General features: G+C 41.1%; 1 protein-coding gene and 1 long non-coding RNA gene across 2 annotated transcripts; one reads left to right on the forward strand and one right to left on the reverse strand.

Moving 5' to 3' along the window:
- The first annotated feature begins 6,007 nt into the window (after positions 1-6,007).
- LOC110560950 (galectin-1-like) lies at positions 6,008-15,619 on the forward strand. The gene is made up of 2 exons (XM_060383418.1): positions 6,008-6,436; positions 15,596-15,619. Exons 1-2 carry the CDS (start codon positions 6,008-6,010, stop codon positions 15,617-15,619), a joined length of 453 nt encoding a protein of 150 aa, XP_060239401.1.
- Positions 15,620-17,620: 2,001 nt separating this feature from the next.
- LOC132654104 (uncharacterized) lies at positions 17,621-23,313 on the reverse strand. Its single transcript, XR_009591788.1, has 3 exons — positions 22,980-23,313; positions 18,636-18,692; positions 17,621-18,032 (listed from the first exon to the last, which is right to left on the reverse strand). It is a non-coding gene; the product is annotated as an uncharacterized LOC132654104 (long non-coding RNA).
- Positions 23,314-72,089: the final 48,776 nt, after the last annotated feature.

Below are 72,089 nucleotides of genomic sequence, written 5' to 3' on the forward strand. Positions count from 1 at the left end.
GGGGTGGAGACCAACAGATGGTAGGTTCAGGGTGATAATTACATATCCAATTCAAGGACAGCCTGGGCTACATAAAACTCTGTCTCAAAAAACACAAATAATAAGAAAAAGAAATTTTAACTGGGTGTTTCTCTGCCCTGATTCTCTTTAGCATGCTTAACTACTTAGTGCAGTGGGTCCTTAGTGTTTACTCTTGAAGAGCACTGTTTAATTGGATGTTTTTTCTTTCTACTCGTCTTCCTTCTCCTCCTCTTCCTCCTTCTCCTCCTTGTCTTCTTAGAAAGTCTCATACTATAGCTTATGCTGGCCTGTGTCTCTGAGGTTGACCGTCAACATTCTGCGATCCCCAGTTTCCGAAATGCTGGAACTGAAGATGTGAGTCACCAATGAAATCCCACCCCTCTCTTTCTGCTTTTTTTATGGTACTGAGGCATGCACCCAGGACTTGGTAGATACAAGTAATCACTCAGACACTGAGCCATGTCCAGCCCTTTAACTATAATTCTTCTCTTTCTGGTGCTTGTGTTCGTGTGTGAACAGGTGCTTATCCTTTTGGCTAAATTGGCTGGACAATGACACCTCAGGATAAATTTGCTTCCACTCCTGGCTCTGAGGCTATAGATTTACACCACATCGATGCCCTGTCCAGCCTGCACATCAGGCACTTTACTCACCGAGCCATTTCCCCAGCCCTACATTTTAATATTTAAATGTATTTATTTTGTTGAGAATTTCACCCATGTACACAGTGCATTTAGATCATATTCCCTCCTCTTTCTCATAGATGTCCTCACCCCACTTCTTCCTCTCAACTCTATATCCCTTTCTTCTTCCTCTTCCTCCTGTTTCTTCTCTTTCTTGTCTTGCTTCTCCTCTTTCTCCTCCTCCTCTTTTTCCTTTCATACCCTGCTGAATCCAACCAGAGCTACTTGTTTGCACATGGGTGTACAGGGCCATCCGCTGGAGCATGGCCAACCTACAAGGAGCCACACCCATGAAGAAAACCGACTCTCACTCCCCCAGCAGCCATCAACTGCCAATAGCTATCTGCTAGGGGTGAGGCCTTCTGTGAGCGGGCCGTTCTCCCATCCATGCTGGAATGCTGACTGACTGGCCTGATATTGCACAGGCAGCCGCGGCTGCTGCTGTGAGTTCATGAAAATAATGGTCCCGTCATGTCCAGAAGGCACTCTTTCATTCAATCCTCCTTGACTTCTGCCTCTTAAAATCTCTACCACCACCACTTTCTTCCTTTATATTCTCTGAACCTTGAGGGGAAAAGATAATAGAACTTCATTTCGGTTCAAGAATTCCATAGCCACTAATTCTCTGAACTATTCATTGTGAGTCTCTGTCACCTTCCATCTACTGCAATAAGAAACTTCTCTGATGATGAATAAGAGCCACACTAATCTAAAGGTATAAAGATAAGTATTTAGAAGGCAGCAAGATGCTACGTCCATTTAGCACAATAACAGTCACACATTCTTCCCTAGGGCATATGGTCTACTTAGCCGTGGGTTTGGGGGTAAGTTTATAGTGGCAGACATGAGTTCCCTCCTGTGAAGTGGGTTTCAAATCCAGGCAGGAAGCTATGTTACTCCCTTAACAGTCTGCCACTAGCTCCTATTAGACCAATAGGTGTATTTTGCCAGACTGGCTACGGCTATAGCTTGTAGAGTTCACAATGAGGTGAAGGACTAAAGCCCTTGATGTATTTTTCCCCCAGCAACTGACATAACCCTTTCTAGCACTGGGAAAGCTAACCAGCAGGAAAGGAGCTTCCAAGTCAGTACCAGCTTTATTTGCCATATCTGTGACCAACGTTTGTGGTGTCTTCTGCAATTGGGTTTTACCGTCAAGTTCTGGTAGGCAATCAGAAGCAATGGCGATAGCCTGTATTATTTTTTGAGGGGAGGGCTGTCTCTGGGATACTCTTGGCCAACAACTTGAAGGGAGATATCCCACACCTGGCCGTTTCTGTTTGATAATCTGTGGCTTGTGGGAAAAGCATTATCATCCTATGTAAGGTACTTCCAAACGAACAACTGGAGAAGTTTAGAGAAGAAACTGAGGAAATTTAGGGAATATTGATTTCCCTAAAATTGCCAGAGGAAATAACAATACCACCTAGTGTCCATAAGATAGCTTTTTTATGTTGAAATGAAAATAAATATATACATAAAAATTCACCATGGAAATATCAGTATTTTCCAATCTGGGGCTCAAAATGTATTTACTTTGGTAATAAGGACTAAATATAGATAAGGAGAGTGGATCCAAGTACCGTGACTCCTGCCTGTAATTCTAGCAATTGGCAGGCAGAGAGGCGGAAGGATGGTTATAAGTTTGAGGAAAGCCTGGTCTACAGAGTCTAAGCTATTCAGGGCTACAAAGCAATACACTCTCTCTAATTAAAAAGTAAATTAAGAGTAATATTGACCCTTTTCAAGTGTGTAGGTCTGTAGAAATCTCGCTATACCATTAGCACCCTTTTACATGTTCTTTTCCTTTTCCTGTTCCTCTCCTGGGTTCTCCTGCATCCATCACGACCGGCATTTATCAGACAGATGAGAAGGGTGGAGGTATTGCGGTTGGTGTCAGATCCCTAGTGCCTATGTAAAAATAAGATGGTAGGGGTCGGGGGGGGGGGGGAAGAGGCGTCGGCTCAGTCAGTAAAGTGCCAGCCTCACAAGCGTGAGGACCTGAGTTTGTAACCCAAGCTGGGCATAGAGTATATCTGTGACTCCAGTGGTGAGGGAGACAGAGACAGAAAGATTCGTGGAGCTCATTATAGTCAGAAGGCTAGCCATCACTTCTCTGAAAATCACACACACATCATAAAGGTCATTGCATTTTTTTTTAAAGACCTGGCAAGATGTCTCAGTTGGTAAAAGAACTTGCTATTAAGCCTGGTGACCTGTGTTCAGTCCCTAGGATCCACGCACGTGGTAGAAGCAAAGAAGCAACTACTGTGAGCTGTCCTTTATCCTCCACGTGTCCCCAAATGTCCCCATTTGTTCATGTATGCCCTCCACAATACATGAAAACAAAAACAAAACCAAGTAAATGAATCTGAAACTTGTTTCAAAAGTAACAAATTAAAAATAGAAACCAGAAATATCAAACAAGTGGACTTCAGTTCAAGTAAATTAGTTCATAAGAACAAAATTGCAGGAATCAAGTAGGCACATTACTCTGTTTAGGGGGGATGATGTTTTGAGTGACTGCTGTTATGTTTTGCCATTCTAGAAAACAAGGAGCCACAAACACTGTAAATCAGAAGGTGGGCAAAAGGAGGAAGTGTGCAGCAGTAAAGTCGTTGTTGTACGTCAGGTTATGCCTACTCCCATCTCAACTGTCTTGACGTCATGAGGCTGATTCCCATTCAGAATTCCTAACCTAAGCCACATGTGAGCACATACATAGCTCCCATGAAGTGAACTGTTTCCCTAATACTGTTAAGGAACAGGGCATTTAAAGGGTGTCATTGAACATATAAACCCCTAAGTAAACAGAGTAATGCTATTGTACTGATATGTATAAATGATAGCGAGCTATTTAACTATATTAAGAGAAAGGCAATAACATAAATTATGCCAAGAAGGTTATCAGCGTCATTGTGTCAAAATATGTGAAGAGCATGTGTCACCAAGCCTAAGTTTCATCCCTGGGACCCATGGTGGAAACAAAGAACCAATTCCTGAAGGCTGTCCACTAACAGCCACACATAAGCATGTGCATAGCCACAGTTACACACACATTATAGGCATGTTCACACAATAATAATAAGTAAAATTAAACACTTTTAAACATTTATTCTCTGTGTGTGTGTATGTATGTATGTTTGTATGTATGTATGTATATATGTATGTATATATGTATGTGTGTGTGTATATGTATGCATACTTGCTGAAGCAGGCATGTGTATGTCAGGGCATGGATGTGATAGTCAGAGGACAACCTATGAGAGTCAGTTTTCTCCTTTGATGACAGGGATTATGGGTACCCACTTGGCTTTGTGGTAAGTACCTTTACCCACTGACCCATCTTGCCAGCTCTGACCTAAACTGTTATTGATAAAGTGTGAAAGGGGAGAGATTCGGTACAATGACATTAAGGAGTGACTGAATGCATACCCACAGTCCTCCTGGACAAGGCTTGGTTGTTGGTTGGATACAGTCTTGACTGTCTGCTCTCCTGTTACTCAGATTTAGCAGATGAAATCCACTCTCTCAGTCAGCTCCCTGTGACTTAGGAAATAGCCTTGGCGGACAGTGCTCTGGAGGCGTGACTGGGCACACCTTAGTCTCAGTTTCTGATCTCAGTATGTTCTTGTCCCTCAAGATTATTTGGCACTTTCCTGGTCTCTCTTATGGCTAAGACTATTAAGCAAGCTGCATGTGCCTACGGAAATAGGCCATGATGATACAAGAAATAGAAGACTGTCAAGAAAATGCTGGGTTGCCTCAATCTCCCCTGAACTTATGAGTCACCATACCTAGTTCAGTTCAGTATGGAGCTATCAGATTTTCAGGACTGCCTGAAATTACGGCATATGATTTCTATATTAGTAGGAGGGGCACTATTATTTTTTGGTGTCTTCCACGGTAGTACAAAGGTGACATATTTATTATTTCTAACCCACGACCAGATCTTCAAAGACCAGATCTTCAAATGCAAATTCAGACTGTTTGCATGACTTTGTCATAGGTTAGAAAATAATAGGCCTAGGACTCAAACTCAGGTTGGTTAAAGCTGGGATTTTTATGGTTGCTGTTTTATTTTCCCCATGTAGAAGATATGATTCCAGCAGCTCCAGAAAGCCCAGTGGTCCAGTATTCATTCAGGAGAGCACTTGTTTAGAAATGATAGATGATAGAAATACCCTGATTATGGCTACCTTCATCTCCCCACATTCTTCCATTTTTATCAGCCACCCAGGCTCAGATCCATGGAAGCAAAGAGGGACAGAGGATATATTAAAAATGAGATAAATTACAAGGCTGTGGGTGCTTTGCTTTTTCATTTTTATTTTTATTATTTATATTTTATTTGCTTTTGCTTTTGTTTGTTTGTTTTTCTTGAAACGGGGTCTCACTAAGCCTTGAGTCTACAAGCTTGGGTAGCTTGGAGCTCAATATGTAAGACAGGCTGACCTGACCTCACAGAGATCAGCCTGCCTCTGCCTCCAGAGTACTTGAATTAAAGGCACGCCCAGCTACCACGCCCAGCTCAGCATTTCTATCTTTTATAAGCTGATTTTTGTATTTGTATTATATGCTAGAATCAGCCTCAACTCTAGCTTCTACAAAGCAGTTCCAAGTCCATCTACATTTCCAAATTTGATTTATGTAAATTAAATTGCCGTTTATTTATGTTCCAGTAGAAAAATCCAAGAGACTTCTAACTGGGTCTGTTTCTGTGATTTTATTTTATTTTATTTTTTTCTGATTTCAAAATGAAAGCTGAGATTTTGGCAGCTAGTAGCTGGCAGGCTGAAAGCAGCATCTGTCTCAAGAAGACTTTGACTTTGTGAAAATGCAAACCCACTAAGGAAACTACACTTGGGTGTTTGGAGTGTAGGAGAGAAGAGTTGGTGTCTTTGAGAAGAGACTTGAAAACAGGATTCAAGGCCAGGAGGTTCTTGAGGCTAGGAAAGGGAAAATCAGTTACAATGGTTAAATTAGGACTGAGCTCTACTCCTTTGGGGCCTGCTGGAGTGACTGAGGTGCAGGATCTTTTTTTAACTTTTTTTTTTTTTTAATTTTTTTACTGGTGGATTTGGATTGCATGTTGTCCTGGGGGCAAGCGTGGTTTCATTACTGTAGTGCAGAGCAACAGAACTACTAACCTTGGGCGCCGGTGCCGCGTAGGCGGTGTGCATGAGAGCATGGTTACAGAGTGACAGGCTTGCTCTGTGTAAGCCTCACGGGCCGGGTCTTTCCCGTGGAGTCTTCAGATGGCTGGTTCAGCAGGGCGCAGGGATCCCCCCTTCATGTCAGTGATGGCCTGTGGTCTGCTCGCCAGCAACCGGAATCTCAAACCTGGCGAGTCTTTCGGAGTTCAGGGTGAGGTGGCCCCCGATGCCAAGCGCTTTGAGCTGAACCCAGGGCAAAACAGCAACAACCTGTGCCTGCACTTCAACCCTCGCTTCAACGCCCATGGGGACGCCAGCACCGTTGTGTGCAATAGCAAGGGTGGTGGAGCCTGGGGGACCGAACACAGGGAGCCTGCCTTCCCCTTCCATCCGGGGAGCGTCGTGGAGGTGTGCATCACCTTTGAACAGGCTGACCTGACCATCAAGCTGCCGGCTGGGCACAAGTTCACGTTCCCCAACCACATCAACATGGAGGCCATCGACTACGTGGCAGCTGATGGTGATTTCAAGGTAAAGCCAGCCAGCCTACAGCCCTCAATAAAGACAGCTGCCTTTGCTCCCCAAGAGAGAGAGAGAGACAGAGACAGAGACAGAGACAGAGACAGAGACAGAGACAGAGACAGAGACAGAGAGTTACAGGCTGGATGTAGATGGGAAGGATAGGAAGAGCTGTGCTAAAACCACTGAACTTTTTTATCACCTTGGTGGAATGGCTTTCCAAGACAAGGCTAACTTGAAGTTAGTAACGATAAGGCAAGTCCCAAATGATGGTGCTTCATGCCTGTAAATCTGAGAAACTGAGAACTAGAACCAGGGAACCAGAAAGATCACCCTCAACTGCATAGTGAATTTGAGGACAGCTCAGGCTGTGTGAGGCCCTGTCTCAGAAAAGAAGAAGGACTGGGACAGAAAGAAGAGGGAGGGAGGGAGGAGGAAGGAAAGGAAAAGAAAAAAGAGGAGAGGAGAAAATAATATAGCTAGGTTTGACTGTTCAAGTCTGTAATCCTTGATACTTTAGAAGCTGGGATAGGATGATCAAAGGTCAAGGTCTGTTCTACCAAAAGCAAATCATAGATTTAGTACAATGCCAGGTAAAACCCCAGTGCCATTCTGCCATTCTTCACAGAAATAGAAAACAAAAACAAACCAAAACAACCTTAAAATTTATATGAAAGCACAAAAATTTCCATATAGCCAAAACAATCCTTAATGTGCTGCATGTTTGGGGGTTCGGGGGCTGGTGGGGGTGGAGGGAGGTTGTTAATTACTGTGCCTGACTTCAAGGTACACTACAGATAAAAATTTCAATAAACAGTTCTGGGAAAACTGGACGTCCATATGTAGAAGGATGAAACTAGAGCCTTATTGCTTATAATGCACAAAATTCAACTGCAAATGGATCAATGACCTAACCCCGAAACTGCTAGGGTAAAAGGTAGAGAGCACTTTATGAGGTGTTGGCAAAAGTCAGGACTTTCTAAATGGGATTCTGGTTGCCCCGGATAGAAGACTAACAATGGACAGATGGACCTCATCAAGTTAAAAAGTTTCTGCACAACAAAGGAAACTATCAATTGCGTAAAGGGCAGCCTATAGTATGAAGAAGTCTTGACTGACTGTATATCTGTCAGAGGGTCAATATCAAGAGTACACAAAGTACTTAAAAAAAAAACCACGAGAAAACAAATAACCCAACTTTTAAACTTGAGTTGCAGCAGGGTACAGAGAAGTACGAATGGCTAATAACCATCATTCAAAGCACTCAACAGCTTTAGCCGTGAGGAAATGAATTAGGATTACTTTGAGAGTCCCTCTCAGCCCAGTCAAAATGACCGTCATCAAGAAAACATAGAAAAAAAATGATGGTGTGGACACGGGAACTAGGGAGAGCCTTTTCCACTCTTGGTCGTGGCCGCAAACTGGCATAGACACTGTGGAAGCCAGAGTGGAGGTTTCTCCAGAAGCTAAAAATAGGCTTACCACGTGACTCAGCTATATCTAGGCGCATACCCAGAGGACTTCACATCCTACTACAGAGACGTGTGCACATTGCAGCTCTATTCACCATAGCTAGGGAATGGAACCAGCCTCGCTGTGCACTATGATGATTTCATAGTGAAGACGTGCTGCATGTGTTCAGTAGAGTGCTCATCAATGAAGAGAAAGGAAAGTCGGCTATTTTCAAAACAGAGATGAAAACTACCCAGAGTGAGGTAACCACAGCCCAGAACGATAAATACCATTATGTTTTTTTTTTTCTTTCTCATATTGGAACCTAGCTTCAAAGTTTAAATTTCTGTGTTGGAGTGAGTGTCTAGAAAAATTAGGAAGCAAGAAAGATGTCAGGAGAAGTGGTGTGTGTGGGGGACAGATGTCTTGGCAGGAGGGATACTAAAATGTGACAGTGGAGGAAAGGGTCATGAGGGCTGGAAAGGTTAAAATGGGGAGAGGTAGATGATGGGGGTGGGGTGCTGGGGCAGAGTAGCCACAACTTAGAATATAAAGAAAAGTCACATAGAAATCTACTCTTTTGTAGCTAAATAAAGGAGGTAATTATTATAAAGTCTGAATAAAGTTATCCATTTTCTATAAACTTGGGGAAAGTTCTGCAACTGTGGAGCTCACAGGCCCTAAGGGGGGGGAGGGGACCTTGATAGTGATGCTCTGCCAAACAGTCACATAGCCAAAGTTCCCTCTAAGTGTGTATGCCCTTAGCTGGGTGCTACTCTCAGCCTTGGCTGAGTGGTTTTGGTCACTACAGAGACTCAAAACAGGACAAAGTGCTGAGACCAAGTGACTGTTGAGTGTGTGGCCTCAAAATGGGACATCTTTTCCAACCTGTCACCAAAAAGGAGATGGAACGATTGTAAGAGCTGGAGGATGGAAAGCAGTAACATGAGACTACCTTCTGGATACATAGTAGCTGAGCTGTGGCCACTTGCACAAGACCTGCACATGCATAAAATGTGTGTGAGAGAGAGAAGAGAGAAAGAGGAAGAAGAAGAAGAGGAAGAAGAAGGAGGAGGAGGAGGAGGAGAAGAAGAAGAAGGAGAAGAAAGCAGGAGGGAGACTACTCGGAAAGAAAAGGGTCATTGAAAGGAGTGAAAGGACAGGAGAGTGTAGTGGGGACGGATATGTTCCGAACATATTGCATGTATTGTATGAAAAGTTAAAAGAAAGTAAGCTGAAGGCATGCCTGGACTACGGAGTGAGTTTAGGCTAGCCTGGGCAAAATAAAAATAATATTACAAATATTAAAAAATAATACTAAATAAAATAATATAGCAGAGAGAAGGAAAGAAAATTGTGTGTGTCCATTCTTGCTTCCTTTCCTTCTTGCTCAGAGCCCTAGGAGATAACCACTTTGGACAGCTTCTGTTGATGACCTCTGGCTTGTGGGTGGGTGGGTCCAGCCACTAGTAAGCATTACTAAGAAACAAAAGAAAGAGAACAAGGTGATTTAGGATATTTACTGTCCAAGGACTCCTCCCCCAGCATTGTGGGTCCTGGGTCATGTTACTGAAGGCAGCAGATCTTGTCTGGTGGCTGTCCACATAGTAATTTCCCTTAAGCTGGGATCTGGTAACTGGTTTTTTCTTACTATCTGAAACCTGTACTCTTTAGTGGCTACTCTGCTATTGTCAGCCCTGGGGATTCAGCATCATTCCTAATCCTAGCTATGTCTCTTTAAGGAATTCTGTGCAAGTAATTACCTTCTATCATGTTACCTTGTTTTTCTCTCCCTCCCTGTCTCCTTCCCTTCCCTCCCACCTGCCTGTCTGCCCATGCCCTGACACTGTGTGGTTCTTTCTCAGAACAGAATCTGTATGCAATGTAGTTCATACCTTTTGTAGTCTCCTCAAGATTACAAAAACTACAAGAATATGATTGTGGTTCACATCAGAAGAATGGGTAGTTGCAGATTTGTCACTGAAACCAAATCAGCCTGAACACTGAGAATACAAAGTCCCACTTTCTGGCAACACCTTGATCCCAGAAATACAGTAAAACAACGTAACTGAGCAGTTTCAATGGGACTCAGGTGTCCAGTTCATGTGTCTGCTCACAGGGCCCCATCTGGAAGTTTGAGGATGGAGAACTGCAAGTTTAAGGTCAGCCTGGGGTCCACTGTTCGTTCAGATCGTCTGGGGGTAACTTAATGAGACTTTGTCTCAAAGGGAAAAGTGCAAAAAAAATGTTTTATCATGCATTAGACCTTAGGTGCAACCCTTCACACTATAAGTAGGAGGATGAGGAGGAGGAGGAGAGGAAGAAGAAGAAAAACAGTAAGTAAGCACCACAAGGTTGTTGTATTCTGCATGGCTGGGAGAACATTCTCATATAAGGCTGTCATTTATAAATGAATAGATTATTTATGAATGAATAGTTTAAGACAACCAAAAGTGAAAGACAAAACTCCAGAATGAACTGAAACTTAAATCACTGCCTGAAGATGGAGGACCAGTGTTATCAGAATCTTAAATATCAGGCGGTTATGACTTTCCTGAAAGCTGGACTGACACCCAGTTTAACACACTGGAACACACGACAGAGCTAAGCAAAGGCCATTCAGAGTATTATGAACATGATTACCTGCCAGGAGCTGAGAGTGTTTTTACAGACTGGAATTCCTAGCCTGAGGGAAGAGACATTCCTATCTTGGGATAGTGATGTCAGGATGCTGAAAAGAATGTGGTCCATGGGATGAGTGAAGAGGTCAGGCCAGGTGGACGGTGTGGTCTTGGGCGATGCATTTTCCCTTGACTAGCTGAAGTTATTTGAAAGCTGTTTTTCAGAACTTACAACCAGAGAATCTTTCAGTTAAACCTCTCAGGTATCCCCCTGAGAGTTTACCTGACTGTATTTGAAGAAAGGTTAGCAGGATGCCACAGGAGACTGGTGGCCCCCCAGCCTAGGGAGGGCTCCTGAAAACCCGAGTTTGATCCTCGGACCCACGTGATGAAAAGGTGAGAGCCAAGTTTTGCAAGCCATCCTCTGACCTCCACGAATGCACTGTGCCATCCACAGCACACTGTAGCACTCAGGCAGCCGGGTCTTGTTTGATGGATTGGTGGAGGCCTGTGGGAGAACACACAGGAAATTCATGTGGCAGAGGAATCTCTGAATGCTGTATATCAAGGGTTACATAACCATCTTTCCTGGACACTAAACTGGTGGTAGCTCCCCTTCATACCTGAGAACCAGCGTAGGTGAAACGCGATTTCTGGTACCCTCGGTTTAACATAGTCTTTAACTTGCCAGCACCCTTGTGATTCTTGGCACCTGGAGAGAGCCTGGAACTTGGAAGGGACTGAAATAACTGGTTCTCTGACTTGCATCCAGGATTTTTAAGAATGGAGACGTAAAGCTATTTTCTGGGCTTTTCATCTTACCGAATCCGAAGCATTTTGAAAGGTTCTGTTCCTGAATTGCAAGGTGGAGATAGTAACGATTCCTCTTTCTTAAGGATGCTATGCTGGTTAAATGAGACAACACATGTAAGGGTCTGAGATTAGTATCTGCCACAGCCAACCGCTAAGAGTCTGCCCTTTCTTATCATTGGCAGGGAAGCACTTGCATGGCAGCTTTGGATATATGGGTGTGTATGATCTCCCTTCTTTTATCAGGCTTTGAGGATGATGGATGTTCCATGACACGTAAGCCCAGGATGTGTTTGGGCTTTTCAGGGTGGAAGGGCATGAGTGTGGCCACACATCTTAGGGGAGGCACGTTGCCATCTCTTTGCCTGACTCACAAAGTGAGTCAAGCAAAACTCAACTGTTATGACTAAACTCTATTCACTTACAAATTCCAATAGGACCAGCCCTGGGGGGGGGGCTCTGCTCAGAGACTGTAAAGAGATAACTCGCTTCTACTCTCTTCTTTAGAGGAGGGTGCTTCCAGGGCCTAGGAAAGTTGTTTAGAAAAGAGTAAATAAAGCTGAAATTGGACTGGAGAAAGTCCTCTGCACTCTCAATAGGAAAGAATGACCAGGGCTGAGAGAGGGGTTGGTACCTTCTCACTCTTCTCCATCTAAATGGATGGACGTTATCAGAGAGCTCAGAGGCCAGGGCCAAGGAGGTAGGGTACCTGTACACATCAAGAGGCTTGGCTGAAAATGGCTCAGAGGAGCAACTTCCTGTTTCCCATTAAGCTCTAGCATCTTTGCTTAAACCTCTCCCAACTGCTTCATCCTAAATTGTCCTGGGCATGCATGATGGCTGGGAGACTCTAGTACTATTTAGGAAGGACAATTTCTAAGAATGTCTCAGTTTCTGCAGGAGACAGGCAAGAAATGTCCCCTCCTGTGAGCCGACACAGAGACTTGAATAACTTCAGGGACAATGTTTCCCTTGCCTCAGACCTTGATTCTTCTTAGACACTTCCTGCCTTTGACGCACCTCAGGATATAAGCAGTGTGTGTGTGTTTAATTGTTTTGGTTAATTTTGAGACACGGTCTCACTCACTACTCTAGTCTGGCCTGGAATTTACCATTAGCCCGGGCTGGTTTTGAACACACTCTACAGCCTAGGCTGTCCTGGAGCTTGAGGTGATCCTCCTGCCTTACTCTTCTAGTAGGATTACAGGAATGTGCTGCCCTGCCATGCTTTAATTTGATTGCATTTTATTTACAGTGCATGAAGTCAATAAAGTTCTGCACCATTCACAAATATTTCAGCTTGTAAAGAGGCCTGTCTTCATATTAATATTGCTCAAAACTTTCTCTCAGGCTCACTAAGTTCTATAGTAGGTGGAGACATTTTGCAAATGATTTAGCTTCTACCCTGTCTAAAGCCTACCTTCCAGAACTAATCCTAACTAATTTGTACACCCAGCCTGCTGACTGAAAGGAGACTGGAGGCCAGTGAGTCATGGTGGGGCTCTGAAGTTGCCTTTCTTACGTTCACGTGTTCAGTGAAAAACAGCTTGAGGAAAGGGCTCAGCTCAAGGCCATGCTACCACTTCCTGCCTTTCAGACTCTGGAGCCCAGGAACATTTTCTTTCGCAACTTTATTTCTTTCTCTGATTGAAAAGAAAAACAAAACAAAACCAAACCAAAAACCAAACCCCCCCAAAACTAGATGTGATGGGTACACACTTATAATCCCTTTCAAGCCTCCCCCATCATTCCACTCACCAGAGATAACCACCATTGAAAGTTTGTTTTACTTAATTAAATGCAGTAATGAGGTAAAGGAAAAAAAGGAGTCAGTGAGTCACACTGAAAGAAAATAAACAAATGGAGAGAAAGGAGGGCTCTTGTCTAGGAACAAACTGCTGAGGGCTGATTGTGAGTGCGGAAGGGTCAGCTGGAGGTTCAAGCCCACACTTTCCGGGTAGAGTGACAAGAACTGGCTTGGGAGGGAAAGAACATGTGACCAAGCTGATATTCTACAGACTACTGAAAAGTTTCTCTGCAGTAGAAAGAACGTCTCAGGAGAGGCTTACAGGGAGCTAAAGAGGAATGGCCACGAGATACAACATAGTCTTTGACCTGTGTGACAGACATGGGAAAAATGCTATAGAAGTCTTTACGTTGAGGCTTAAGCTAGCAATGCTAGCACCCAGGAGACCGAGGCAGGAGGATAACAGCTGGAAGAGCTGGCTAGACTGTAGAGCCTGTTCCAGGCCAGCTCCATCCAGGCTCCACCTTATTGATACATTGTGAGCAGAGAACATGAAGAAATCAAGCTGGAGCTGGCCTGGAAGCTTCCTGTCCCTGGCAAGCCTCCACAGTGATGGAAGAAGCTATGCTGCTGAGGGAGAAAAGCCATCAACAGTTTGTGACCTGGAAGAGTAAGGTGGAGCAAAGCCTTTCTTCTTCTGCTCTCGGTCTTTATCATGGCAGCAGAATAATGACTAACATAGGTCCTGAGCTGAGACAGGGGCGTAGCTCTGCCTCCTGTAACTGTAGCTGTAGACTGTAAAAGGTAGAATTGAGTAGAGTTCTCAAGACCTGCTACAGGTAATAAAGAACTTTATGCAACATGTGTGAACTTTGTGACAAAACAAAGATAGAAATTACTATTATTTACTGAGCACCAGAATTTTCCCAGCTTGCACGCCATAACTGAGCAGAATCAAATGAACAGTGAAATGAAACATGTTTACGATCTTTTGTAATCATTAGTCAGTTGATTAATTCAGTGAATGTGTGTGTTTGTGTACATGTACAAGCATGTGTGCCATGGGAGACATGTCCTGTGGGGGTCAGAGGTCAGCTTGTAGGAATCAGTTTTCTCCTTCTACAGTGTGGGTTCTGGGGACTGATCTCAGGTTGCTAGGACTGGTAACAAGGATCCTTCCCCACTGTGTCTTCCCACAGGCTGGAAATAAATTCTTTTTAAGGGTTTTTTGAGACAGGTTTTCTCTGTGTAGCCCTGGCTGTCCTTTGGATTTGCTTTGTAGACCAGGTTGGCCTCCAACCGACAGAGATCCACCTACCTCTGCCTCCCCCAGTCATGGAATTACAGGTGTGTGCCACCACACCAGGCTCTGGAAATAAAATTTTGAAACACTTACAAAAGATGAGGCTCAGAGAGCCCAGGCAGGTTATTTTGGGTGCTTATCTATTGTTTCAGTTCATTGCTCTGGGTCATGACTAATCTTCTGTGTAAACTCCACTGGAATTCAAGTCGGCCTGCAGGCACACCTCTGGGTGTCTGAGGGCACTTCCAGAGAGGTTAAGTGGAAGAGGAAGACCCACCCTGAATGTGGGCAGCCCCATGCCATAGGCTGAGGCCCTGGGTTGGATTACAAAGGAGAAAAAGAAGAAAGCCAGCCAAGTGCCAGCACTGCTCATTCTCTGTTTCCTAATCTGCTAGGTGTGAGCAAGCAGCTTCATGCTCCTGACGCCATGAGGACCACCATGCCTTTCCTCTCATGGTGGGCTGTGCTCTCCTAACCTGTAGGCCCAAATAAATCTCTCCTCCATTAGTTGCCTCTAAAAGTAATAACTGATGCAGGTAGTTTTACTAAACTAATTTTATATTTTGTGCAAACTTACTGCTTGGTTAAAAGTTGCCAGATTTTCCTAAGAAGGAATCCGAGAATGCCCGGGTTTACTTCAGTGGCAGATCAATTGCTTTGGAACATGCTGGTCCCTTAACGCTGCCCCTCAAAACAAGCATAAAAAGGACTTGTGTAGGGAGGTGTGTGCGAGTTCAGAATGAAAGAAAATGCTGATGAACTATAGCTGTCTAGTGTGTCTTCATCAAGGGTTATGTGGTCCTTTCCGCATCCCCAGGTCAGATAGGTAAACTGAGTTGTCTTTCTGATGATCTTCTTTCCTGTGCTGCCTGGTCTCCATAATAAATGACTATCTCATGTGTCCAAATATCCTTCTTCTGGCATGCTCAAGAACTTTCATTATTCCGTTATGATTGCATTCAAACTTCCTGTTACCTATCAAGGCTCTCCTGGCTTTCGGAGTTTCTAATAATATCACTGGACTATGAACCTCTGGAAATGTGACTCATGTCCTTCAGTGAAACCATACTGTGTTCAATGTTAGCAGATGGCCTAGTTCAAAACAGACACCAAAAAAGTTTGCTCAGGAAGAATGACAAGTTTTTGAGTGCATAAACATATTTCTCATCATTCAGTTTCCTGATTTGTAAAATGGAGCCATGACGGCTGTCATGACGGTTATGACGATGATGCCTGCACACTCTGGTGAGAAATCAATGACCTGACTTCTTTGTGCTTTTTAGGACTGTGATGATGGCAGCGATTGATATAGAACACCTGATACATTTTTGGCATTTTGATTTGTGTTAACTGACACTATGCCTAACATTACCTTCATTCTTTTAAAAGATGCTTCTGGGTGTTCTGCCTGCATGCATGTGTCTGTGGCATGAGTGAGTGCCCAGCACCCATGCAGACAAGGAGAACACCAGATCCTCTGGGACTGAAGTTACATAGGGTTGTGACTGCCATGTGGCTGCTGGGAAGTGAACCTGGGTCAGTGCTCTTAGCTTCTGAGCCATTGCTTTAGCTCCCATAGCATTACTTTCAGTGGGCATTATGAAAAGCAGTATGCAACCGGACTGCATCAGAGTTATGGGAGTCTTTGGATTCTGCTCACAGTCAGTGTTGGAGCTCAGTCAACTGACAGCTCTCCTTAATGGTGTCATTGTGCTGCTTCTCGAGCATGTGGCAATGTGAGCACACACTTTTGTTTTGTTTGTATAAACATATCTCACTTAAATGTGCTTTCCTGAGTTTGCATTTAAAACACACACACACACACACAAATTGAAGGTTTGTGGCAAACATACTTTGAGCAAGTCTGTGTTATTTTCCCAGGGGCGTGGACTCTCTAACTGTTCTTGTAAAGTCTGGGTAATCCTGGCACTATTTCAAATCTATTCCTTACTGTTATATCTTGTTCTTTCCATTTTATTTTATGCATATGGGTGTTTTGCCTACGAGTGTCTATACCATGTAGCACCCGAGGAGACCAGAAGAGGGCATCAGATACTCTGGGACTGGAGTTCTATAGGGTTGTGAGTCTCCATGTGGGTGCTGGAAATTGATCCTGATTTCTCTGGAAGAGCAGCCAGTGTTCTTAACTACTGATCCATCCCTCTAGCCATTAGTAAGCGGCTTTAAAGTAATGTTTTGTGGTTCTCCTGTATATTTCTTCTCTGGCCCTATCATAAATGAACATAAAAAAAAAAAAAGCAATGCATGCTAGAATGAGTAAGTATAGTAGATATAATAAATATAAATTCAGAATTTCTAACTCTAAATCTGTAGTCTACTTGACACTTCTGTAAGTTTTACGGTATTACCACTGTGGGAACAGGGATGTGCTTAAATATGCTAAGTAACTTAGAATTACATCCCGATTATCTGAGAAATAAGCTTATTTATTTATTAATCTATTTTTTCTGGTAGCAGAGATGGCACCCAGAGTGCCTCACATGCAAGGCAAGTGCTCAGCCATTGAGTTACACCCTGAGCTCAAATCTTTAATAATTTAATTAGTGCATTTATGTATATGTGTTCATATTTGTTTAAACATTTGTGCATACACACACACATATATGCATGTATGTACAGGTCAGAGGTCTCTGTTGTATGCCTTCATCAATTGCTCTCTACCTCAGTTTTTAGGTAGCGTTTGTCACCGACCCTGTAATTCACTGCTCTAGCCAGCCTGGCTGTCCCACAGGCTCCAGGGATCCTCCCGTCTCTTCCTTGCCAGCGCTGAGATTACAGGTGTTCACTGGCACATGTGGCTTTTTTATGTGGGTCCTGGGGGTCAAACACATGCCCTCAAGCTTGCATATAAAGCACTTTGCCACTGTCAGAGCCACCTCTCCAATCCCCTAAACCATTTTTAAAAAATTTCCTCTCTTTTTGTCCAGCCTGACATTTCCTCAGGGTATTTGTGTCTTCGAATATCCTTTACTGATAATCACTACTCCTGTTCATCTGTAATTGTACTACAGTTGTCGTCAGGCTGGGTGAGATTCTCTTTCTTTGAGACCGTGAATAAGGAATCAAACACATGGGTCTGTCTCTTCTAGTTACCAGAGTTAGAGATGTGTGAGAAGGAAGAGAGTCAGTCCCTAGGAAGAAGCAATACTTTGGGCATGTCAAGAAAGGTATGGCAATGGGAACAAATAAGGAACAAAGTATGTGTTCAGAATCCCTTATTTCAAATGCTTGAGGCTTTAAAAATTACTTTACAGAATATTTACATGTACATAACAAGAGGCCCAGTAGGAAAGAGATCCAAGTCTAAACATGAAATTCATTTCTGTTTCACACACACACGCCTTACACACATTGCCTAGAGGTAATTATATATTATATTTTTATTACATCTATGTCTTGAGTGTGACTCATTATATGAGGTCAGTTGTGGAATATTCCACTCACGGTGTCATGTTGGTACTCAAAAAGTTTTGACTTTGGAGCATTTTACACTTCAGGTTTTTAACTTTTTTGTTGGGGGATAGCGTTTCAGTCTGCAGCCCAGGTTGATCGTGAACTGACCAAGATCCTCCTGTTTCAGCCTTCGGAGGGCTGGGACTAGAAGCATGAGCCATCACTTCAGTTATGTATAATATATTGTTGGATCATGGTTGCTTGGTCTGTGTTCTAGTTCCATTTCTGTTGCTGTGAGAAGACGTCCTGATAAAAGGGAATGGAGGAGAGTTTACAGTTCATAGTTGCAGGTGACTGTCCATCACTGAATTCACAGTGGCATGCATTTTGAAATAGCTCGGCAAATCTGCAGTCAAAAGCAGAGAGCAATGACTGCATCCAGGCTTCCTTCTCAAATCCCTTACTCCCTTTCAGGACCCAAACCCAGAGAATGGTGACATTAGCTTTTCAACTTGGGTCTTCCCACATCCTTGAACATACGTATGCCATGACAATCCCCTAAGAACTGGCCATAGGCCCACCTGATCTGGACTATCCTTCCCTTTCTAGGTAACTCTATGTTGTGTCAAGTTGAGAGTTCAAATGAAACATTACAACATGTATGAAAAATTATCATAATTCAGGGTGGTTTTCTGTTTTTTTTTTAATTTCAATCATTTGATCAAAGAAGCTTATCATCTTTAAAGAAACTCCATAGTTTCTTTAAATGCTATCTCTTTCCCCTTTTAAATCAAGTTGGATGAGATTCTGTTGTTTCTAACTCTTAAGTTTCTCCATAAAGATAAGAGACAGTGGAAAACAATTTGTTTGTTTCATGCTGCCACGGGCTGAACCAAGAGACATACATACCCGTTAGGCAAGTCAAGTGTGTCCTCTTGCTGACCCACACTCCCAGCTCCTCGGAGGCTGTTTGAGCAGCAGGAAAGAAAGGTGAGTGACAGATATAAAGCCTGAGATTGACATTGCTAGAGCTGTCTATCATTGCTTAGTAGCGACTAGGAAATGATTTAGATTAGCCTGCCCTAAAAACCCGCCAGCTTGTTGAAGCTTCCTTTCTCTTATAAAGAAAATCATAAAAGTATCATTTCTTGTACCAAGGGGGATGGTTAGGAAGGAAGGCCCTCTGGGCTTAGCGCAATCAGTTCTCTTCAGAGGTGGTCCACCAAGGAAGCAATTCTGCCTCTGCTGCTCACTACGCCACCACTTTCAATAACTTGATGCTCCCCTCCCCCGCGTCTGTCAGTCTCACATATCTTTCTTTCGAATAAGTATGAGAAAGGTAAAGCCTGCTTTGCGTGGCAAAGGGCCTAGATCATAGCTGGGCCTCCCCTGTGGGTCGTGGCTCCCACTCTCAGGCTTTGTGTGTGGCCTTTGTTCTACTGGCTCCAGCAGCCTGGTGACTTCATAAAAAGGAGGAAGGGAGAGCTGTAAACATCAGCTTCTGCAGAACACAGTTTCTGAGGATTTTAACTCTGCAGTTATTTTTTTTTTATTCAGTGTTATTGCCACCCTGTGGATTTCTTGGGTAATGAAGCTCAGGCTGAGAAATTAAAATGGGACTGAAGCCAGGTGAAATGCTTTCCAGTCTTTGTGAGTCCCCTCTTTCAGTGCTGGGAGAGCAAGCCCAAGCAATTGTTTTGCTCTGGTTTGTTAAAGTTGAATACCAGTCTGGGGCTTGAGTGACATAATTACCTAATCCACCTTCATCTAGAGGCTTCCTTCCTCTTCAGTTTTTACATATAAGACCCAAGTGCTAAGTTGTTTGGATTTCAAGCTGGCCAATAATGAATCTAGGAAGTGAATCTAAGATCTTCTGATGTCTAGTCAAATATTCTTCCTTCCGACACGGTTTGGTAATAAATACTGTTCATACAAAGAGTCGATTATTTTTCAATACTATCTTAGAAACAATAATTATGTGGTCACTTAGGAATCTACTTTATGGAACTGAATCTCTGCCCTTTGATGGTCTATTTCCTTGGACCTGTCAATCTTTTCCCTTCAGAAGCATTTTCTGTTGCTCTTTTTTTTTTGGATGTCTGGGAGACATCCCAAAGAAGAACCAGTTCCCAGTTCCCATTTACTCAGGATTCCTTGAGAACTGCCTGTTTCTGCCTCCTCCTTCCGGAAACATCCCTCAACTTCAGAGAAGCACGTTATTTCTTCTGGGTTCCACTAAGTGCTAAGTCCTAGCTGCTTCCCATTCTCCTCTTTTGAGGCATTAGGAGCTATTCTAGCATTTTACTACTTTCTTTAAGTAGGCAATTGACTCAGAAAAGCAACCTATCTAATCATATGTGGAAGAGCATTTGAATTGCTATAGTGTACTCAATTATTATGCGTTTATTAATACATTGTAGGCACCCCTGTGTTCTTTTCCCTTTTCAAGCATTTTTCTTTCTTTTAAGGAGAGGAGGGTGCATTAATTTTAGAATATTTAAGTCTCGTAGAAAAATTCTGTTAGGATTTATGACTTGACAGATCAATTTAGAAGTAATTGGCCATTTAGAATAATTTAAATTTAATCCTTAAACCCGAATTATTGTTCTTTGTTGTGTCTACGTTAACACTGTCAATAATGTTGTGATTTTCTTTTAAAGGTCTGACTTTGAGGTTCTGTAAAACCTTTTTTTTTTTTAAGTTCCATGTTCTATTGGTCACTGCTGCTTAAACAGCAGGTACTTATGTTAAATCTTATAGTTATCTTTTAACTGGTGAACTTATCCATTAATTTAAACACTGTCAGTTGGCTTTGCTTGAATTTTCTAAGACAGTTATAATTGCTGACCCTCTTCCCTTTAGTGTTTATGCTTTCCCGTTTTCCCTTTTTCTACTTGTTTTTTTTTTTTTTTTTTTTTTTTTTTTTGTGAAATCATTTCTACCTGTGTAGGCTTTGTTTCTCCTAAACTCACCATGGGTGTGTGTGTGTGTGCGCGCGCGTGCGTGTGTGCATGTGAGTGTGACTATGTATTTTCTGGAGGTGGATGTTTGTGCTTTTGCAGTGGGTGTGAAAGCAGGGCTAACCTGTTGGATCGTTTTGCATTCCTTCTCTGAGCAGTCATCATAATGAGTGCCCTCAGCTCCCCACTCTTCCCTATTTTCCTTAATTATAAGTTAGGAGACTCTCAAGAGCTAATCTCACCTTTATCAGACATTTCACCTGGTTTCTCTCTCAGTGGCGATATGCCTCAAGTTAGTTCCCTAAGTTCTTACATTTTGGAGGGACAAAAGCATCTTTAGTTTTCTTTTTTCCCCCCTTTTTTAATTTTAAGATTTTGTTTCCAATTCTCTCATGCATCCCGACCACAGCTTCACCTTCCTCTGCTCTTCCCAGTGCCCCTCCCCCCAACCTGCCCCTCCCGCCCTAGTCTCCCCCCAAGAAAAGAGTAGGCCGCCTAGGGACATCAACCAAACATGGCACAGGATACAGTAAGACCAGGCACAAATCCTTACATCAAGGCTGGACCAGGTAACCTAGTAGGAGGAAAAGGGTCCCCCAAACAGACAAAAGAGTTAGATGCTCCAACACCCACTGTCAGGAGTCTCCCCCCCGCACCCCCAAACACCAAGCCAACAACCATGACATTTTTTGCAGAGGACCTAGCTCAGACTCATGCAGGCTCTGTGACTTCCATGTCAATGAAAGTGAAGCCCTGTGAGTCCTGCTTATTGATTCTGTGGCCTGTGTTCTCCTGGTGTCCTTGACCCTTCGACTCCCATGATTTCTCCTTCCACTCCTCTTGCAGGGGGCGGGGGAAGTGGTACAGTGTGTGTGTGGGTGGTGCTTTCCCCATACTCTACTGGGAGGGACTTGATGGAGGCCTACAACTTTGGGGACTTTCTTGTCCTGATTTGGGTCACCACCAAAGTTCTACCTCCTTCTCTTCTGTCCAGTTACAGGCTTCAACAACCTTACTAACTAACTTTTACTTAGGTAGAGCAGGGTTTATACAACAAAGACCAGTGTACTTGAGGATGTACTCTCAAGTGCAACCAGATCTTGGGGGCCAGAATCAACATTAGAATACATAGCACCAGACCAACCCCCAACAGGAGTAGCTTGTTATTCTTAGTTTTCTAATGACACCCTCCCCTCCCAACATAATTAAGATTTTTTTTCCTTTTTATACTGGGGATGGAGGCAACTCCAGGCCCCAAGGATGCTAGGCAAGCACTCTATCACAGGACTATAGTGCCAACTCAGTGATTTATTTTAAAATTCTTCTTAAAAAATTTATTGTGAGGTTTTTAATCCACACAATATTAGTGGCATTGTGTAAATTATTAATTGTATATTGATTTTCCATTATCTCTTAAATACTCTTCAAGACACTTGAGGGCACCTTAGTGAGAAAACAGAGAAGAGAATCAAGGTCCTTTAGACTAAGTCAACAGGAAATGCTGCTCTCTGTCATTGTGTTTGTAGAGGCAAAGGAGGGATAGAGCCTGTGTATGAGTCTCAAACTCAGAGGAAACTATTGATAATTGAGTTTTTCTTCCTGGCCCCAAGCTCCCAGAATAACAACTCATGAGACTCAATTATTATTCTACAGATACCTACACCATATATCTAGGCTCTTTTCTGGCTAGCTTATAACTTAAAATATGCCATTATAGTAATTCACATTTTTGCCTTGGGGCTGGTTTCCTGAGCTCAGTCACCATACGTCCATCCTCCTACATCTTCTTGCCAGCTGAATCTCCCATGCCTGGCTCTATCCCAGAATCCCTCTGCCTACCGGATGTTCCACTTCCTATTTCCTGCCTAAGCTATAGGCCATAGTTTTTTTTTTTTTTTTTAATTGACAGGTGTTTCATCCATAAATACACTAGAGATTCCACCTGCAGGGCATAGTGGCACAAGTCTGTGATCTTGGCTTAGGAAGTTGAGGCCTGGGAGTTCAAGGTCAGACTGGATTTTAGTAACTCTGTCTATTAAAAAGGTGTAAACAAAAAAAGCAATGGCTGCCAGCACCCACCACAGAAATCTTAGGAGTCTGAGATACCTATGAAGGCTCCAAAGGATGACACATCAGCGGAAAAGGAATCTGCAGGGCAGACAGCTCCAGAACAACAAAGAAGGAGGAGGAGGAGAAGGAGAAGAAAAAGCCAAAGTCTTACGAGAAGATGCTTTTAAAATGTGAACTCAAAAAATTGGAAGGAAAGATGCAACAGAGAATGACGAATCTATACCGTTTGCTGGGGTGTCTCCGCCAGGAACTATACTGTTTGCTGGGGTGTCTCATTCCTAATGAGCTGTGGGGCTGCTGGCACTGTGCTTGGGACAGGGAGAGGTGCCGCTTCTTGGAGCTCCCACAGAAACAGGTCGTTGCTGAACAGATCTGGCCTTAGGCGGGCTGGCCAGTTCCTCGCACGGGGCAGCTACACGGTGAGGCTCGCGCTGCTGGGAGAGAGAGAACGTGAGGCAGCAGTTCAGGCCGCAGCCCATAAGCCGTGTCAACAGTTGTGTCTGGTGAGCCCAGCCAAGCGGCAGCCGCTGTACAGCAGCCTGACGCTCCAACGAAAACTCGTCATTATTCAGTAGGGCTGATGAGCAGCCAGCTGCTTGCCCTTTCGGGAGAGTGCAAGGCGGCAATGCTGCCAGCGGGCTTCAAGCACAAAAGTCAATCTTGGAGCGCCTCCAGGTGGCAGACATAAGGAAGTGTGTGGGAGCCAGGAGCTAGCCCAGAACCGACCCCTCAACGCCCTGCTTAGCTACGCAACATCACTCTGACTCTGGGCAACAATCAGGGTATCTGAGATGAGCCTGGGCAGTGGTCCAGTATTAATGATGCTTTAGAAACCGGAAACCCTGAACCAGATCAACGACTTATTATAATGGATATTTGCATACACACATACATACATGTTTATCTCCAGACACCTTTCTACTTCATAAGTACTACATATTTGTACATCATAAGGGCATCGGAAACTGCGATGTGTCACTATATATATTATATATGTAATATATATATATATACACACACACACATATATATGTATATATACACACAAATGTATATGTGTATGTATGTGAAACTGCAATGTACAACGTGTCACTTAATATATAAATATACACGTATAATGCCATTATAAAGTACAAGTAGTCGATGGAGAGGTGGTATTCATGGTCCTCTGTCCCAGGCCATGTTGGAGCCCGAGTTTCACGTGGAGGTCTTTGGTCCTACAGCAGCCAGGAGCCATGTGTGCATCTATGGCCCATGTTACTACCTAAGGACATGTGGATGTCTGTGGTCTGTGTTGCCATCAGAGGGCATTTTGACATGAGTGGCTTGTGTTGCTACAGAGACCACATTGATACCCTTGGCCTGTGCTGCCACCGAGGACTATGGTGGTGCCCGTGGCCTGTGCAGTGAGAGAGAGCCATGTCGATGACTGTAGTCTGTACTACCTGGGGCCGTGCTGAGGTTCTTGGCATGTGCTGACACCAAAGATCACATGGAAGACTGTGGTGTCACCAGAAACCATGTGTTAGTTCGTGATCAGTGCTCCCACTGACTGCAAAGGGCAAGGAGGCTGCTTTTGCCATGGTATTGATGGCTGCAGACACACAGTTGAGAAAGAGGGACACAGAGGGCTTCTGTGACCAGCCCCAGGCTGCTGGCCCACAAAAGTAACAGACTAGACTGAGAGCCACTGGGGTAAAAACAAAACAAAACAAACAAACAAACAAACAAATGAACAAACAAACAAAATTTGGAAGGTCTATTAGGTATACATATCATTTAAATCACAGCTTGTCACCAAAGCCGAGGCAGGAACTCAAGCAGAGCTGCGACTTGGAGGCAGGAACTGAAGCAGGGGACAGGGAAGAGCACTGCTTCCTCACTTGCTCCCCCTGGCTTGCTCAGCCTGCTTTCTTACGCAACCCAGGTCCACCTGCCCATGGGAGGCACCTCACACCATGGGTGGAACCCTCCACCATCAGCCATCCGTCAAGAAAATGCTCCACGGGTTTGCCTAGAGGTAAGTCTAATGGAAACCTTTTCTCAGCCGAGGTTCCCTCTTCTCAGATGACCCTAACTTATGCCAAATGACAGAAACAAAACAGAACTAACAAGCTTACCAGACTGGCTGAAACGGAAAGCCTAAGGCTTCATCAGAGACCCCGTCTGTCTTAGACAATAGGCTGCAAAGTGACACACACTACATAACCATGAAGAAAAATTAAATCACGGCGTTTGCAGGAAGATGAATGTAGCTAGAAATGATTATGTTGACACCCAATAAAACACAACGAGACAAACACCGCATGCTTGATCTTACAGGAGAGGTCTGTATGTCACTATGTATGTGTACATAGATGTGTCTCCTTGTGTATAAATGTCTCAGAATCTACCACCAAGCTGAATGACCTCTAGACTCCTATGGCTGAGCATGCTTTGAGGTGACATCTGAAAGAGATTTGCCTGCTGTCCTGGAGCCCATCCCCGTGCTGCTCCACCTTTATTGGTTAGTGTATTGCAGGAGGAGAGGCAGGAACCGAAGCAGAGGTCATGGAGGAAGGGTGCTTGCGTGTTTAGGCCCCTGGATTACTTGGTTTGCTTATTTATACAACCCAGGACCACCTGCCCAGGTTGACACTAGTCATGGCGGGCTGGATCCTCCCACATCCATCACATATCAAGAAAGTGTCCCATTGACTTGCCTGTAGGCCAATCTGATGGAGATCGTTACTCAACTGAGGTGCTCTTTTCTCTCCCAGATGACTTAATAATGAATGAATGCTTCATGTATATATGCTCTTAGAGGGCAGAATGTAAAATTTTTTCTACAAACAGGGCCTAGAGAGATGGCTCAGTGTTTAGAGTACTTGCTATACAAGTACAAGGAGTAGAATTTGTGTCCTTGTACCTATGGAAAAGCCAAATCTTGCTCTGTGGTACCCATGGGGAGGCTTCCATTTCTCTGAGGAGAAAGGGAGGATGAGATGGGGGAGGAGCATGGAGTGGTATTGGGAAGATAGGATGGAGGGAGGGCTGTGATCAGGATATAAAACGAATAAATAAATATATTAATGAGTGTGTGTGTGTGTGTGTGTGTGTGAACAAGACCAAACAAAAAAGGAACTTCCTTTAGCGTGTCTTACAACACAAGCTGTAAGACTTGTGTTCAATGTTGAGCCACTATGTTTGGGGGATTCTGTTTTTATTTTTATTATTACTTACATTTTATTAACTCTGTATCCCACTCCCTCATTCCCTCCCAATCCCACCCTCCCTCCCTCATCTCCTCCCTTCTCCTTTCCAAGTCCAATGATTGGGGAGGACCTCCTTCCCTTTCATCTGACCCTGTTTTATCAGGGTATCTTCGAGACTGGCTGCAAAGTCCTCCTCTGTGGCCTAGCAGGACTGCTCCTCCCTTGGGAAGTGGGGAGGTCAAAGAGCCTGCCATTGAGTTCCTGTCAGAAATAGTCCCTGTTCCCCTTACTATGGGAAACCAGTTGGTTACTGAGCTACCACGGGCTACATCCGAGCAGAGGTTCTAGGTTATATCCACACATGGTCCTTGGTGGAGTGTCAGTCTCAGAAAAGACCCCTGTGCCCAGATATATTTGGTCCTTGTGGAGCTCCTGTCCTTTCCACGTCATAACTCATTTGGGGGATTCTTTATCTTCATCCTCATGTGAAAGATAGTTTTGGCAGGCATAGTACTCTTATTTGGTAAGTTTTCTACCCCACCAAGTCCCTTTATTTTGGTATTCAACATATGTTTTACTCTCTCCTGGCCTGCAAATCTTCCATCAACAAAATCTGCTGAAAAATTTATGGGTTTTTCCTTTACATGTCATGAGGCGCTTTCCTATGTTACCAAAGATTCCCTCCCCTTCTTTTTGGTGGAGGTGGGTTTTTCTTCTTGGAACAGGATCTTAGCTTCTCCAGATTGTCCTCAAAATTTCAAATAATTCTCTATGTAGTTGAAGATGACCTCGAACACCTGATTATCCTGGTTTCATCTCCCATGAACCACCACATCTGGCAAAATATCTCCTTGATCTTAGGAATTTGATTGCAGCATGTCCTAATAATGGTGATGGCCTGTGACCTGGAAGTGTAAGTTGAATACAATCTTTACTGCTAAGAGTCATTGTATTTGTCTAAGCAAAAGAACGAAACTACAGAGGTGTTCATGTTATACTTATTGAAGTATGTCATCGATTAGCTTTATGAGGTCTCTGTATTGTCGAGCTGTTAGCATATTCCGATAGACAGCGTGCAAACATTTTCTTTTATTCTGTTGGCTGTCTTTTTACTCATTGTTAGCTTTTGTCTTTTAAGATTTAGCAGTGTCCTATCTGTCAATTGGTGGGCTTTTCCCTGAGCACCCGTGGTCCTATAGAGAAAATCCTTGCCTGCGCCTTTGCCTTTAAGTCTTTCCTCTACTTTTTTTTTCTCTGACAGTTGAGAATTTCAGACCCCATGTTCGGATCTTTGATCTATTTGGAGCTGATGTTTGTGCAGGGTGAGAGGAACAGAATTAGTCCTGTCCTTCCACTGGTGGAACTCCAGTGTTCCCTCAACTGTTTGTTAAAGGCGTTGCCTTTCCCTCAATATGTTTTTGGCACCTTTATAAAAAATTAAATTGATTTAGCTTTACTTATTGATTTGTGTAACTTGAAGAAACTTTGTATCAATGGCATGAAACCAACCTGGTTATGGTATTTGATTTTCTAAACATGTTCTTCAATTTAAGTTGCAATAATTTTATTGATAATGTATTTTGCACCTATGTTCATTAGGAAATTGAACTGTGGGTTATTGTTATCAGTGGTGTTTGTTTTTACTCTGATTTCAGTGTTCAGCCTTTCTTCTGTGGTCCTTACAGGGTCCTGTGTATGTAGCCCAGGATGCTCTTGAACTCGCAGACATCATCCTGCTCAGCCTACTGAGTGCTGGGGTTAGAGTACAGCTCTTTAAAGATCAGATTTAGACCTACAAAGCTTTATAATGAACACTTAAGACTTCAAATGAGAACATAAAAGATCTGAAACCATAAGATAGGTTTTCTCATTATGCCATAGGTACGTATTTTTTTTTTTTTTCGTGTTAGTTAGAAACATAAAGATCTCACAGATGGTAGATTTTCCTAGGAAGACAGGGGATGAACAGAACAGGCTACTCTATTTCAAACTGTCACTAATAGATGGCGCCCTAATCAGCTCAGGACACAATGTAACCATAGAAGTTAAGCTACCACACACTCAGGACATTTGCTCAACCATGTTTGTAGCAGCTTTATTTATAATAGCCAGAACCTGGAAACAATCCAGATGTCCCTCAGTTGAGGAATGGATACAGAAATTGTGGTAATTTTACACAATGGAATACAGCAATTAAAAACGAGGAAATAATGAAATGTGCAGGCAAATGGTGGGACCTAGAAAAGATCATCCTTAGTGAGGTATCCCAGAAGGAGAAAGACACACATGGTATATACTCACTTATATAGACCTATAAGATATGATAAACATACTGAAATCTATACACCCAAAGAAGATAAACAAGAAAGAGGAACGGGGGTAAGATGATCAATCCTCACTTAGAAAGACAAATGGGATGGACAGTGGAAGTAGGAGAAAACAAGTAACAGGACAGGAGCCTACCACAGAGGGCCTCTGAAAGACTCTACCTAGCAGTATATCAAAGCAGATATTAAGACTCATAACCAAACCTTGGGCAGAGTGCAGGGAATCATATGAAAGAAGAGGGAGTTAGTAAGACCTGGAGAGGACAGGAGCTCCACAAGGACCAAATTTATCTGGGCACAGGGGTCTTTTATGAGACTGTTTCTCCAACCAAGGACCATGTATGGATATAACCTAGAATCCCTGCTTGTATGTAGCCCATGGTAGTTCAATATCCAAGTAGGTTACCCTAGTAAAGGGAACAGGGACTATCTCTGACATGAACTCAATGGCCGGCTCTTCGACCTCCCCCCTCCGAGGGAGGAGCACCCTTGCTAGGCCACAGAAGAGGACATTGCAGCCAGTCTTAAAGAGACCTGATGAACTAGGGTCAGATGGAAGGGGAGGAGGTCCTTCCCTCTCAGTGGACTTGGAAAGGGGCAGGGAGGAGATGAGGGAGGGATGGTGGAATTGGGAGTGAATGAGGGAGGGGGCTACGGCTAGGATAAAAAGTAAATAACCTGTGATTAATATAAAAAATAAAAATGATTATAAAAAAGAAAACTCAGCTTATGAATGCAAAGTGATTTTGAGGATTTATATTTGAAATGTGTCAGTCACCACAAAAACCCATCTGGAACCAATCACTGTCGGTTAATGCATTTAAACTGGTTTTGTCAAGTTAAGCAGGTACCCCTTCTCCTTGTTCTATTTCTAGTTTCCATCTTGATACAGTTTACTTTTTATATTCTCTAGCACTAGGCATCGTAGAACATAGTTGCCATCGGAGCTCTTAGGAGGTTGAGGTAACAGGAGTATAAATTTGAGGACCATCTGTATCGCAGAGTAAGAGCCTATGTCAAAAATCTAAAAAGTCAAACTACTAAACAAACAAAAACCCCAGTTAAAATTCTAACAATCATCTTGTCCGATTTATGTGAGCCTGGGTGGAGAACCACAGTTACGGTTAGCCAAGTTACTTTGTATTCTCTTTCAAAAACTGAGGTGAGGGGTTCAATAACAACGGTGGGGACAGAGGCAAAAAGAAAAGTCTCTCTAAGCCAAGGGCATGTAGAGTGGTTTTATTCTCCTGTCTTTGCTAAGGCTACACATATTCTTAAATAACCCTACTGAGGTTTTCTCCTTGTGTGTATTTGTGTGTATGGTGTGTATGTATGTACATATGTGAGTGTGTATGTGTATGCACGCATGTATTCAAGTGTGCAATACACATCCATGTGTGCATATACCTATAAGGCCAGCAACCGAGAGGCTGAGGCAGGAGGATTGCTGAGAGTTTAAGACCGATCCTGGATTATTCTGCTGTATACTGTTTTAGAGGGGACACCTTACACACATGTCTACTCTTCCTGTATCGATGACACAACAGACCTATGTAACCATTACACCAAAGTCCACTTTTTGAACCACTGAGTTGATTGGGGTTCCTTATGGGAGCTTGGGTGAGGAGTTGCTTCCAGGAGTAGTGATGACTCAAAGTCCCCTGCATCTTCAAGAATCCAGAGCCAATATGGGTGCTGACTCATAAAGTTGTGTCCCTGGAGCTTCCTTATAACTGGTAGGCCACCGGACAAGTCTGAGAAGCTCCTCCCGGCATCTAGACTGGTCAGTGTCTCGTCCCTTGGCACAGTCCTCCTGTTCTGTATTGCTGCTATAGCCTTGGGGAAGGGTGGTCAGCAATCTTGTGTGTTTCAGCTTTCCCACACATATAAAGTTACTTCTGGAGTTTTAAAAACCTTTACCCTCCTTCCTGGGAAGAGATTGCCCCATTTGGAAGAAGCTGGTCTTCTCAGCTACAGTGCGATTGTTTCACAAAATAGAAAATAGGGCTTGGAGATGCAGCTTAGTGGTTAAGAGCCCTTGTTATTTCTTCAGAAGACAAGGATTTTTTTTTTTTTAATTAGAAAAATTCTTTCCCACACATTATATTCTGGTCATAGTTTTCCCCTCCCTCATTCCTCCTGGATACCCTATATCTTCTTGCCCACCTACCTCTATGTAATTTTTTCTTTCTTTTTTAACACACAAATCAGATCCTGTAACTCTAACTCTAGGGCATTGGACACTCTCTTTTAGCCTCCACGGGTACACCCACATGCACACACTACATACATGAGAGAGAGAGAAGGAGAGAGAGAGAGAGAGAATAAAATCTTTAAAAAAATTAGAAAACAACAATAAAACAAAGTTTATACTTAAGAGATTTTGAATCTTGGTAAGAACTGAAAGATATAAGCTTGTGTAGCACTTAGCATAAAATATGGCAAAACTAAATCTTCAGTAAATGTTATCCTTTGGGAGAGTAAAAAAAATTTGGCAAGTGTAGAGTGTAAATAATCTAGAGAATTCCTGGAAAGACACATTCATATAAGATTGCCCGACCCAATAGAAGACAGCTGAGCACCACAGGGCAAATCATTGTAGTTTATGTTTTCTATTTCTCTGTTCCTTGACTGGCTCTTTTGTGTTTCTTTTAAATATGTTGAAGTAGCCATATGGTCACTTCTCTAAAGGTACCCTGCCGTGCCTGCTGTGTGGTCCCATGACCCGTTCTACTCTCATTGTCTTGTTTCTTTTTTTAATTTCTTTTTCTTTATTTATTTTCATTATTAGTTACATTTTTTTTTAACTCTGTATCCCAGTTATATCCGGCTCCCTCATTCCCTCCCAATCTCACCCTCCCTCCCTCATCTCCTCCCTACCCCTTTCCAAGTCCATTGAGAGGGAAGGACCTCCTCCCCTTCCATCTGACCCTGTTTTATCAGGTATTTTCAGGACTGGCTGCAATGTCCTCCTCTGTGGCCTAGCAGAACTGTTCCTTGCTTGGGGGGTGGGGTGGGATGGGAAGGTCAAAGAGCCAGCCATTGAGTTCATGTCAGAAATAGTCCCTGTTCCCCTTACTAGGGTAACCCACTTGGTTACTGAGCTACCACAGGCTATATCCAAGCAGGGGTTCTCGGTTATATCCATACATGGTCCTTGGTTGGAGAAACAGTGTCATAAAGGACCCCTGTGCCCAGATATATTTGGTCCTTGTGGAGCTCCTATCCTCTCCATATCATACTAACTTCTCCTTCATTCATATGATTCCCTGCACTCTACTGAAGGTTTGGTTATGAGTCTCAGCATCTGCTTTGATACACTGCTAGGTAGAGTCTTTCAGAGGCCCTCTGTGGTAGGCTCCTGTCCTGTTACTTGTTTTCTCCTACTTCCAATGTCCATCAAATTTGTCTTTCTAAGTGAGGATTGATCATCTTACCCCAGGTCCTCTTTCTTGTTTATCTTCTTTAGGGTGCATAGATTTCATTATGTTTATCATTTCTTATAGGTCTATATCAGTGAGTATATACCATGTGTGTCTTTCTCCTTCTGGGATACCTCACTCAGAATGATCGTTTCTAGATCCCACAATTTGCCTGCAAATTTCATGATTTTCATTGTCTTATTTCTATTTTCTTTCTTCCTTATTTTATTTCTTTTTTTTTTTTTTGAGATAGGTTCTTTCTATTATATAGCTCTGGTTGTCCCGGTCTCTCTATGTAGAAAAGCCTGGATTTGAACTTGCAGAGATCCACCTGCCTCCCAAGTGTTGGGATTAAAGGCATGTGCCACCATGCCTGGCTCTCATTTCTATTTGCTTGTTTATTTGTTTATTTATTGATTAAATTGATTGATTATCTGCCAGTTTCTCTGATAGGCTGTAACAGGGATGGCTTTCAGCTTGCTTCCAGTAGAATCAGTTACCTCACGAGCATCAGTCAGTCTGAGTTTCTTCTAACAACTTGTTTTGGAAGCCCCCTCTGGAGTGGCTCATTGAGTCTGATGACAGAATTTTGGAGCTCTCCTAAACTTTCCATCTCCAAACTCTTCCATTAAAAAAACAAACAAACAACAACAACAAAAGAAAAAACAAACAAACAAACAAACAAAAAACCAAAAAACCCTGCAATTCGGTTTTAACTGCTTATAGTGAGGTTTAACGTCAGAACAGTTCCTCCCACTGCTACCAACATTTTCACAGTTGGGATTATCTAACAAGAAGAGATTAAGGAAAGGAGGGGTTATTTTTTCCCCCTGTGGTTTGGGAGAAAAAAAGAAGTAGCAGTGGCAGCAGGGAGTGAGGTGACGGGCTCCACTGAATAACAGTGTGGGGCTCCTCACCCTCAGCTGCACATGCCGCATCGTCCAATCCAGAGACGAGTGTCCTAGAGGCCTCTCAGTCTACTCAAATGGGCAACAAAGATCAGCCACTGCATACAGTTCAGGTTAACACAGGGGCACTCAAACAGGTTTATGTAAAATTTAAGATTATGCATTTTGTTCTGGTAGCTCATTAAAAAAAATTACTTAACAATCAATAAATGGGACCTCATAAAACTGAAAAGCTTCTGTAAAACAGAGGACACTGTCATCTGAACAAAACGACAGCCTACAGACTGGGAAAGGATCTTCACCAACCCTACATCTGGCAGAGGGCTAATATCCAGAATCTATAAAGAACTCAAGAAGTGAAAACAAACCAAGTAAACCAATTAAAAAATGGGGTACAGAGCTAAACAGAGAATTTTCAACAGAGGAAGATCAAATGGCAGAGAAACACTTAAAGAAATGCTCAACATCCTTAGCCATCAGAGAGATGCAAACCAAAATGACTCTGAGATTTCACCTTACACTCATCAGAATGGCTAAGATAAAAAAATTCAAGGGATGATGCATCCTGGAGAGGTTATGGAGAAAGTGGAACCCCCACCCACTGCTGGTGGGAGTGTAAACTTGTACAATCACTTTGGAAATCAATCTGGGGTTTTCTCAGAAAATAAGGAACAGTGTTACCTCATGATCCAGGCATACCCCTGGGCATATATTCAAAAGATGCTCCACCATACAATAAGGACATTTGCTCAGTTATGTTCGTAGCAGCTTTATTCATAATAGCTAGAATCTGGAAACAACCTAGATGTCCCTCAACTGAAGAGTGGATACATTTGTGGTACATTTACACAATGGAATACTACTCATCAATTAAAAACAAGGAAATCATTAAATTTGCAGGCAAATGGATGGAACTAGAAAAGGTCATCCTGAGTGAGGCATCCCAGAAGCAGAAAGACACACATGGTATATACTCACTTATAAGTGGATATTAGACCTGTAATATAGGATAATCATACTAAATATAGTCCCAAAGAAGCTAAACAACAAGGATGACCCTAGGGAAGAGGCTGAAACCTCACTCATAATGGCAAACAGGATAGACACCAGAAGAAGTAGAAGACAAGCAACAGGACAGGAACCTTCCACAGGGGGCCTCTGAAAGACCCTACCCATCAGGAGATACTGGGATTCATAGCCAAACTTTGGGCAGACTGCAGGAAACCTTATGGAAGAAGGGAGAGATAGAAAGACTTGGAGGGGACAGAAGCTCCACAAGGAGACCAACAGCCAAAACACCTGGGCCCTGGGCGTCCTGTAGAGACCAATACTCTAACCAAGGACCATCCATGGAGAGCTAGACTCCCTGCTCAGAGGAAACCCATAGGCTGCTCAGTTTCCAAGTGGGTTCCCTAGTGAAGGAGGAGGGGCTGTCTCTAACATGAACTCAGTGACTGTCTGTGTGATCACCTCCCCCTGGGTCGGGGAGTGCAGTCTTGCCAGGCCACAGAGGAAGATGATGCAGCCAGCCCTGATGAGACCTGATAGTCTAGGGTCAGATAGAAAGGAAGGAGGACCTCCCATATCAGTGGACTCAGGAAGGGGCATAGAGGGAGAAAAAAAAAGAGGGTGGGTAGGATTGGGAGGAGATGAGGGGAGGGGGCTACAGCCAGGATACAAAATGAATAAATTGTAATAAACAAACAAATAAATGTAGAGATGAAATCTAAAAATAAAATAAAAAAATTTGTATAGCTTCTTGCACTGTTCCTTTTAAAATTTGAATTGCATTGTTTTCTCCTAATGTTATGTATTACTAAAAAAGAAAATAAAAATAGGAACCTGTGCTAGGAAAACAAAAAAACAAAAAACAAAACAACAAAAAAGAGGAAGCTGGAGAGATGGCTCAAAGGTTAAGAGCACTGGCTGCTCTTCCAGAGGACCCAGGTTCAATTCCCAGTACCCACAAGGCAGTTCACAACTGTCAGTAACTCTATTTCCAGGGACCTGGCCCCCTCACATAGACATTCATGCAGGCAAAGCACAAATAAACATGAAATAAGAATAAACATAAACATAAACACTAAAGGACTAAACACTAAAACAAAAGGACCAAGAAAATGTTACAGTTCACATCTGCAATTCTAACGGTGAATAAAGCGGCTGATAAAGAAGCTATTCCTAGGGTTGGAGAGACGGCCCCAAGGTTAAGGTGCTTGCTTAGCTGGAAGTGTTGTAGACATTTTTAATACAGCACTTGAGAGGTGGAGGCAGGAGGATCTCTACAAGCTTGAGGTCAGCCTGGTCTATAAAGGGAGTCCAGGGCCAGTTTAAACAAATAAACAAACAACCCCCCCCAAACCAACCTCCCCAACTCCCGAAAGAAAATGCTTGCTCTCTTTTCCACGGAGGATCCAAGTTTGGTGCCAGCATCCATATCAGTCATCTTCCCAACCACCTATAACTCCAGATCCAGGGTATCTAGTGCCTTCTTGTCGCCTCTGAGGGCATTTCAAACATATTGTGCACTCACAGACAAGTAGGCTCACACATATAAATGAACATCATATGCACACATAAATAAAATACACACATAAATAAATGCACCCATAAATAAAAATACACACACACACACACACACACACACACACAAATTAAAGATGCTATTCCTAGAACCACCACAGGGTGGCATCTGGACGTCGTGTGTGACAATAAAAACTCATCAGCCTCGGGAAATATCCAAGCAGCTCAAAGTACTATAAATCTTTTCTTTAGTCATCACAGAAGACAACAGTTTAAGCGCCGTGCTTAGTTATACATATCTGACCTTTCCTGACTCCCGCTTGCTTTTCCCTTTTCCCTTGGCAACTGCACTGTTTTGGGGGTGTGTGTGTTAAATTTTATTAAAAAGAAAAGCTGATCCTACTAAATCCTCTAGGTAGCAGTGTAACAGCCGACTAACTTAGTTTAAAGAACAGCTTTCATTGTCAGAATCTGCGTTGTAACTATTCAAGTCACACTACCCTGATTTCTGCTGCCTCCGTACCCTCTTTCTTCTTCATCTATATGACAGGGTCTCTCTGTGCAGCTCTGGATTGCACGGTGCTAGCTGTGTAGACCAGGCTGTCTGTCCTTGAAGTCACAGAGACTTATCTTCCTCTGCCTCCTGATCTATGCAATCAAAGGCATGAGCCACCTGTCCCTGGCTTCTGATCCTTTCTCCACTGAAACTATCTTTCAAGGTTGACAGTGAGCTCACTTATTGTCAAAATGAGCTTGCAATATTTTTTAAGTTTGCAAACTTCATTTATTCATAGTGTGTGTGTGTTGAATTAATCATAAACCTGTTATGTGTAGGCAGTTAAAACTAATATTCATGTTGATAACCCAAAGCCTCTGGTATAACGTAACTTAAAAAAAAAGTTGTAAAATAAGAATATGGTAATACTATCTTTAAAGTGACAGTTGGAAACATAATTTTGAAATCATAAGAGTTTACACTTACATCTGTTTTACACGTTTCAGGGATGAGCTACATTTGGAGTTATTGTCCGTTCTCTTTTGGGAAACGCTGCTAGCATGCTTTGATGTGTTATTTTTCACCTAAATGTGTTTTTATTCGTTAGGTCATTCCCTCCCTCTCTGCTCATTCCCCCTGCTCCTTCTACTTCCTTTCCCTCTCTTTTTAGTTTCTCACGTAGCTCAGGCTGTCTTGAAACTCTCTATGTTGCTAAGGGAGGGTGATCTTGAATCTCCAGATCTTACTTCCCTCAAGTACTAGGATGACAGGTGTGTGTCAGCACCTTTAGGTTGTTTTAATTTAATCATTTTTACTCATTCTTTTTCCTCAGCAACTTCCTTGTATGATGAGCCCTATAGAATTTTGTAGCAAAAAGCCCTGTCAGACTAATGAGTTTTATGTATAGGAATCCAGAGATTATTTCACTATCTTTGCTTCTAAGAAAGAGACAAGATCCATTGGACACTGATCTAGGAAAGAAGGGATTGGGGAGTAGACACCTGCTCTTTGCATTCCACCCAAGGTTTAGGGTTCTAGTCCGCATCCCCAGAACAGACACCACAGCATTATACAGGGTCGTTTATCTCAGCATGACCCTACAGTCTGGTTAACACATCTATTGTTGCCTCTTGTTTCTTCTTGTGCTCTCTATCTTCCTGAGTTGACAGTCCTTCTGTGAGTTTGTTGTTGAAAAGGAAGAGAAGGATTCTAAAAGTGGTCGTAGGGGGTAAACATGAAGAAGAACGAGAGACAAAAGCTATGTGATTCTTTAGAAACCAAGCCTGGAGGGTTATATTTTCCCAGGGTTCCCTGGGGTGTGCCCTAGACATGGGGCTTAGGGAGTAGGATAGAGTAAGGACTGAAGGAGAGCCAGAACATGGTGTCATATGGAGGCTAGCTTGCTCCCTCAGAGGAAGACCTGCAGTACCACTTGACTCTCAGATTTAGCTCCACGGAGGGGGCAGCTCTTTGCAGAGTCAAGTCAGCGGCTCAGGGCAAGGGCAAGTGCCTGGAGGATGAGGCAGCTGTGAGAGGCCAGTGACTAGTCTAGACCAGGAGGTGGGCTAGCCAGTGCTTGTGGCCAGGGCAGAGTCCCCAGTGTTTGCTTTTACTGTCTGCAGGCGAAGGGTCTGAGAGCAGATCTCTCAGTGCAAAGATTAACCATTGTTTATTGCTACAGCTAGATGAATGTTGTCTTTATCCTAGTATACCCGACACATCTTAAAAGACCCCATTCAAGGGCTGGGGATATAGCTCAGTGTCAGACCACCAAACCACTTACTTGGCATGTGCAAAGCCCTGGGTTTGAAACCCAGCACTGCAGAGACTTTTTTTTTTTCATTTTTCTCTTTTTATAGATGAGGAGAGACTGGGTGTGTATCTCTCGAGGTATAGTCTCAAGTTGTAGTCAAGACCCAAGTCAACCCAGCAGGACCCCATCCTGAGAAATAATCAAGAATCTAAATTTTCTAGGTGTTGTTCTCAGGAGACTTGGGCAGACGACCGTGACTGCAAGGTGTTGTGAAAGGCCGTAGGGTTTCCAGGAGTGGCCAGAGGTGAACACAGCTGGATTTGGTTAAATTCATCTCACCTACTTCACTTGTACAATCTAAGGCACAAGTAAGCACCAGGTAGGGGGACCCTGGCATTAGTTCTGCCCCTGCCAGGCCCAGAGTAGCCGACACAACAGGAAACTATATCCACAGCTGTTGATAAAATCAGCAGTGTTTTCGTACATCTGGGGATAACTGTTCTTGCAAAGCACATGATGTCTATTCTCCTGAAGTGATTCTTTGAGACCACAAAGGGTCTCTGTAATTTCTTTAACATATGGAGCTTAGAGGATGCAGGGACTCTTCCAAGAGACTTATCTCTCAGATCACTCAAGTGCCTGTACGGAGTTCTAAGAGTTCAGGTGCTGTCCAGGTTCTCCGTGTCAAGATAAAGTCAGTGTGTTATTTTAATCTTTCATTTTATGTTGATTAATCTTCTACAATTTATTTCTGGGGAACTAAATCCAAACCACTGACATTTACTAATCTGCCAAAATTAAAGTAAATAATGGATTAGTGAGAACACTGAGAGCCATTAATGTTACGTTCAGCAGGAAGCATTGTTCTATTTTCTATACTTTGAAACTCATTAATTCATGAATTGCTTAATTAAGACTTACATTTAATTGTAGGAGGTTGTATGAATCACATGGATGATAAGTTGTTTGAATTCAAAGAGAAGCTTGTAGGAGTACTTTTCTGTCTTGGAAGACATTCTAATTTGTTTCATGTTGGGGGAAAACGGAACTCAGAACAGAAATTACAGCCAGATATCTCTGCATGTGTTTTTTCTTACAGTTTTTTTTTCCAAGAAAACTTCTTAGAGTTTTAAAAGCATGTCTGGTGGTATATGATGATTAAGACATGTATTTCTTGATAAAACAATAGAAAGGAAAAAAAAAAAGAAATTGATTACTAGAATTAGTGCCCAGCCCTTTCCACAGTTCAGAATCATGCTGTTGTCAAGGTCTGAATTCACCCTGCTTTTTCTCTGAGGCTACAGTTCTGGTTACTGAGTTTATTCAGAGTGTGTTCCTGAAGCACAGAAGAGAAATGAGCTTACTGCAACACAATGCAATGTGCCCATCTTGTTCCCAATTAGCCTTACATGTGATGTGGTCTTACAGCTATGCTAGAGAAAGGGTTGATTTTTTTATAAGTTTAACTGTTTATTAAATAAGACTATTTTACATTACCCTGGCTTATTTGATTTAATTATTAATTTAAAAATTACTATTTATTTTTAATTTAACAAAAACAAAACAACTCTTTGTATAAACATATTTTAAATTTTGTTTCTGTTATTTAAAGATTCATTTTTAATTATGTTCAGTTGCAGGTGACTGTGTGTGTGTCTTTGTGCACAGAAGTGCAGGTACCACAGTGGCCAGCAGGGTGTGGCAAATCAATTGGATCTGGAGTTACAGATGAATGTGTGACACCAAACATAGATGCTGAGAGCTTAATCCGGGTTTTCTGCAAGAACAGCATGTGCTGAGTCATCCCTCCAGGCCCTAAATATAGCTTACAATATTTTATATAAAAAAAGGAAAACATTTTCTCCTAACTTAAGTATCACTGACATCTATTTGATTTATTACCAAGACAGACCTCTTGTGTACATTCATGAGTAGGGAACATTTATAAATACATAACACTATCTTATACACTTAATCACACATGCTTTTCGCCTTCAGTTTCTTGCTTAATAGTACATCTTAGAAATAATTCCATGACAATTCATAAAAGCTGCCTCATATTTAATGGTTGCTTGAGATTTCGTACTAAACTATGAAAAATGACTCCAATATTCCTCTGCTGAAGACCATTTACCTTGTTTCACCTTCTCGTCCATGACTCTTGAGAGGCTGGAATGGTGCAGATTCAGATAAAATGATCTTGAACTATATCCAGCCCCATGAAAAATGATTCATCAGCCGCATCTGTGTGTGACCTGATATCCTTTGTGACTATCAGATGAAACCTTTGGGATGTAGTAACAGGCCATGAGCTTCCACTTGTCCAAAAGCTATTGACGTCATCAGACAGCACAAGGGGACTCTGGAAGAGGTTTCCCCACTTTACTATAATCCGCCCACCTGATGCTTCCACCAATGAGTCTGAAAAGCATGTGGAGGATGACTTTCTTTGCCGTATTATCACAAAAACTTCATGAAACTACTTACCACACTGCAACACACAATTTGAAGTAACGTAAGCCTGTGTTCTCAGACCATATTTGGCTCCAGAATAAATTATAAAACACAAACTATATTGCTTGAGGCGAGAGCTGTTCTTTGCTAGTTGTTTGCTTGCTTTTTGTTTTGATTTTTATATTGATTGCACGTTGATAGATCCAGATGACCATGTATGCTCATTCATCATTCTGTTACTGAGACGTATTCTCAGACCGTATACCTGCATTAATGTAGGTTTTCTTATTTAAGTGGTTATGTGTAGCCACACAATATTATGAAAATATCTTCTACATTCTAAGAGGCTGGAGCTTTTGCTGGACCTTACAGCCAGAGTTAATAGTGCACCTTGAGGTCACTTAAGACTTAGGTCAGCTATACCATTGTGCACACAGCTTCTTTGTTTAGCCTGCCATTAGGAGGACGATGTGGCAATCCAGTTCACTTGCCTTGGAATCCCGACGTCGTCAACTGTTACAACCTAAGCGAATGCGTAGTTGCAATCTTAAACTGTGTACTCCCGTGCCCCCGACTCAGCACAGTGCATGGATATTCTAATAAGCTTTAGCTGTAAGTGGCAAATACAGAGGTTGACAAAACCTTCTAAAGTGAATATTCACTTACGGATATTGGTTGATAAATAGTGATGCGTGTAGTTCTGTCTGCTGTCAGGGACAGATGGGATCACTTGGAGGCAATGACTTAATCTGTTCATTCTGGTTCTGCGTGTGAGGAACATATTTGAGGTCCAACAGATTCATAAGATGCCTGCAGTGGAACCAAGATGGGGGGAACACACATGGTCAGACCTGGAGACCCATGTGCATGCATACACACACAGAAAGTAGATGTAATAAAATATTACTAGGCTAAAAAAAATACTCAATACCTTTTATTTCGCTGTATGTAATTTTGAGTGTAGGTGCCTGGACATTTGAGTGCACATGTGCAAGAGACTGAGATTTATGTCAACAGCTTCTCCATCTTTTTCAGCGACAGGAATGGTCACTGAAACTAGAGCTCCCTTATTGACTAGACTGACTAGCCTGAAAGCCCCGGGGAGTCCTCCTGCCTCCACCTCCCCAGTTGGCAGATTGTGCACAGCTGTACTCACTGTGTTTGACTTTTTACATTGGTGCGGAGATCCTGGCTCAGGTCCTCATGCTAACTGAGCCATTCCCCCAGCCCCAATATTACCGAGCATTTGTGATTACATTACATACAGTCCAGGACCTACTACAGCAAATGAAATGAACAGCATTCTTAAACCAATTCAGCATTAGAAACAAGCACTTTTTTTTTGCTTATTGTTCGCAAAAGAATAGCAGTGGTGTCCATCTATCTCTGTATGCTTTCTCAGATCTATGGCTTCATTCTTTGTAAGATTCAGCATTAAGTGCAGGGATTACAATGTGCGCTGTTTCTGGCTCAGATTTTTTCACTTAATTTCGATGTTGCAAAGAAGCCAGTATTGTCTAAAGTATTCATTGGTTGTGCTAAATACTAATATCAAAAGAGAAAACATAGTGCTGTGATGACAGACTGGTGGTTTAAAAGCTTTTTCTGTGCAAGTGTGTACATGAGTTCAAATCTTCAGAAAACTTATAGAAAGCCAAGTATAAGATACACCTCAATTTATCTTCTTTAAACATTAGTGTGATAATGGCAACTGCTTTGCAAGATTTTCAGTTAGGTGAATAATTAAATAACCCCAAAGACACAAAATTTTGTTCATACAAACAGGGCTCCTGAAGAATTAATCACAAACTATTATCATTCTCAGTGTTGGGCATAGGGACACTGAAAGAAGGTCACAACTTCCACTAAAGCAAAACAATTGTGGGTGAAAGCAAAGTATTTGGAAGGAAGGTGTATAATTAAGGAATTATAGTGAAGAACGTAACCTCACAGGAAAAATTGAATGAAGGGTTGAGACACATTAATTATTGGATAATGGAAAGTATACCAATCATTCTCCAGACTCAAGGTCATGGCCAAAGGCCAAGGCCTAAGCTGGAAGACGCAAAGGATGAGGGAGGAAGTTGAGGCTGGAGAAAATTGCTGCATGATCCTCTGAGTTTTCTGATGGGGGGCTTCATTTCTCTTGACATTTTTTTAAAATGTAAGAAATCTCCATTATAAAAATTTAAACAATATAGAAAGATAAAATGAAAAGAGTCTAACTGACCTCCATAATCTCACTTACAAAAAAGAAACCAATAAACAATAATTCATCTATAATTTTACAAATTTTCTGACATCAGTGTGTGATATACATAGGCACACACACACAAACTCACATATACATACATCCAGGAAATAAATAGACTCATAAAAAAAGATAATGAAAGAAGCTAGTTGGACAGACAGACAGCTAAGTGGGTAGGTAGAGAGTTGGAAAGATTTTTTTTTTTTCATATAGAAGTGAAATAATGGTGGTGTTCATTTTTAGTTAATAATTAGTATGGATATCCGTCTGTATTCATGAAGTACTGAATTATTCTTGATGACTGAATTACGTTTTGTTCTATTGAAAGTTCAGATTACCTAAACAGCAGCTGTTGTGTTGAAGGGGTGGCTTGGAGTTTATTCCCAAAGGATGTGAAAATGAGCAATAAATTCTCGTGTTCCTGATGCTAGCCAAAAATTTCTCAAGGGAGGATGGCCCACCTCCCAAGAATTTAATAAAGAGAGGTCAATGTCACCTTGTTTCTACAAATCTCAAAGCAGCTGCTTCTTACTTGAAGTCCATAATTAATCACAAATCCAGATTAAATGTGCCTTCCATAGAAGCCTCTACAGAATGCTATCTTCAGCATTACTTTCTCTCACTTCCTGTCACAGACTTAGGGAGCTAACCATTTGATCTCTCTCCCCTCCCCTCCCCTCCCCTCCCCCCCTCCTCCCCCCCCCTCCTCCCCTCTCCTCCCCTCTCCTCCCCTCCCCTCCCCTCCCCTCCCCTCCCCTCTCCTCCCCTCCCCTCCCCTCTCCTCCCCTCCCCTCCCCTCTCCTCCCCTCCCCTCCTCTCTCCTCCCCTCCCCTCCCCTCCCCTCCCCTCCCCTCCCCTCCCCTCCCCTCCCTCCTCTATTGAATGATAGTACATTCAATTCATAATCTCATCTCGGAGTAACTATTGTCTTTGGAATCTGGACAGGTTGGATTTTCTGTTATTGGCAGTTATACTTGATTTTTTTTCTATGCCATGTAAGATAATTTACTCTTGGTTTTCTTGACCCAGGATTTCTTCCTATGATTTTTTTTTTCTTAGTCTGTTTTTCTTCTGATTCTGTTGGCTCATTCTATAGGAAAGTATCTTGAAGTCACTCTCCTCCCCTCTCCTCCCCTCTCCTCCCCTCTCCTCCCCTCCCCTCCCCTCCCCTCCCCTCCCCGCCCCTCCCCTCCCCTCCTCTCTTCTCCTCTCCTCTCCTCTCCATCATCATCATCATTTAACATGTCTGTCTAACATCTATCTCTTGTCTACCTACATGTTAATCAGTTTAATTGTTGTTCTAGCTATAACCTATTGAGTGTTTTATATGGAGAATAAAAAAGAGAAAGAAATATAGATGTAAAGATTAAGCTTGGAAGCGAATTAAAAGAAATGTGAAGTACCCTGGAAAGAGCAAGATTGAAATAGTATATTTAACGATATGTGGAGAGGCCTTGATATCTTTCTTAGGTGAAATAGCCAAGGAGTAAGCACATTTCCTTGAGAGGAGAGAAGGACATGATAGCCAGGTAAATAATAAAGATACCTATAAGGCAAGCCTATGGATGAGACTGACTTGTAGGACATTTTAGTCGAGAACTCAAAAACATCATTTGAAGTATCAATAATTGTAATAAATGAATTTATAGTATCCTAAGATATTTAAAATTTTAAGGACAATTTAAAAATGAATTAAAATAGTGTAGGATAACTTCAACAATGCTATTGAAATATTTTTATATTACCAATGAAAAGTCCTCCTTTCTTTAGGTGATAGCTGTGCCTTCTAGAAGGACTCAAACAAGATGGCTCTTTGTTCGAGATCACTAAGAGTGACCAATATACCTATTTGTTCTAGGCCACTAAGAGTGACAAGTGTACCTAATCTATGTAATCTCGTTCCAAGAAGAATGCCGTTAGTTGACTTCGTGTCCTTTACAGGATTTTGTTTTTCCAACCTAGCCACTATTCTGACTATTTTTGTTAGGATATGATAGTACATTCAATTCATAATCTCATCTCGGAGTAACTATTGTCTTTGGAATCTGGACAGGTTGGATTTTCTGTTATTGGCAGTTATACTTGATTTTTTTTCTATGCCATGTAAGATAATTTACTCTTGGTTTTCTTGACCCAGGATTTCTTCCTATGATTTTTTTTCTTAGTCTGTTTTTCTTCTGATTCTGTTGGCTCATTCTATAGGAAAGTACCTTGAAGTCACTGACACAGTGGAAAATCAGAACATTGATAGATCCTGTAATAAAACAGAGGAGCACAGTTCTAGGGGAAATATTAAACATGGAAGACAATTAGTAATACTTAGACTTAATAAATGAGGAGAATCAGCCATTGTTTCAAAGAACCTGAAGAAACTCTTGGTTCTCTATGAAGAATACAACATGTTCTTAATATAATTCAGCTAGTCTGGCTGAGGTTCAGGTAAAAATTAGATATGAGAGGGAAGTGCCCAACCCATGGTTTTCAAGGTGACATTGGATCCCTGGGTCTTATAAAGGCTCTGTCTGAAGTTCCTAAAGCATCAAGGGAGAGAGACACCATGGCTTCCTTCAGGATGCTTCTGGTCCTGCTCTCTGTGGCCCTGCTGGCCTTCACCTCAGCTCAGAGGGATGATACAGGTAAGATGGAAAACGAGACTGAAATTTGAAGGAAAGAGTAGAGTCAGGCAGCTTCTTTTAACAAATAATGTAATATCCAGAGTAAGCCAATGAAAGGGGAGACAATGTTTCTTCAAAGTTTCTTTATCATGTTTCACTGATGGCAAAAATATGTATCTGTAAATCTGGATGTATGTTTTAAACCAGCATCTTCATAGTGTAACATTTACTACTTGAACGTACAGAGATTTTCCACACTCATTCTTTGTGGGAATAGTATGTAGATGTTATAATTCACCTGAATATTTTTTCCTGCCAACAAACACTTGAATATTTAGAAATGCTGAGAACTTTTTTCAAATCATCATGTGTATTGAAAGTTTCATTAATTGATTCTTCTACTGATTCTTGACCCAGGATTTCTTCTGATGAAGAAATCATAAGATTTCATAAGATTTCTTCATTTGCTTTTCATGCACAGTATCACTGTTCAGTAAAGTACAGAGATCCAAACAGAACGTTTATTTACCCAAGTCTGAGAAACTTCTGTATGAAAATATATCTTAGAAAGTTAGTAAAAAAGAAAAAAAGAAAGTAAAATTTGGGTACCTCAAAATACTCAAAACAATCTGTTGCTAAACAAAACTGAGTTTCTTGTTAATATGAAGAAATAAAGTACTACTTTCCCTTAGTGCCTTGGATACAAGCAGGAGGGAAAATTGAAGTATTTAAAATGAATAAATCCTCTGGGGTCTGGTTACTGGAATGAATTCTCCATCGAGAATGGGTAAAATATATAATTTAAGATGCATTGGAGGTTATGGATGACTGTGAAAGGTGTCATGAGAATAAACAACTATGGCATTAGAGAGTTGAAAAGAGTTGTATTAGATTAAAGGGTTTTGGATGGCTACCTGAAATGATCAATCATTGTTTGAAAAGCTTGTCTTCTGGGAAGAAGCTATGTGGGTTATAAAGTCTTGGCAAAATAGACCGTGGGTGGCATAAGCCATAGATGGCTTGATTCTCAAGTTGTATCTGTTCAGGGAGTCACACTATCAAGCTTGACAGTGTACTGTAAAGGAAGGAACTGGACTGAGTGCTTGACTTCCTGTTTACTCCTTGTTCAGTCCATGATGGGCACTAGGATTCTCCTTTGGAAAATGGTGGTTCATAGTATCAAAAACATATTTACATTTGTGTTGTGTATAATATATATCTTAATTTTCCTAGCATTCTCTGAGGTATTTTATATGTATATTTTCTTGTGTTATACAAGTGCACAATTGGAATCTATTGACTCACATCATAAATTTATTATATTTTTCTTTTAAAAATCCTAGATGAAGATACTGAAGTACAAGGTCAGTCTCTATTTAAGGCTATGCTTCATTTTCCTTCAGAATGTATCATACTTTGATTTATGTTTACTTTTATTTGTCATCTAGAAGTTCTAAAATTTGGGTTTAGGATGTATTAAAAAGCAAAGGAGTGAAAACTCCCCAGTATTCTATTCAGCCATGGTGTTAAACATGAGCTAGCTTTCCACATCATGTCTCTTGGGTCCATGGACAGTGTCTGGATAAAGTTAATGAGACAGTGTTTGCTAGAACACCTACACACCATTCATTTGTAAACGCTTTTCTCAAAATCACCCTGAAGACCATGGTTAGCAATGGTGTAGCACAAACCTCTTGCATTTACAAAGGTTTTGATGAGATTGACATATAGTTAGGGTAATAGTAATAGTTAGGGTTTCTACTGCTGTTAAAAAAATACATTGAACAAGAGCCATGAGGAGAGGTAAGGGTTCATTTCATTTATGCTTCCATTACAGAGGGAAGTCAGGGTAAGAATGCAAGAAAAGAAGAACCTAAGGGCAGGAGGCAATGCAGAGGCCAGGGAGGAAAATGGCTTACTGGCTTGCTTCTTAAGGCTTGCTCAGACTGCTTTCTTACACACTGCATGACCAGATGTCCAGGGCTGCAATGCCACAATGGCTGACCCATCCCCAACAATCCCTAGTTAAGAAAATGCCCTGCAGGCTTGCAGGCCTGTAGCAGGATCTTGTGGAGGCCTTGTCTCAATTCAGGTTCATTCCTCTCAGATGACCCCAGCTTGTGTCAAGTTGACGTAACACCAGCTAGAACAACATGTAACACATTTGAATAGTGAATATATTATGTAATTAACTTAAATATTATTGTCATTCATTCAGTTACTATTCCACTAACAGCATGGCAGAATTAAATAAAATTAATGAACTAGTTTGTATGCACTATTTAGAAGATGGAGGCAGAGGTTTCACAGGTCTAATGCCTGACTGGGCTACAGAGCCAGTTCTAGTCTAGCCCAGACAACTTAGCAAGAGCTGGTCTCAAAGTGAAAAGTTGAGGAGATTTGGGTCGGGGGTTTAGCACTTGCCTATCATGCTTGAGACTCTGGGTTCAATCCATGACAGCAAAGAGGCAAACAAAACCTCTGAAAGCCACTTAGCTATTTGTCTTAAGGATGTTTCCTGTCTTGTTAAGGATCTTTCCACTCGGTTTGTAATGCCATTCTAAGCTTTTTTTGTGCATGTGTGTTGTTCTTTCTTTACAGAAGCACCTGAAAAGTCAAACCAACTACGTGAGATATTTCAGCTACAATGAATTATTCTGAATGATGTCTAGCAACTTCTGGATTAGTGGTCTAGTATAAAATTTCTCTAACTTTAGATTCAAAGAACTCATTCCTAAGCATTAAATTTTTTCTTTCCCCACTATTAAACTATTTAGTTATTAGCGCCACATTGTAAAAGTTTCAAAAATACAAAAGACAAAAGAACAATAATAACAAAAACAACATGAAAAATACAATAAAACAGTTTTTTCCCCCTTGCCTTGGCTGTCCTTGTGATGGCACAGCTATTCAGGGTTTTTTGAAAGAAACGTTCTGATTATTTATATTTGCAACAACTAAATGGGGCTCAGCTAGTATTCCTGAGGACTCAGAGTCTAACAGATGGTAAATCTTGGGCATAACTAAGCTCACTGTAAGGTAAATTGTATATAAGGTAAATTGTATACATATATATATATATATACACACACATATATATCCTATCCTCTCTATATACACACATACACACACTCATAGGCACACACACACACACACACACACACACACACACACACACACATGCACAGGATGAAAGGAAAGACCTCCAACAAGAGAGTATAACCCACAGCTAAATCTATTCTTGCATTATAGTCTATAGATACATTCATTAGTTTTTCAAGGTTATAAAGTCCTATAGTTGAGCTATGTATGAAGAGCTGAATATGTGTGTTAGTACCAGGGTGTGAAATATTTTATGCACAGTAAATTGATTTTCTATCCATCCTTTAAGCAACAGACATGTTGTTTAACAGCAACTTTTTATTATGTTTTTTTTTTCAGCCACTGAGATAATGGAACATGAGTGATTTCATAGGTATCATGCCAAGTCCAAGTTCTGAGTAGATGGTGCTGTTTATTAATGACAGGTGTAGCAAAGCAGAAAGGAGAGTAAAATTGGGCAGAGAAGTAAAAGGGTCCTAACTAAGTAATTATACACACTGAGGCAAGATCTCTCTGGACCTGCTCACTTTATCATACCAACTGTCCCAGGAAAACAACTTCTCACTTAATCAAGGCAATGATAGATTCTATGATCATCTTGTTAAATTCATAGTGATACTTTCTCTATTATTGATAATTTTTGGATGTGTGTTCTCTCTTTCAAAAAGTTGGTAATCTACCTGCGGGGGCAAATGAATTAAAAAACCATTTTCAAGAACAACTAAGTCAGCATGGGATGATGTCTCATAAGTCCACGAAAAAGAATAAAGGAAAAGGTGGCAATCGAGGCTCTGGTGATGACATGTCGGGAGGCCAGGATCATCAGAATGCCAATAAAAAAGGACGAGGTGGCAATAAGGGCGGCGGTGGCAGAGGCAAAAAAGACGAGAACAGCCAGAAAGGTTTAAAAAAAGAAAAAGGCCGGAATGGAAAAGGAAAAGGTGGCAACAGAAATTAGTAGGGTCAGTATAACAGCAGTCCCAGTGACCAAAGAAAAGTAGAGTCAGCTAAAGATGGCTTCTCACGATTCCTTAGGAACCCATTAAATTCTGCCATTTAGTAAATTTCTCTTTAAAGTCTCCATTTTTTTTCTCACTTTTCTTAGTTTTACATCTCTTTCTCTTTAACAGTCTTCCTTCTCATGGCAGTAAGTGTTCCTTTTGCCCTGTCAGAATTTCCCTCATTATAAGATTATTTTAACATATCCCTAAGTTGTCTCTCTCTCCCCTGTCCTCTTCTTTCTCTTTTACCTTCTTTTTCCCTCTTGCTTAAAGTATTTGTTTCTTTGTTTTGAGATAGGGCTTTACTTTGTAGCCTAGACTGGCCTGGAATCCACTGTGTAGCCTAAGCTGGCTTCACATTCATTGATCTTGCTGCCTCGGCCTGCTGAGTGCCAGCACAGGCACAGCCCAGCATGTCTAGCAATATAATGCATTTTAATTGAACTACTGGGTAGTGAAGGTATCAGGCACATATGGTAAGGACTATTTGTCTTCTAACGTCCTTCTCTTTGTTTCAGGGAATGATCAAGAATTGTCAGAGGAATAGACCACTTGTTTCTTCCTTTCCTCAAGTTCAAAGCATCAATAAAATCATCAGCATAAATACCTTGGCTCCTATTTTCTCTCTAGGATTTTTTTCTCTATCCTGATCTGTGCTCTGGAGTTTTACAATCACTTAGACATTGGGGATTTGTGGTGGGCTTAACATGTGTTTAAAAGGAACAGATAATATTCTTGTAATCAGTGACCAAGTTATCAATACACAAGCTTTTTTCTTTGTTCAGACAAAAGTCTACATTGCAAGCTTCTCTGATGATATTTCAATGTCCAAATGTCATTTTTTTCTATATTTCTGTGTATCTTGGGTTTAAAAGAATTCCCAGGACTATGACATACAGGGGAAAGCCATCAATAGTCTTCCTTATGGCTTTCAGAAAGAATGAGCTCTATTTACATTTTGCAATTCTAGCATCCATAACTGTAATAGAAAACACATAACACATTCATGTGGCTGGAGCCCTGCAGTTTGGGGAATTTGGTTACAGCGCTTTAAAAAATGTTAGGAGCAAAAATTCACTCACCAAATGTTTTAATGAATAAGACAAGAAGGAACATAACATTATATCCCATTCTGTGTCTCAAGCTTCTGAGAGGGAGGAAGAAGAGAGGGAAGGAGGGTGAAAGAGAGATAGGAGGCAGGATAGGAGATAGGTGAAGGAGAGATAGGATAGAGATTTCAGTTGAGAGCTAGAGAAGAGCCAGAGAAAGAAAGGAAAGCAGGGAGGGATGGAGGGAGAGAAGGAGAGAGGAAGGAATATATACATAAAGAGAGAGAGAGAGCGAGAGAGAGAGAGAGAGAGACAGACAGACAGACAGACAGACAGACAGACAGACAGATAGATAGAGAGCTGACTACAGGCAAGCCTTTGGCAGCTGGTGGGTTCTATACAGCCAAGGTAGGGACAGTGCTCCACCAGAACTTTCTTTGCTTTCTTGACTGCAGAAACTTGTGAAATAGTGACATCTCATAAAGCAGAAGCTAAGGAGTAAGACTCCACTCACCCTCACCAATGTTCTAAGTATCTTGCTTATAGAATTACTGTTAATGAAGACGTTATGGCAACCTGGAATCTGATCAGAGCAGCCTGCGTACCTGCTTGTTACTTTTTTCTCCCCTTCCCCTGATCAACTCTGTTGGCTCTTCAGGTAGCCTTTGTGGACTTGCACAATGTAGAATGTATGAAACACAGAAACTGGAATAGAGGAACTTTTGGAACTCATTTAAGAGGATGAAAGGAAAAAAGTGGTTTGCATATGTTGAAAGAAGGCTTGGAGCCTATACCCTGATATTTCTCACTTTTCCTTAAAAACATTTATGTAAAGGCTAAGAAAAGTTAGGAAATAAGCAAAAAATACAACTCAATAAACTTTATAAACTCAGACATGAAAAATAACCAGTACTAATGTCCTATGTAATTAATTACTACCTAGTTGGACAGTGAAGACTGCAGAGTGAAGGTCATATCCAAATTAACCATGCCTGCCGTAACTGAAGGCTGGAGACTAGGCAGGACATTCACAAAGAAACCCATTTACATACATAACATAAGTCTAGTGATTTGGCAGAACATCCACAAATAAACCTGTTCACAGCACACATTTCTTTGTTTTTTTTTGCAACAATATCCCAAATACTGGGCTTGCTTGTTTAAAGTTGATCATCTTCCAGTTCTTTCTTCTGCTAACAGTTCTATTTTCCATCCTCATCCTCTTTCACATCAAACTGTCTTTTTTTTTTTCACAGAGAAACTTGCAATTTGATCACATTAAAACAAATTTCTTGATGAGGAGGCACTATTTCTCTTTAAGCACAACATTACAATATTACCAAGTTCATATGCTAGTGTGAAATGCTGGTAAAGCAATGTCTGACAATGTTAATTTTTGAAATGTCTTCTCATTGTCAATGAGTGACAAGTCCAATTCAGTCTGCTGTTCACAGCTCTTTCTCAGTGTGGAAAGGATTGCCACTTTTGGTCCACGTCTCTCCATCCTTTCTGAAACACCAAGATGTGCCTGCACAATTAGCTTTGTATTCCTTTCTGATTTCCTCTGACTTGGATCACATGACAGCTCTCTGTGAGCGCATTTCTCTCCACCCCATTCACTCCTCCTCCCTATTATTTCCCCCTGCTTTCAGCTTTAATAGCACATCTTTCTTAGACAGGTTCTTATAAAACCCAGGCAGACCTGAACTTGATTTGTAGCCAAGGGTATCCTTGAACTCTTGAGCTTCCTGCCTCTGCCTGTCCAGTGCTGAGGATACAGGTGAGCCCTACCACATGTAGATAAAACATCCTTTCTTTCTCTTTCTTAGAGCTGTCATGATTGTGTCCAAGCAGCGTCTTCTATTGTGTTCTGAGTTCCTAAAGGAAATAACAACGCTTTCTTTCTTAGTGCTGACAAAGTCTTTCCCAGAGAGATCATTTACAGCCAAAGTCTCAGGCTTTAGAGAGATGGCTCAAAGGTTAAGAGCACCCACTGCTTTTCTAGAGAACCCAAGTTTGGTTTACAATAACCATGTCAAGTGGCTCACACCATCTGCATCTGTACTTACAGTGGACCAAACATCATCTTCTGTCCCCCATGGACACTTGCAATTATATGTATATACACAGACACACATGTATATACATCAATAAAAATAAAAATAAATCTTAAAAAGACAATGAAGACTATGTCGATGCACATTTATTTGGCTATAGAAACTTAATTATATCATTCTAACTGATTGGCTATCTGATTGGCCCAACCTGAGACTCAACCCATGAAAGACCGCCATCGCCTGCATGATTAACAATACTATTCTATGCTTACAGATGGGAGCTTATAATAGCTGTCTTTTGAATCACTCCGCCCAGCAGCTAATGGAAATAGAGACCCATAACCAATCATTGGGTGTAGAGCAGGGAGCCTTGTGGTAGAGTGGGTGGAAGGATAAAAGAACCTAGATGGGATAGAAGCTCCACAGAGCCAACCAACCAGGGCCCACAGGGGCCTGTGGAGACTGAAGCACCAACCAAGGACCATGCATGGATTGTACATAGGGACCCTACACAGATGTAGCCAATGGATGACTCCCACAGGTCCTTTAGTAAGTTGAATGGAGACTGACTCTGTTGCCTACTTTTTGATCGCCTTACCCTGGCAGGGTTACCTTGTCAGGCCACAGAGGAAGAGGATGTGCTCAGTCCTGATGCAACTTGATATGCTGGGCTGTGTGTGTGTTGGGGGGGGACTTCTTTTCTCTGAGATGTAGGGGAGGGAGTAACAGAAACCAGGGAAGGAGGGTGGGACCAGGAGGAGAAGAGGAAGGGGGGTATGACCAGGATATAAAATGAATAAAAAAACATTAAAAAAGAGTATAACAGAAGTTAAAACAAAGTATAACAAAACGAGGATAAACGAATAATGGTATATGGCACAAATTAAGGGGTAAGCTCACAAATTTTGCCTGAGTTAAAGGACCAAGATAGAAAGTTGGAGAGATGGGTCAGAGGTTATGAGCATTTCTTGATTTTCAGAGGACCCAGGTTCAATCTGCAGCAGCCATATGGTGGCTATCCATCTGTAACTCCAGTTCCAGGGCATCCAATGGCACTGATTTCCAGTGGGAATGTTTGGCCTCTACTGACACTACATGAATGAGGTGGACAGACACCCACGTGCATAAAACAAGCATCAACTTAATAAACATAGACCAAGTAAAATATAATCTTCAAAACATCCCAGACAAGTGTAATGTACATTTTAATTTATTTTCTTTAAACATTAGTATGATAACAGTTCCTGCTTTGCAAGATTTTCAATTAAGTTAATAACTGAATAACTCTTAAGACACAATACTTTGTGCATATAAACAGGGCTCTTGAAAAATTAATCACAAACTATTGTCATTCTCAGTGTTGGGCATAGGACCACTGAAAGAAGGCCACACTTCCATTAATTCAAACCGATGGCGGGTGAAAGCACAACATTTGGAAGGAAAGTCTGTAATTAAGAAATTACAGTGAAGGAAATAACATCGTAAGAAAAACTGAGTTAAGGGTTGAGACACATTAATTATTGGATAATGGAAAGTATACCAATCATTCTCCAGACTCAAGGTCATGGCCAAAGGCCAAGATCTAAGCTGGAAGAAGTAAAGAATGAGGGAGGAAGTTGAGGCCGTGGAAAATTGCTGTACCCCCTCCTTCATCCCCTCCTATTCCTACCCTCCCTCCATCTTCTCCTCACATGCTCCTCCCAAGTCCACTGATAGGGGAAGTCATCATCAGGACTAGCTACATTGTCTTCCTCTGTAGCCTGCTAAGGCTTCTCCCCACTCAAAGGGAGGTGATCAAAGAGCCAGCCACTGAGTTCATGTCAGAGACAGCCCCTGTTCTCCTTACTAGGAAACCCACTTGACACTGAGCTGCCATGGACTACATCTGTGCAGGGGTTCTAGGTTATCTCCATGCATGGTCCTTGGTTGGAGTATCAGTCTCAGAAAAGACCCCTGGGCCCAGACTTTTTTTGTTTCTGTTGCTCTCCTTGTGGAGCTTCTGTCCCTTCCAGGTCTTTCTATCTTCTCCTTCTTTCATAAGATTCCCTGCATTCTGCCCAAAGTTTGGCTGAGTCTCAGCATCTGCTTCGATACACTGCTGGGTAGCAGAATCTTTCAGAGGCCCTTTGTGATAGGCTCCTGTCCTGTTCCTGTTTTCTCCCTCTTCAGATGTCTGTCCCCTTTGCCTTTCTGAATGAGGATTGATCTTCTTACCTAGGGTCCTCCTTCTTGCTAGGCTTCTTTAGGTGTACAGATTTTAGTATGTTTATCCTATCTTATATGTCTAATATCCATATAAGATAGGATATTATATGGATATTATATACATACCATGTGTGTCTTTCTGCTTCTGGGATTCCTCACTCAGGATGATCTTTTCTAGATCCCACCGTTTGCCTGTAAATTTCATGATTTCCTTGTTTTTAATTGCTGAGTAGTACTCCATTGTGTAAATGTACCACAATTTCTGAATCCATTCATCAGTTAAGGGACATCTGGGTTGTTTCCAGGTTCTGGCTATTATGAATAAAGCTGCTATGAATATGGTTGAGCAAATGTCCTTATTGTGTACTTGAGCATCTTTTGGATATATGCCTAGGAGTGGTATAACTGGGCCTTGAGGAAGCACTATTCTTAATTGTCTGAGAGAGTACCAGGTTAATTTCCAAAGTGGTTGTACCAGTTTACATTCCCACCAGCAATGGAGGAGGGTTCCCCTTTCTACACATCCTCTCCAGTATGTATTGTCACTTGAGTTTTTGATCTAGCCACTCTGATGGGTGTAAGGTGACATCTTAGGGTCGTTTTGATTTGCATCTCCGTGATGACTAAAGATATTGAGCATTTCTTTAAGTGTTTCTCTGCCATTATATATTCCTCTACAGAGAATTCTCTGTTTAACTCTGTACCCCATTTTTAAATTGGATTACTTAATTTGTTGCTTTTTAACTTCTTGAATTCTTTATATATACTGGATATTAGCCCTCTGTCAAATATAGGATTGGTGAAGATCCTTTCCCAATCTGTAGGCTGTTGTTTTGTTCTGATGACAGTGGGCTTTGCTTTACAGAAGCTTTTCTGTTTCTTGAGGTCCCATTTATTGATTGTTGCTCTTAGAGCCTGTGCTGTTGGTGTTCTGTTCAGGAAGTTGTCCCCTGTGCCAATGAGTTCAAGGCTCTTCCCCACTTTTTCTTCTAACAGATTTAGTATGTCTGGGTTTATGTTGAGGTTTTTGATCCACTTAGACCTTAGTTTTGTACAGGGTGATAAATATGGACCTATTTGCATTTTTCTACATGTAGACATCCAGTAGACCAGCATCATTTGTTGAAGATGCTTTTTTTTCCCGTTGTATTGTTTTGGCTTTTTTTTTTTAATCAAAAATCAAGTATCCGTAGAAATGTGGGTTTATTTCTGGGTCTTCTATTCTACTCCATTGATCCACAATTCTGATCCTATGCCAGTACCATGAAGCTTTTATTACTGTTGCTCTATAGTGCAGCTTGAGATCAGAGATGGAGATACCTCCAGATGATCAGAAGTTTAGTTCATTATTGTCGTAGTGAGAAGGATGCATGCAGGCAGGCATGGTGGTGAAGAAGGAGCTGAGAGCTCTCCATCAGGATGCATAGACAGCAGCAGAAGAGTGCCACTGGTCTAGCTTCAGCTTTTGTGTCACCCTCAGAAACACACTTTCCCCACAAGGCCATGCTCCCTATCCTTTCAAATAGTGATACTCCCTAAGCATTTAAATAAGTGAATCTATGGGGTATTCTTATTCAAACAACCATCACTTCTCAGTTTATCCTTTCAGGATTTACCCATCTATCTCCTGACCCCCACTCCAGACATCTCTTTTAGTCGATTCCATATCTATTGACATTTACAATCAATATAGCCACTACAGGCCCACCGTTTGTCAACTTGCCATCTAATCCAATGCCATGCCCAATTTCTAAATGAAGACAATAGCGAGGCTGGAGTTTTTCCTAACATGTCATAACTGTCCAATGTCCAGGCAAATGCACACTCTTTCTCCCCTAGAATAAACAGTTAAGTCTCTTGAGAAGGAATTAGTCTTCTTGTATTTTTTTTAAATACATATTTTTTTATTAATTACAGTTTATTCACTTTGCATCCCACCTGTAGCCTCCTCCTTCATTTCCTCTTAATCCCACCCTCCCTCCCTCATCCTCTCCTAGTCCACTGATAGGGGAGGTCCTCCTCCCCTTCCCTCTAACCCTTGCCTATCAGGTCTCATCAGAACTGGCTACATTGTCTTCCTCTGTGGCCTGGTAAGGCTGCTCCCCACTCAGGGGGAGGTGATCAAAGAGCCAGCCACTGAGTTCATGTCAGAGACAGTCCCTGTTCCCCTTATTGAACTTTTACTAGGGATGGAGATTCCTCCAGATGATCTGTTGTTCTACAGGATTTTTTTTTTGTTTGTCTTTGTTTTTCTGTATGAAGCTGAGAATTGTTCTTTCAAGGTTTCTAAAAATTGTATTGGTATTTTAATGGGAATTGCATTGAGTCTGTATATTGCTTTTGGTCTAAAGGCCATTTTCACTTTGTTAATCCTACCTATCCATGAACATGGGAGATCTTTCCATTTTCTGAAGTCTTCTTTAAAGACTTGAAAGTTTGTTTTTTTTTTTTTCTAAACAGGTCATTCACTTGCTTGGTTAGAGTCACACCAAGGTAGTTTATGTTATTGTGAAGGGTATAGTTTCCCTAATTTCTTTCTCAGGAGGGCTACTGATTTTTTTGAGTTAATTTTGTATCTGACCACTTTGTTGAAAGCATTTATCAGCTGAAGAAGTTCTCTGGTTGAATTTATGGGATCACTCATATATATTATCATATCATCTGCAAATAGTGATACTTTGGTTTCTTTCTTTCTGATTTCTATTCCCTTGTTCTCCTTTACTTGTCTTATTGCTCTAGCTACGACTTTATATACTATATGGAGAGAGTGGGCAGCCTTGCCTTGTCCCTTATTTCAGTGGAATTGATTTAATTTTCTCTCCATTTAGTTTGATGTTGGCTATAGGCTTGCTGTATATTGTCTTTACTATGTTTAGGTATGTGCCCTGTACCCCTGATCTCTCCAAGACTTTAAACATGAATGAGTGTTGGATTTTTTCAAATTATTTTTCAGCATTCAAGGAAATGCTTTTGTGGTTTTTATCCTTCTGTTTGTTTATATGGTGGATTACACTGATGGATTTCCTATATTGAGCCACCCCTGCATGGTTGGGATGAAGCCTACTTGGACATGGTGGATGACATCTTTCATGTGTTCTTGGATTTGGTTTGCAAGTGTTTTATTGAGTATCAATAAATCAATGTTTATAAGAGAGATAGGTCTGAAGTTCTCTTTTTTTTGTTGGGTCTTTGTGTGATTTAGGTATCAAGGTGACTGTGGTTTCATAGAATGAGTTTGGTAATGTTCCTTCTGTTTCTATTTTGTGGAATAGTTTGAGGACAATGGTATTAGTTCTTCTTTGAAGGTCTGATAGTATTCTGCGTTGAAACCATCTGGCCCTGGGCCTCTTTTGGAAGGAAGACTTTTGAAGACTGCTTCTATTTCCTTGGGAGATATAGGACTATTAAATCTATTTACCTGATCTTGATTTAATTTTCGTAAATGGAATCTATCAGGAATATTGTCCATTTTATTTAGATATTCAAATTTTGTGGCATATAGGCTTTTGTAGTAAGACCTATATGCTTATATGCCTGTAAGACCTATATGATTGTTTGGGTTTCTTCACTATCTGTTGTTACATTCCCCTTTTAATTTCTGATTTTGCTGATTTGTATAATTTCTCTTTGCTTTTTAGTTAGTTTGGCTAAGGGTTTGTCTATAATGTTGATTTTATCAAAGAACCAGCTCTTAGTCTCATCGATTCTTTCAATTGTTTTCTTTGTTCCTAATTCATTGATTTCAGCTCTGAGTTTGATTGTTTCCAGTTGTCTACTCCTCTTGGGTTTGTCTACTATTTTTTTTCCCTAGGGCTTTTAGGTGTGTCATTAAGTTGCTTGTATGAGATGTCTCCAACTTCTTTCTGGAGGCACTTAGTGCTATAAACTTTTCTCTAAGCACTGATTTCATTGTTTCCCATAAGTTTGGGTAAGTTGTGCCTTCATTTTCACTGAATTTTAGGAAGTCTCTAATTTCTTTTTTCATTTCTTCCCTGACCAAGCTATCATTGAGTAGAGTTTTTAGTTTCCATGTATATGTAGGCTTCTTTTTATTTCTTTTGTTGTTGAGGTCTAGTTTTAGGCCATGCTGGTCTGATAGAATACAAGGGATTATTTCAATGTTCTTGTATCTTTTGAGGCTTCCTTTCCACTCAAGTATATGGTCAATTTTTGAGATGGTTCCATGAAGTGCTGAGAAGAAGGTATACTCTTTTGAGTTTGTGTGAAAAGTTCTGTAGACCTCTATTAGGCCCATTTGATTTAGGACCTCTGTAAGTGTCATTATTTCCCTATTTAGCTTCTGTCTAGATGATCTGTCCCTTGGAGAGAGTGGACTGTTGAAGTCTCCCACTATTAAGGTGTTGGGATCTGTGTGTGATTTAAGCTTTAATAATGTTTCATTTACAAATGCAGGTGCTCTTCTATTTGGGGCATAGATGTTCAGGATTGTGATGTCCTCCTGGTGGATTTTTCTTTTAATGAGAATGAAGTGCCGATTCTCATCTTTTTTTGATTAATTTTGGTTGAAAATCTATTTTATTAAGCAATTAGGATAGCTACCCCAGCTTGTTTTCTGGGTCTATTTATTTGAAAACAATTTTCCAGCACTTTACTCTAAGATAGTGTTTATCTTTGTTGAAGAGTTGTGTTTCTTGGATGCAGCAGAATGTTGGATCCTTTTTCCACAACCATTCTGTTAGTCTGTGTCTTTTTATTGGAAAGTTGAGTCTGTTGATGTTGATAGATAATAGTGACCAATGAACGTTAGTTCCTTATATTGTGAAGTTGGTGGTGTTACTGTGTTTCAATGCTTGTTTTCTTTTAAGTCTTTGTTGTGAAGTAATCTATATCCTGTGTTTTCTTGGGTGTAGTTGTTTTCGTCAGATTGGAGTTTTCTTTCTAGTATATTCTATATGTCTGGGTTGCTATGTAGATTTTGTTTAAGTTTAGTTTTGTCATGGAATATTTTGTTTTATCCGTCTATGTTGATTGAAAGTTTTGCTGGATATAGTAGTTTGTTTGGCATCTGTGTTCTCTAAGAGTCTTCATGATGTCTGTCCAGGATCTTCTGGCTTTCATGGTTTCTTTTAAGAAGTCTGGTGTGATTCTGATAGGTTTACCTTTGTATGTTACTTGACCTTTTCCCCTTGTTGCTTTTAATATTTTTCTTTGTTCTGTAGATTTAGTGTTTGGGCTATGATGTAACTTGAGTTTCTTTTCTGGTCTAGTCTATTGGGTGTTCTGTAAGCCTCTTGTATGTTTAAGGACATCTCTTTCTTTAAGTTGGGAAAATTTTCTTCTATGATTTTTTTTGAAAATATTTTCTAGACTTTGGAGCCTCGAATCTTCTTTTCGTCTATTCCTATTATTTTTAGATTTTGTCTTTTCATGGCATCCTTGATTTCTTGGATGTTTTGTGTTTGGGACTTTCCCAATTTTATTTTTTCTTTGAGAGATGTATCAATTTTTACATGAGAATCTTCAGAACCTGAGATTCTCTCTTCCATCTCTTGTGTTCTTTTGGTGATGCTTACCTTTGTGGTTCCTCATCTTTTCTCCAAGTTCTCCAGTTCCTGGGTTTTCTCTCTTTGCGTTTTCTTTATTGATTCTACTTCTGATTTCATGTCTTGCAACATTTCCTTCATCTGTTTGAATGTGGATCCTGTCTTTCCATGATTGCCTTTATTTATTTTTTATTCTTTTCTCTTTAGGTGCCTCTATTTGTGTGGCTATATTTGCTCCTATTTCTTTGAAAGTTTTATTAGTTTCCTCTTTATGTGCCTCTAATAACTCTATCAGCATAGCTTTAAAATAATTTTCCTATGTTTCCAATTAATTAAAATATCCATTGATTTTGGGGGTTGCTGGTGAAACCATAATGTCCTGATTTTTGTTGGATGTGTTCTTATGTGGGCCTCTAGCCATCTGTAGGTCAGTAGCCTTTGCTGTTTGTTCCTGGAGCCTGTACAGCAGACTGCTTCCTTCAGTCTCAGGAGTCTGGAGTATTCTTCAGGAAGAGGAGGAGGTCCTCCAGTTTGAGAGTGGGTGTTGGTGTTTCAGATGCAGCTAGGGGAGGAAGCTCGCAGTTGCAAGTGCACAAATGTGCAAGTGCAGGAGTGTGCATACAGGTGTCCCTGCCTGGAAGGGTAAAGTGTAAGGGAGGAGTGGAATGCAGGTTGCGATGCAGTTGCTCTTTGCAGGCGCAAGGAGCATGTGCAGGTGCCCTGAAAGGTTCAGTAGCCGACAGGGCCTGTCTAGATATTGTGCTCCAAGCACTCAGATCTGCCTGAACTGAACCATCTTGTTTCCAGGGATTGTTTGGCTGGAATCCACTGGGAGACCCACAGAACAGAGCTTTCAATGTTGAGAATGCTGTTCCAGAACTGTCGTTAGAACAAAACGACAGCCTACAGATTGGGAAAGGATCTTCACCAACCCAACATCTGACAGAGGGCTGATATCTGGAATATATAAAGAACTAGAAGGCAATAATATATAAAGAAGTTAGAAGGCAATAATTCAAGTAACCCAATTAAAAAATGGGGTATGGAGCTAAACAGAGAATTCTCTGTAGAAGAATATAGAATGGCAGAGAAACACATAAGAAGATGTTCAACATCCCTAGCCATCAGACATATGCAAATCAAAATGACCCTGAGATTTCACCTTACACCCACCAGAATGGCTAAAATAAAAAACTCAAGAGATAACGCATGTTGGAGAAGCTGTGGAGAAAGGAGAACCCTCCTCCATTGCTGATGGGAATATCAACTGGTACAACCACTCTGGAAAGCAATATGGCCCTTTCTCAGACAATTAGGAATAGTGTTACCTCAAGATCCAGCTATACCACTCTCAGGCATATATTCAAAAGATGTTCAAGTACACAATAAGGACATTTGCTCAACCATGTTTGTAGCAGCTTTATTCGTAATAGCCAGAACCTGGAAACAACCCAGATGTCCATCAACAGAGGAATGGATACAGAAATTGTGGTACTTTTACACAATGGAATACTACTCAGCAATTAAAAACAAGGAAATTATGAATTTTGTAGGCAAATGGTGGGAACTAGAAAAAATCATCCTGAGTGAGGTATCCCAAAAGCAGGACACAAATGGTATATACTCACTTATATAGACCTATAAAATAGGACAAACATACTAAAATATGTACACCTAAAGAAGAGAAACAAGAAAGAGGTCCAGGGGTAAGATGATCAATCCTCATCTAGAAAGACAAAGGGGATGGACATTTGAAATAGGAGAAAACAAGTAACAGGACAGTAGCCTACCACAGAAGGCACCTGAAAGACTCTACTTAGCAGTGTATCAAAGCAGATGCTGAGACCCGTAACCAAGCCTTTGGCAGAGTGTAGGGAATCATATGAAGGAAGGAGGAATTAATATATCCTAGAGGGGACAGGGAGCCCCACAAGGTCCAAATACATCTGAGCACAGGGGTCTTCCATGAGACTGTTTATCCAACCAAGGACCATGCATGGATATAACCTACAACCCCTGCTCAGACATGGGCAGCTCAGTATCCAAGTGGGTTCCCTAGTAAGGGGGACAGGAATTGTCTCTGACATGAACTCATGAGCTTCCCCTCCCCCCTGAGGGAGGAGCAGCCTTGCTAGGCCACAGATAAGGACATTGCAACCATCCTGAAGATACCTGATAAGCTAGGGCCAGGTGGAAGGAAAGGAGGACACCCTCTCTCAGTGGACTCAGAAGGGGGCAGGGAGGAGATGAGAGAGGGGAGGATTGGGAGGGAAAAAGGAGAGGGCTACAGCTGGGATACAACTGAATGTATAAAATTATTTAAAAATAAAAAAATATTAATTAAAAAAAAGAGAACACTGTCCCAGAGATCACCATGTTGCCCACAGTGGGGGGAGGGGTGTAGGTGGGAGGAATCCATTGTCTGGCTGCTCAAGTAGAGAAACCCCAGCTGGGGCTCTGTAAGCACTCTCTGGCAGGCAGGTGTGCAAAGCACAGAGGGTCTGAAAACTCACTCATAGGAATATGCGGTACGCTCAGAGAGCCCATGGTTTTCTGCTCTTATATTTGGGTCCTCTGTTTGGGCGTTAGAGTATGGAAGCACCCTGCACTTGTACTTGGGGTTATGCACTCCCAGATGCTGCAGCTGAAAGTGCAGGGGATCAACAGTGCGCCACTCTCAGACCCCCCCCCCCCGGAGACATCCCAAAATGTCCTGGATACAATTTGTCTCAGCTCACAGGTTGTCCCCTCTAGCCTGGGAAGCCTCAAAGTCGATGCTCTGGCTTTAGGTGCCCATCCACTCACCAGTTTTGGAGTTTCAGATCTTCTGTCCTTCAGAAACTATGAGCACTGGTCACCACCATCTTGGAGCTCCTCCTCTGTCCTTTACTGATATTGTAATCTTAGCACTGAAACTTCATCAGTTGAGTGGCCAGGGTCTGTCATTACTATTCTTTGCTCCTTTTCATAGTATCGGCTAGAGGGAAGAGAGAGGCCTCTAATGGAAAACAGCATGGAGGGCAGCCCTGGAGATTTATTTGGAGTTCAGTGTCAGGCTCATCAGCATGAGACCGCTATCATCAGACCATATACTTTTAACAGAACATTAGGCTAGCACCCTCTTTCCAATGGATTAGACTTAGCTGTTGCCTGCATTATTTCAAGGTTTGGGGAGCATTAAGCACCTAGACAGTGCAGGTTCCCAAAACTCTGGGACTTAGATTCAATCAAGGTTAGCATCAGCCTCACAGGCTAAGACACTGCCTTCATCAAAGCTATTACAATCTTGGGCAGCATAGCTTTTAACAAGACTCCACTGAGGGTAGGATTTGGCACTAGGAAAAGTATTTTGAATTGGTATTCATAGTCAGGATGGTCAAACCTGAGACAGGGCAGATGCTAAAATCTACTAAAAGCTTCCACTGTGAACTAAAAGCAAGCTAACTGACAGAGTCACACAGCCCCATTCTATCAACAGTTATTACAGCCACTTGAACTGGGAATGGTTGCAGTGCCTCACTGGTGTTGAAGATAGTTGATTTAGAAACTAAAACGGTGTTGTGGGGATGTAGGTAGCTATTAGGAATGGTGCAGTAACCCAGGGGTAGCTGTTTTCAGAGCAGAGGAGAATGTTGCAATGCTCCACTACAGACACTGGTGACTATGGATGAAGACTGAACCCAGCCTAACCTCAGGGCATGGCAAGGACAGACTATCTATCATACCATAATATCTTCCTCTCATTGTCTAAGTATGGGTTAGGGGCAAACCCAGATTTGGAAGGCTTATGCAGCGGTCTACTCCCCGCAATCTGGACTTAGGACACCATCTAGTGTTGATATTCTGGAAGTGATGAAACACAGAAAGGAGCACATGGCTTGAATTTCAGAAAATAAGTTGTGAAGAACTCCAGATCATGAAGATTGTATTAAGTGAAATCCTTACAAATAAAAAAAAATTACCAAACATAACAATAAAACCCCATACATTCAGCTGTCTTAAGAGTCTTTCATTAGTTTTGCGTGTTTCTAGGTTGAGTATAATTGTGGATTGATACTGAGGCTCTGTTTATATTCAAGTTTTCTAAATGACTCTCTTCTGGACTGGATTTACATGCTGCTGTGAGCCAGCTAACATGGTTATGGGGCTGAACTCTGGTAAGAGCAATGGCTGAGCCATCTCTCCAGTCTACAATTTTAAAGTTTTTGGAAGTTAAATTTTTCTAAGCTGGCTGATTTTTGAAAAATCAAAATGATCATAGTATCTGTTAATATGAGAAAATTTGTGCTAAATTATAAAGTACCCTTTTGTTTTTTAAGTAACATCTATATGGGTTCATAGTATCCTGGAATGTTGTCACTAAGTGTAATGTTTACACTAAGCCTTGATTTTATTTATTCAAGTTTTTCCAACCTTTTAGCAATTTTGACAACTTTCAAAAGTCAGATTCTAAAAGTTGTTTTGTTCAGAATAACTTTGGAAACTTTAAGAGGGCTCTTGGAATATCCTAAAAGAAATTATCCTCTCTACTCATAAAAAAGGAGTGGATAAACTAAGATTATTTGATGTGCTGAGTTTTCACAAGAAACAAGAAATAATGTTATAACGTTATTGAATTGTGTAGATGAATGTGATTAATATGAGTTCAAGGAATTGTATGAAATGTCCCAAAGTCTAATAGATGTGGGTATAATGCTATTACAATTTAACTGTTAAAGGAATAAACATCCAGAAACTATTGGTTAAAATAGCTAAGTAATAAATCATCAGAGAGACTCAAACCCACCATGTTCCATCGTGTGTGAAATCTACCCAAATAAAATGTTCGAGACAGCAAAGCGTAATGACAGACACCTAAATCCCAGAACTTGTGTAATAGAGGAAAACTGTGAGTTTGAGGCCTGTCTGGTTTGCACAGTGAACCGCAACCCACAAGAGTTAAATAGTCAGTGACATAGATAGATAGATAGATAGATAGATAGATAGATAGATAGATAGATAGATAGATAGAGAATTAGCCAAACCAAACCAAACAAAGAACCAAGAAGAAATTTTGGAAGCATATTGAGAGTCAGAACTGAGAATCAGAAACAGGGAAGGTTCAACTACATTCATGTCTGATTTGGTTCAATTGTAGAAACTGTAAGGATCATTGTTTGCATGCTATGCATTCCTTATTTCTATAAAATTATAAGACTGTTAATAAATATTGTGAAAATAACTTATGCCAATTTTCTTTGTCCTGTAGAATGCAGAGCAACTTGAGAGTAACCCAAGTCTGTTGTATAAAACTTGACTTGTGGACAAAAGGGGAAGAGAAGCTTTCTGGAAGAACCCATGGAAAAGTCATGCATGTACGAATTTTGTGTTCACAACCCTCACATTCTACCCTCCATTCATCATGAAAAGAGACACCACAAGAAGAAATTGCATTCTGGCAGGTATTTTTTTGAAACTGAAGAAACAGTTAAGCTTCCAATAGTATACTTTTTTTTATTTATTTGTGCATGTCTTGATTAGTAACTTAGGCCAGTCTTGCATTCAGCCTCTTGAGTGTTGGGATGACAAAGGAGCAGTGCCAAGCACAGCTCCTGTGACATAACTTCTGAAGCATATTTTCTTATTTCCAATATAGAAATAAAAACCCAAACCAAAAAAGATCATAGATATGGCTTTCTATAGTAGAATGTTCTGACTCCTGCTGCATTCACTAACAAGAGTAGCTGGGAACCTGACATCATGGCTTTTCCTCTGCATCCCCCTTCCTTTTTCTCCCCCTAATAATGTTTCATTTACTCATTTAGGCACCTAGCATGTTATTTTTTTAAGCTGTATCTTATAAAGTTTATTCTTAGTTATCTTTTAGTTGTTATTGAAAATAAAAAGTGACATATTTACAGAGTGGTCATTGTTAAATGCAACAATATCATTGAAATGCATACAAGCATCTATGAACAGGGTTTGATCAAATTACTATGGTGTGGTTGCATAATGGATGCTGTACGATTAGAAAAACAGGGAAGATGAAGAAAGAAAGAAAGTGAGAAAAATAAAACAAACAATTGGAGAGAAAAATAAGACAGGGAGAGAGAAAAACGAAGGAAAATACAAATAAGACGTTTTTTTTTAAAGATTTATTATGTATATAGGATTCTGCCTGCATGTATACCTGTGCACCGGAAGAGGGCACCAGATCTCATTACAGATGGTTATGAGCCACCAGTAAGGAACTGAACTCAGGACCTTTGGAAGAATAGCCAATGCTCTTAACCTCTGAGCCATCTCTCCAGCCCCAAATAAGACTTTAAAAGCTAAATTAATTGATATTGTAGCTTTCTAAGGAAGTAAAATATTTCTACATACATTATGAGATAATTCATAGGAAAAAAAAGTGGTGTTTGAACATTTCCAAGATGATATAAAAAAAGTCATTCTAGATGAGGTTTTCAGTGAGGAATATGGAGAAATAAAAATAAGACAGATCTTTAAAAATTTAGCAACATACTGGTTTTTTTTTTTCTGTTAGATTATTGTTTTAGTTTATTTTTAGTTAGTTACTTAGTTGAACCAAGTAAGCATTTGAAGGTCTAGAAGACACATAGATATATAGATCTCTGTGTTGCTTCACAGGGACATTGAACCTGAGTGCTTTTGTGTGAGACAGCACTTAGGATGTTCAGGTGGAAGTATAAGATGTTATGTCCTAGAAGCTGAGCAAAGAAGCAGAGGCGTTAGGGGAGACAGCTGACCCCAAACCAATGTTGGTTTCCCTGGGAAAATGCTGAAATCACTCGGAAAAAAAAGCACACTGAAACAAAGCTCCAGAATAATCAAAGTTATTTGGAAGAACTTTTGAAATGCAAAGAAAATATATGAATAAAATCATTTAAAAAATGTGTCCTATGCAGCCACTTCTGATGAGAACTGATAGACTAAGATCAGAAAGAAGGAGAGGAGGACCTCCCCTATCAGTGGACTTGGGGAGGGGCATGCATGCAGAAAGGGGGGGAGGGTGGGACCGGGAGGGGAGGAGGGAGGGGCTTATGGGGGGATACAAAAGGAATAAAATGTAATTAATAAAAGTTAAATAAAAAATTAAAAAAATGTGTCCTATGACTATATTCTCAGTTCAGAGTTTGGAACTCTGTCAATGTGGAAAGTGTAGGAACTAAGGTCTTTGCTCAGTGAATGAAGCATAACAGTACCAGACACTGAATTTAGATTAGAGAAGTAGTTGGCCTTATGTCCTTTCACTATTGGAAAGATGGTATGGGGTCACCCAGTGTGAAATTGATGGGGTTGTGTTTGATTATCTCTTATTGTGGTGGTCTGTGTCAGTAGTCAGGACTAGGAGGGTGATCCAACTGGTTGCCTCCATCTTGTTGGGGTGTGTATTTTTGGTCAGGGAGAGGAGGAAGAGTCTGGGTCTGGTTGCCTAGATGAGGAGAAGAAGGATGAGTCTGGGTCTGGTTGCCTACCTATGGGCATGGTGGTCGAGGCTGTGGCTGGTTGCCTTGGTCAGTTTGAGGAGGGCAAGGTTGTGTGTGGTTTCCTCTACCATGTCGTAGTCTGTGCTGGTGCTGGGGTGGGGGATGGTGAGAATGGAAGTTCTGTCTCCACCATGGTCTGGCCCATGTTGGTGGGGAGGAGGCGGAAGGTAAAAATATAAGTGACTGCCTTCGCTGTGATGAGGCTTTTACTCTTGACTTTCACTGCTAGCAGAGGGTCTGTGTGGGTGTCCTCCAGGAGGTAGTCTCTGAAGTGTGTGCTCATCTTGATCCTTGGTCTCTGTGTTTATGTGGTACAGAATATATAAGACAAATGGTGGAAAACTTCCCTTTGTATTTGTCTGACCTTATCACACATTGCCTGTCTAGAACTCTTTCTCAGATGCCAAATACCATCATGTCTACTTCCTGGTCTTGAATAGCTCTTTTTTTTTTTTTTTTTTTAAACTTTTGTTAATTACACTTTATTCAGTTTGTATTCCCCCATAAACTCCTCCCTCCTCCCCTCCTAATCCACCTTCCCTCCCTCTTCTTCACGAATGCCCCTCCCCAAGTCTACTGATAGGGGAGGTCCTCCTCTCCTTCCTTCTGATCCTAGTCTATCAGATCTCATCAGGAGTGGCTGTACTGCTCTCCTCTGTGGCCTGGTAAGGCTGCTTCCCATTCAGAGTGAGGTGATAAAAGAGCCAGCCACTGAGTTCATGTCAGAGATAGTCCCTGTTCCCCTTACTAAGATACCCACTTGGAGACTGAGCTGCCATGGGCTATATCTGTGCAGGGGTTCTAAGTTATGTCCATGCATGGTCCTTGGTTGGAGTTTCAGTCTCAGAAGAGACCCCTGTGCCTAGATATTTTGGTTATTTTGCTCTCTTTGTGGAGCTCCTGTCCTCTCCAGGTCTTACTATTTCCCCCTTCTTTCATAAGATTCCCTGCACTCTGCCCAAAGTTTAGCTATAAGACTCAGCATCTGCTTCAATACCTTGCTGGGTAGAATCTTTCAGAGGCCCTCTGTTGTAGGCTGCTATTCTGTTCCCTGTTTTCTCCCTCTCTGATGTCCATCTTGTTTGCCTTTCTGAATGAGGAATGATTATCTTACCCAGGGTCCTCCTTCTTGCTTAGCTTCTTTAGATTTTAGTATGTTTATCCTATATGTCCAATATCCACTTATAAGTGAGTATATACCATGTGTATATTTCTCCTTCTGGGATACCTCACTCAGGATGATCTTTTCTAGTTCCCACCATTTGCTTGAAAATTTTATGACTTTCTTGTTCTTAATTGCTGAATAGTATTCCATTGTGAAAATGTACCACAATTTCTGTATCCATTCCTCAGTTGAGGGACAGGACTCAGTTCCCAGGTTCTGGTTATTATGAGTAAGGCTGCTACAAACATGGTTGAGCAAATTCCCTTGTTGTATAGTTGAGCATATTTTGGATATATGCCTAGGAGTTGCATAGTTGGATCTTGAGGTAGCACTATTCCTAATTTTCTGAGAAAGTGCAGATTTTTTTTTTTCCAAAGTGGTTGTAAAAGTTTACATTCCTACCATCAATGGACTAGGTGTCCCCTTTCTAGACATCCCTCATCTTTATAAAAATTTAAGGGATTTTTATAAAAATTAGAAAAATAAAAAACAAAAAGTATAACTGACCTCTACAATCTCACAGAAATAAACAATAAATAATAATTTGTCTACAATTTCTCATATTTTCTAATACCAGTATTTGATACAGATATGCTCTCTCTCTCTCTCTCTCTCTTACACACACACACACACACACACACACACAGATATCCATGAAATAAATGCACTCATAAAGAGGTAATAAAGGAAGCTAGCTGGACAGACAGAAAGACAGACAGACTGACAAGCTAACAATTAGGTGGACACATAGTCAGATGGAAGAGATTTTTTATAGAGTAGTGGGATAGTGATGGCATTTGTTTTTATTTAATAATTAGTTTGGACACCTTCAGTTTTCATGATGTACTGAATTATTATTATTTTTTTAAATAAAACTTTTATTTTTTCTCCTTTTTAAATTTCAGGTAGAGGTTTTTAAAATAATTTATTTATTTTTTTATTCACTTTGCATTCCTGTTGTATCTCCATCCCTGAATGAATTACTGTTGATGACTGAATTATGTTCTGTCTTATTGAAAGTTCAGATTACTTAAACAGAAGATGTTGTGATGAAGGGGTAGCTTGGAGTTTATTCTTCAATGGATGTGAAAAACGAACAATAAAATCTCATGTTCTTGATGTTAGCCAATAGTTTTTCAAGGGAGGATGGCTCACCTCCTAAGAACTTAATAAAGGGAGATCAATGTCACCTTGTTTCTACAAATCTCAAAGCAACTGCTTCTTAGTTGAATTTCATAGCTAAACAGAAATCCAGACTTAAATGTGCCTTTCACAGGGGCCTCTGCAGAATGCTGTCTTCAGCATTACTTTTTCTCACTTCCTGTGACAGACTTCAGGGAGCTAACCATTTGCTCACTCCCCTTTTCTCCCCTTTCTTCCTCTTCCCTCCCCTCAGAGTTTAAATGTGCTTTTTGCCTTTCCAGAGGACATGAGTTTAGGTCCCAGCACCCACACCAAGTCTTAGCTGCCTTTAACCTCTGAGGCATGTTATGAATCCCGAGAACCAGATTTTGGAGAGTAAATAAAAATGCAAAACAAGTTCCTTTACACAGAAGATTATATTGTATTTAGTATCCGTTTATCTGCTTATTAATTATATCTACCTATCTACTGTCTATCTGTTTATCTATCTTCATCATCAGCTGTCTATCTGGCTGTGTAACTATATATCTATATCTATCTGTCATCTATCTATCCATCTTTATGACATCTATCTCTTATCTAAGTACATATGGATCAGGGTATTAATTTTTCTATTTTATCATCTATTGAATACTTTATTTGGAGAATAAAAACAAAAGAAAGAAGCACAGCTGTAAAATTGAAGTTTGGAAGTGAAATGCAAGAAATACATAAAGTATCCTGAGAAAGAAGCAAGACTGAAATAGTATATTTAAGGGTATGTGGAGGGGCCTTGATACCTCTCTTAGGAGAAAGAGCCAGGGAGTAATTACTTTTTCTTGAAAGAAAAGAACTACACAATGGCTGGGCAAATTATAAAAGTACCTATAAGGCAAGTCTGTGGATGAAATTGACCCTTTAGTACATTTTAATAGAGAAGTCAAATTCATTATTTGAAGTGTCAATAATTTTTATAAATATCTTTGTAGTATTCTAAGATATTTAAAATTTTAAGACAATTTAAAAACTGAATTAAAACAGTGTAAGACAATTTCAATAACACTATGAAAATATTTTTATATTACCAGTGGAAAGTCCTCCTTCCCTTGGGTGATAGAGATAACTTCCAGAAGAACTCAAACAAGATGGTCCTTTGTTCTCGATCACTATGAGTGACGAGTGTGCCTAATTATAATCTGTTTTCAAGCCGAACACCTTTAGTTCACTTAGTGACCTTATACGATGTTGTTTTTGCAACCTCACCATTATTCTCATTTTGTGTTATGATTTGATAGTGCGTTCATCTTATGATCTCAACTCTGAGTAAGTATTGTCTTTAATCTTGACACATTGAGTGTGATCTTTATTGGTAATTATTCTTGATTTTTTTCAAGTAAGATGTAAGATAACTTGCCTTAGGTTTTCTTGATCCAGGTTTTTTTTTTATGATTTTTATGATTTTTTTAAAGTATGTTTTCCTTGTGGTTATGTTGGCTCATTCCACAAGCAAGTATCTTGAAGTCATTGACACAGTGGAAAATCAGAAGAGTGTTGGATCCTGTAATAAAACAGAGAATCACAGTTCTAGTTGGAATACTAAAAATGGAAGACATAATAATACTTAGAATAAATAAATGAGGAGAGTGAGCCATTGTTTCAAAGAACCTGAAGAGATTCTTGGTTCTCTATGAAGAATACAAAATGTTCTTTACTCTAATTCAGCTAGTCTGGCTGAGGTTCAGGTAAAAATTAGATATGGATGGGAAGTGCCCAACCAGTGGTGTTCAAGGTGACATTGGCTCCCTGGGTCTTATAAAAGCTCTGTCTGAAGTTCCTAAAGCATCAAGGAAGAGAGACATCATGGCTTCCTTCAGAATGATTCTGGTTCTGCTCTCTATGGCCCTGCTGGCCTTCACCTCAGCTCAGAGGGCTGATACAGGTAATATGGAAAATGAGATTGAAATTAAAGAGTAGAGTCAGCGCAGCTTTTTATTTCTTTTTTAATTACTTTTTATTTTTTTCTTCACAATTTATTCATTATATATCCCGATTGAAGCCCCCTCCCTCAATTCCCCTGGTTCCACCCTCCCTCCCTCTTCCCCTCATCCCCTTTCCTTAGTCCACTGAAAGAGGGAGTTCTCAACTATTGCCATAAGCTTATAGCTTGTTAAGTCTCATTAATACTGGCTGGATCCTCTTCCTCGTTGGCCTGGCAAGGCTGCATCATCAGAGGCGAGTGATCAGAGATCAGTCAACCGAGTTCATGATAGAGGCAGCCCCTGAGACTTAGCTGCCCATTGGCCACATCTGAGCAGTTGGTCTAGGTCCTCTCCATGCATGGTCCTCCATTGATGCATCAGTCTCTGCAGGAACCCCTGTGCTCAGATCTTTTAGTTTTGTTGCTCTTCTTGTGGGGCTCCTCTCTCCTCCATGTCCCTCTGATACCACCCCTCTTTAACAAACAAGTTAACATCCAGAATAGGCCAATGAAGCGGGGGGGGGGGGGGGAGGCTATGAAAGGAGTCACGGAGAATAAACAACTATGGCATTAGAGAATTGAAAAGTATTGTATTAGATTGAAGGAGTTTTGGATGTCTCCATGAAATAATCAACATTGTTTGAAAAGCTTGTCTTCTGGAAAGAAGCTATGTGGAATGTAAAGTCTTGCTAAAATAGACAGTGGGTGGCATAGCCG

This window comes from Meriones unguiculatus, chromosome 5, assembly GCF_030254825.1.
Source record: "Meriones unguiculatus strain TT.TT164.6M chromosome 5, Bangor_MerUng_6.1, whole genome shotgun sequence".
Classification (NCBI taxonomy): domain Eukaryota; kingdom Metazoa; phylum Chordata; class Mammalia; order Rodentia; family Muridae; genus Meriones; species Meriones unguiculatus.

Coding starts and splice junctions, on each gene's coding strand:
- LOC110560950 (XM_060383418.1), top strand. CDS start 6,008: ATGGCCTGTGGTCTGCTCGCCAGCAACCGGAATCTCAAACCTGGCGAG. Junction 6,437..15,595: donor CAATAAAGACAGCTGCCTTT/GCTCCCCAAGAG, acceptor TGTGCTTTTTAG/GACTGTGATGATGGCAGCGA.